This window comes from Gymnoscopelus braueri (genome assembly GCF_963280865.1).
Source record: "Gymnoscopelus braueri genome assembly, chromosome: 17".
Classification (NCBI taxonomy): Eukaryota; Metazoa; Chordata; class Actinopteri; order Myctophiformes; family Myctophidae; genus Gymnoscopelus; species Gymnoscopelus braueri.
In genome coordinates, this window is record NC_137617.1 from 28,625,954 (window position 1) to 28,698,042 (window position 72,089).

General features: G+C 40.2%; 3 protein-coding genes across 3 annotated transcripts; 2 read left to right on the forward strand and 1 right to left on the reverse strand.

Annotated features, from left to right (window-relative positions):
* Positions 1-10,925: 10,925 nt before the first annotated feature.
* tectb (tectorin beta) lies at positions 10,926-16,348 on the forward strand (the record flags this gene model as incomplete). The annotated part of the gene is made up of 8 exons (XM_080454949.1): positions 10,926-10,992; positions 11,196-11,386; positions 11,593-11,744; positions 11,853-11,925; positions 12,201-12,304; positions 12,426-12,509; positions 12,897-13,059; positions 14,044-16,348. The coding sequence occupies 8 exons, from the start codon at positions 10,926-10,928 to the stop codon at positions 14,206-14,208; spliced, it is 999 nt and encodes a 332-aa protein (XP_080311075.1). The 3' UTR covers positions 14,209-16,348.
* Positions 16,349-16,800: 452 nt separating this feature from the next.
* gucy2g (guanylate cyclase 2g) lies at positions 16,801-36,870 on the reverse strand (the record flags this gene model as incomplete). The annotated part of the gene is made up of 22 exons (XM_080455707.1): positions 16,801-16,845; positions 17,935-18,042; positions 18,123-18,214; positions 20,030-20,128; positions 20,760-20,934; positions 22,803-22,995; positions 25,535-25,675; positions 26,181-26,358; positions 26,835-26,990; positions 27,272-27,440; positions 27,601-27,672; positions 27,897-28,001; positions 28,733-28,816; positions 29,483-29,620; positions 30,483-30,649; positions 31,795-31,898; positions 32,014-32,149; positions 33,057-33,201; positions 33,513-33,698; positions 35,562-35,686; positions 35,995-36,343; positions 36,508-36,870. 22 exons carry the CDS (start codon positions 36,868-36,870, stop codon positions 16,801-16,803), a joined length of 3,330 nt encoding a protein of 1,109 aa, XP_080311833.1.
* A 969-nt stretch (positions 36,871-37,839) lies between these two features.
* Positions 37,840-54,124, forward strand: acsl5 (acyl-CoA synthetase long chain family member 5; the record flags this gene model as incomplete). The annotated part of the gene is made up of 22 exons (XM_080455708.1): positions 37,840-37,898; positions 39,536-39,664; positions 40,554-40,722; positions 41,349-41,460; positions 42,338-42,402; positions 42,517-42,618; positions 43,125-43,224; positions 43,654-43,832; positions 44,527-44,559; positions 44,657-44,708; positions 46,565-46,638; positions 47,341-47,418; positions 48,037-48,171; positions 48,448-48,582; positions 48,752-48,847; positions 49,283-49,355; positions 49,811-49,899; positions 51,050-51,166; positions 51,469-51,612; positions 52,077-52,178; positions 52,458-52,529; positions 53,990-54,124. 22 exons carry the CDS (start codon positions 37,840-37,842, stop codon positions 54,122-54,124), a joined length of 2,250 nt encoding a protein of 749 aa, XP_080311834.1.
* Between the last annotated feature and the right edge of the window lie 17,965 nt (positions 54,125-72,089).

Here is a 72,089-nt window from a genome sequence, read left to right on the forward strand (position 1 = left end):
GGGGCATTGCAGAGGAAACTGCCACAGTCCTTGTCCGATGGAGAAAGCGACCTTAGGCCAAGCGTTGGGGATGGCTCTACCTGTCATTATCCGCTGCGGATGTCCCACGACCTGAACCCGTTGGAGCCCATGATGTGGTCGAGTGCATCATTGATGTGGCACAGAGGGTGAGTCTTTGTGGGTCACCATGTTCAGCACACAGAAAATCCAGTTATTGTCATTCTTCAGCCTGTCTCCTTTTTTGCTCCTTTCTGTTGGAAGGTTCAGCGATGACCGCTCATGTCATCTCCCACACATTCTGTTCTGCGGCTGCCCACTGCCAAGGGCAGTTGCTGTGAGTGAAGACCCGAAAAAAAAACCCGATGACCACAATTGAAACAAGCCCTTGGGGCTTTTTGTGTTATCCTTTTAGCATTATTGTATAACTTCTGTACGTTTTGCAATCTGTTGCAAAGTATTCAATCAATCAATGACACACTTGTCCTGGATGTCAGCCAGCATAAACTCAGGGCAGTCTTATTGGCCACCATGATTTGGAGTATTCGGAAATTTGGCTTTTCATATGCGCTCACTGTCTGGTTACAGTACCCCTCGTGACTGGCAGGAGGAGGCTGGAGTCACCTTCTCTTCATCGACTGTTTCATAATCCACCCACTCTGCTTGTATTATTGTAAATGAGGGTAACCTCAGTCAACCCCTGCAGTTGTCAGCGGAGGTGGTGAACCTCCGGTCATGCTTGAGAATGCGGTGACAGTCGGCGGTCTTTGGGTTCGCCAGTGGCAGTGGTATACCACCGGCATGCTTGGAGGCGGGAAGCAGCAGCTTAGATGTGGTGTTGTCGCCGTCTGCCGGCCATTCTTGCCGGTGAAAAGTCTCAAGGCTCTATCTTCAAGACTGAAAAGAGATGTATTCATTTTGTCGTTTTCCACTGCCCACAATGTGCAAAATTATTGTCCGGCAAGTCCTGCTCTGAATGTGTTGCGTTTGGCACTGTGCCCTCAGGCAAGAGGGGGAGGTTGGCATCTTCATTGGTATATTCTGGTACCATCGGCCCGGTGGTGAGTGTCTTCTCAGTGGCAATTACTACTGGCACATCGTACTTCACTCGTAGGCGCTGTAGGAATTCCTCAATCTCTTCGTTTTATTTGTCACATCACAGGTTTACAGGTGTAAAGCAGTGGGTCAAATTATTTTCCTTGTGCATGCTCCATCATTTTGTAATATTCTGTGAGAGAGGACAGACGTAGAGTGAGGAGAGCAAAGGGAAAGAGGTAGAAAACAGTTTAAATAAAACAAATAAATATATACTGTACATACAGATAGCGTATGTTATAGCAGGTATACATCATATACTGTATGTGTCATATGGGCTTCATATCCTAAGGAGATGTCATGACATTGGCTTTATATAGACACTTTTTATGTAGATCATTCATTTTCTTTCCTGCCTTGATCTACCTGAAAACATAATAGACATTAAAACTATCTGTGATTTTTCTCCAAGAAGACATGCTGGACTGTATTTACTAATTTATTTGTATTGGACTTGTATCTAAAATATTACATCTCCAAGGAGAACCAAAATACACACACACACACACACACACACACACACACACACACACACACACACACACACACACACACACACACACACACACACACACACACACACACACACACACACACACACGTCAATGTGCTAACACAGCTGTAGAGTAATCAGCAACATTCGCAAGAGCCTAAAATAAACCCCAAAGAGCAAACGTTCTTGTCATCAAATGTTAACAAACCCGGCAGTGAAAGTCTATAAACCAGACAAGGTCTGGGCAGCATCAGTGAAAATTCATGAAACTTTGTCATAGAATGAGTTCATTAGTGCAAAAGTCTCAAGGCTCCATCTTCAGGACTGGAGAAGAGATGTATTCATGTTGTTATTTTCCACTGCCCTCAATGTGCATTCAGGGCAGTGAAAAATGATTGTCCAGCGAGTCCTGCTCTGAATGTGTTGTGTTTGGCACTGAGAAGACTGAATCCACATGCCCTCTTCCATTCACAACTCCCTCTGGGGGGTCAAGGTTCATTACAATGGACAAATCACCCAGCCTGTTGTATTAGTCAGTGCCTAATTGCAATGTTGATTGTGACAGCAGTAGATTCATTATGAACGTCATTAGCAGAGTCATTAACATGGGGAGAGCATGTTAGAGAATGTTATCTCCTTTAGCATTAAGTAAACTAGACCATACCCGTCGGGGGATATGAGCACCCACGCTTGTTTCACGCACATGATTTGGCAACCCGGGAGCCAGCGAACACAAAAACGCTAATAAACAGCTGACATTTGGAGAAAGCGCTGTTCCGTGCACATGGTAATGGTCAATGGCTGTGTGCAGTGCAAATGCAGAGCAATTGCTCCAGCCACTGAGGAGAACCGGGCATGAGAGATTTTGGGCTCACCGCACACACAGAGCTTTGTGGAATTATAGGAGGATACAAGGGGGATATTTTACTGTAACTGCAGTTGTAGTTGAGGTGACAGGTATATGGATTGCATGTTGGAGGAACATGATAAGGGAGGGGAGTGGGAGTTGTAGGCTGGGTTGTAATTCCATTGTTGGAGCCTGCTATTTGTGTGCAAAACGGCCAAAGCTGATAAGATCAGCTGCAGATATCTCTGAATAAAAGCTCCCACCATCACCTCATTAGGGATGAATTCTATCCAAATTGACTGCCTAGTATGAGCTCATGGATAATCCTTGTGTGTGAGAGACACGCTCTAACATTAGCTTAAAGTGTGTTTATTTACATAAAACCGCAAAGCTGTTCAAATGTAACTTGAGAGAAAGATTGAAAAATGTTGTAAGTCACTGACTTTTACAACTGTTCATTGTCTAATACACAAATCTATAATGCTATTATCTCTAATAGTGTTGAGTAATAGCATTGTACGTCAGCATAATAGCCCAATAAATGATACAAACCGAGAGTGAGTGTGTATATATATATGTGTTTTGTTATATAAGTATTGACTCAGCTCTTGATAGACTAGAAGGACTAACATAACAGTTACATTATTGTACTGTATTTGTTTATGGCTGTAATAGAGTTGTATGGGTAACATTAAACATTTCAGTAAGCCTACAGACCTATATTTTGATTTATGATGCGGTAAGAACGTTCCAAATAGCATAATGTTCCATCTACAAAAAAACTCTCTAAAGAATCCCAGATTGGGATTTGTTTGTTTACTATAAGTAAACAAACTATCTATTTACGCTAATTGATAGGGTCACAGCTCTTGTACAAAACAATTGACTGACAATTATGTCATTAGTCTGCACGTTTGATAAGGACGTAACCTGAAGCTGAGATACAGAACTGGTGATGCAGACCCTGTGATATCTACACAACCCATCTACAGGCTGTCTGCTACCTACATTACATATGTAAATTACAAATGACAATTACACAGGCATGTCAGTTTAAGTGAAAATACTTCATGTTAATGAAAATAGCTCATGCTAATGATAGGTAAAGCTAATTAGATAGTTTGGGACAACCCAAAGACTTAAGTAAATTATCCTCCAGCCTGTGCACACTAGATGTGGACCAACTGACCAGTCTCCTGTACATTTTTTACTCAAGGAATCCATTTGTTCTACTTTTTATACTTTTATACACTGGAGCATATGTGTGTGCAGGTTTTATTCTTTTTCTTCATGTACATTTGTGTAACCCAGCACCTCAAATAAGTGATGTGCGTATTTCATTAGCTTATGTGTGAAATCATTCAGGATGGGATTGCATCAGTTACATCTTAATTCATTAGCAAAAATCTATAATTGATCCCCAACACAGACAGGAGGACTGTGTATCGCTAGCCTTGGAGGGCTTGCAAGAATCAATAATGAACTTTATTGTCACATCACTAGTTTACAGGTGTAAAGCAGTGGGTGAAATGTGTCTTTAGGGAGACGGGGAGAAAAATCTAAAGCCAACTCTCCACCGCACCGATATTGGCCCGACTCGGTCGCAGAAGCGCCTCCTGCCGACAACCTGCCGACAACCTGTTGTAGATAGCACTGTGTTGTCGGGTCGGGACTTCAATAATACCGTCGATCAACGACCGAGCAGGTTCGGTCGTGTCCCGACCTGGTTGCTTATTTCTCTTGCAAAATATGGTTGCTTATTTCTCTCGCAAAATATGGCAACACTGCCTGTAAAAATGAGTTCTCACTAACGTCGGCCGACAGTTTGTGCTGAACTAAATGTCAACTTTTGCCAACAGACTGCCAGTCTGTTGTAGTCTGAAGTAGTCTGTTTGGTGGAGAGTCACCTTAACATTAAAGAAGCATGTCAAAGAGAACAACAAAATCGAGATATCTACATACATATAGCATAAGACCAGCAGATACAGTATGTACTGTACATTATTTTTGGGGGCCGCACCCCCCCAAAATAATCCTATTTGAACCGGGGACCCCCACCCTGACAAGCACTTGGAATTGTTGCATTACATTTAGTTTGACTTTGTTCCACGGCTATTTTCATAATGTTTGCCTCTTTGTAATATTTGACAATTTGGCCAATTAAAAGTAATTAATTTGAAACTTTAGAAATGTGCAGATACCTTGTATAGACTTATACTTTATGTTGGTTTGTTTACTGTTGAGTGAGAGGAACATAGCCACATGAATGGAGGAAAACAGTCCGTTTCAAGTAAAGGTCAGCCTGGTGACAGGGGGTGTTCAGGCCCTTGTTCAGCAGTCTGATGGTAGCCGGGTGGAAGCTGTTGAAAAAATGTGGTGATCTTGCCCTTGATACTACGGTAGGCCTCCTTGCCTGGCCACAGTCATAGTAGGGGTGTGAACAGTTTGTGAGCAGTCCTAGCTAATGAGCTGCAGGCAGATGTCAGAAAGCTAGAGTAAAAGTTAAATCATAAGTATCACATTTCATCCCTGTGATATCGACAGATGGGAGGATTTGCAGACGTCAGCCATCATGTAAAGCTAAATAGCCAAAGAAGGCACATGCTAGGTCTCTGCAGGGACCACTGCCGTTTCCAAGAACAAATGAGGTCAAATCAACTGCAACTGTTGGGACTTTCAGACTTAAAATGGAAAGCGAGTAAGACAGGATAGAAACGAATGGGAGGTTGCTGTGTCCAACAGAAAAAAACAAAAGAGCATTGCACCAGCTGGCCTTCTCTGCTATTTTTTGTTTTGTTTTATTTTAGTGTGATTTCAAGTGACACATACTTGGGGAGGTATGTGGCCCAAACTTACACAGGAAGTTATCCACATTGAATACAAATTCAAATTGCACACAAATGCAATCACTTTGGCAGCCTTTTGACAGACCATCATTTTTTCAAATCAGCTACACAACATTTAAAGAACATTTAGAAGTCCAGGCAAGAGCCAATTTCACTGCAATACGCAGTATGAAGTGTGGTATGATGATGTAAGACAATCCTCATTGTGGTAAAGTGAAGACAGGACGCCAGATTTTGAGATTTATAACTATGAAAAATGTCTTCAAGCCATTAATTGCCCTGGAGGGACCAGCAGCCCCGCCTCTCTGCCTCCCCTCAAGAGCTAATCGCTGATGATAATTACATTTAATGAGATCACGAGGTCGTCTGCAGAGAGCACTTCTGCAAATTGTTCCCAGCATGGGGTACAAGGTGGGATAGGGTAGGGGGTAATGGGGTAACTAAACAGGAGTGTTTGTCCAGTGTTTGGGCCTGGGGTCACTGGTCCCAGGCGGTCTAGTCACTCAGTGGCTGGAGGGACAATGTCATGTATTTTTCTGTTGTTCTCTCGGAGGTGCCTGCTCTGGCCCCATTGTGTGGTTTGTTTTGTTTTTCGTCAACCCATCATGTCCATTAAGCCCCTCCCAGCTCCCTTGCCCCATCTCCCCAAACCTCCTTTCACTATTCTATGGCTGGTCATTTTGCCACTATTTTCTGACAGCAGGGGGTGGCTTAGGCAATTTAGTTAATCCATTAACAACTAATTGTCTCCTCCTACCCTGTTGCTTGAACAAACAGCCAGGTGGGAGGGGGGGTGGTGGGGGTGGTCGAGTCCCCATGCCTTATAAAAGTCGCAAGTGCAGGAGGTAGTAACTGTTACTTACCTTCGCAAACTCTACCCAGACAGGATTTTCAGCAGGATTTTTTTCTTCAGTCTTTATCTCAACGTTTTGGTCTGCTGTTTTCCGCGTGGAGATGTTGAGGAATCTGCAGCAGCTGGCATGTTTGTGTCTGTGCATCTCCCTGACCGAGGGCCGTATCTGGGCCTGGCTGCTCAACATGCCCCACAGTGCTCCCAATAAGGAGTATGACAGAGCTATGACACGCAGGGAGAGTCCTCCTGTAGCCAAAGGACATATGGTAAGACCTACTACCTTCTCTCGTGCAAATCACATTTGATAAATAGGCTGCAGGTAGAGATACATACATACAAACAACAACAACATTGTAACAGTGAATGCTGCATGTTGCACTTTGCTCTTTAACGTGCACAAAATATGAACAGTGGACACCAGTTTGAAAGTGGTTAAATCTTATCCAGGAAATTTGGTCTGAGATTTGCTTTCATAACTAGAAGTATCACTGCAATCGTTGCAATAGCTTGTGAAGTTGAGCTTAGTGCCCAAAGTGAAAGGTTTGGGACACCCAGACTTGTCTATTGTACCTCCTAACCTTACTTTATCATTGTGGCTTAAGTGCATAGCATAGCATGGTTTCTAAAAAACAAATCTTCTTCTCCCTTCCTCCAGGCGGTATGTGACCACGACAGAGCCTGTGGGCGAGGTTTCTCCTGTGATCGCCACTTTGGACTGTGCGTTCTTCAGCGAGGGGAGGGACACTACTGTCGCAGGGATGCCCAGTGTGTCCGTGGACTGAGCTGCATGTTTGGGAAGTGCCATCGCAGCATCCCAAATGGACAAGAAGGTAAGGGAGCATCTCCAATATACGGTAGCTTAGCATTTATCAGATGCACTTGAGCAGGATTGCTTATACTATTTTGTTTTTATTATGTTTTTATTAGTATTAGTATTATATATTTTTATTAAAAATAAATATATTTATTTACCTTGGGTTTATCAAACCCAAGGTTGCTTTGTTGCAGCTCTGAAAATAAATCAATGATTTCCTCATCCAGGTGCCAGGTGTAAAATGGACAGAGATTGTGATGCATCCATGTGCTGTGCACGTCACCATGGCGAGCAAGTTTGCAAGCGGCGTTTGATGCCGGGTGAGAGTTGCTATGTACCTGATGGTGGCCTGGCCTTCAGTATCAACCAGATTTGCCCATGTGACGAGGGACTACTGTGTCGGGGAAACAGTGCACCACACAGGAGAGAGTGAGTACAGCAACCAATTACTAATGACCTGCCGACAGGCAAATGTAATAATGTGGAAGGTCCTATGAGCAACCAATACTCAGTGGTGGAAAGTAACTAAGTACATGTACTCAAGTAAAATTTTTAGGTATTTTTTACTTTACTTGAGTATTTCCATTTTTCAATACTTTTACTTCAACTCCATTACATCTCAGAGGGAAATATTGTACTTTTTACTCCACTACAATTATTTGAAAACTTTAGTTACTTTGTAAAACATACAAACCGCTTCAGACCTACATATACTTTGGCTATTTGAAAATAGCCGATCTACAAGCCCACAACGTGTCGCTTAGCGACGCGTTGTGAGCTTGTAGATCTGCTATTTTCAAAGGATTTTATACGTTTGGAAACTTGTGAAATGGGACATTATGATAATGAGTACTAGGTGAATCTAACCTGTTGTTGCATCTTTTTGTTTCAGGAGGGCTTTTGTGTACCAACCTGAACCGACAAGTTGGATCTGCCAAGTGCCCAAACCCTAATGCCAGCCACTATATAAAATCTATTTATTATGTAAATATGTTGCATCTGACTGTAAATAATTAATGTATGCACCCCCAAATAGGCTCTATGTCTACATGTTCTTCATACTGATGCTTACAGCAAGGCCTGTTGATTTATCACTTTTTTTAATTTCTTTTTTTGCCATTTGTACATTGTACAATGTGCAATTTGACAAAAGCACTATTTAGTTACTGTAGGCCCATCCATGTTATGGTGTTGTATGTAATTTCTCCTTCATGTATTTGAGATGTGTTGTGTGTGTGATAGCCAATAAATGTTTGTTCCACTTGATTATGTTTACGTGTCTCTATTAAATCTAAAGCTGCAAAATAAGTTAATTCATAGAACATAAAACTCAGCTAAGATACAATGGAAGAAAGAAAGGTTTTGCTGCTATCTTGTGGTGAATAGGGGAGAATCTACCAAATACTGGGCACTGAACGTACTGTACTAGACAAGTTGTTCAGTTTGGAAGGATCACCAAATCAAAGGTGCAAAAAATGACATTTTATATAATATGATGGATTGGAATGCAAACAAAAAGAGGTAGATTTTATGCACAGAAAAAACCCTGGAACCATAGAAAACGTTATGAGCTTGCCTGGCATTGCCGGGGTTATTGAACACACAAAGTGACACATTTATCAATATATTCAGGTTTCAGTACCCAGCACATGTTATTGCGTGGGTGAATTATGGAATAAGCTCTCCCTCCCTCCCCCTCTCCTTCTCTCTCTCTCATGCTGATCAAGCTCTCCCTCCCCCTCCCTCCCCCACCCTCCCCCTCTGTCTCTCCCTCCCTCCCTTCCTCACTGTCTCTGTCACTGTCACATACAACAGAAACCATTGCCTAACAATGGCGATTTGTGCTGGCTTTAACATTTGCCTAACAACACAGACTTTCACTGACGCTGTGCATGTCCAGTTCATATATGGACATAGCATATGCCGATTTGAACTGATGTCGGTCTTGTCCAGTCCATATATTGACATATCTGCATGCCCAAGACAGACACCACCACAACTTAAACTTTGTAGTAGATTAGGGTTTCCATTGTATTCACTTTTAAGCAGAGTCCACACAAAAATGCATGCACACGCACATCTGCGTGTGCACGCACACGCGCACTCATGCACACATTCTATCACCTACTTTTGTGAAATACTAAGCACGTTTCTTGGATTGCAGGACATTGTTACATAGCTTGATGGAATCTTGCAGTTCCCTATTGTTAGCACTGCAAGACGCTGTAATGGTAGCTGTCCCTTGACCCTTTCTTAGATTGGTATCTTCCCTGGATCCCCTAAAGAATTCCCCTGTTGGTCCATTTGAGGTGCATTTGGATGCTAATGCTGTGCAGTTGTGCCCCTTCAACTGCATTGTGCTGACTTCAATTGTTTTATGAAGGACATTAGTGTCTGACTGTAGCTATCATTTTACACCAGCCTCTTATATGACATCAATCGCGTATACATGGGGTATTGGATTCAATGAATACAGGCATATGTCAAAATGTTTCTGTAATAACAGATGGTAGCACTTGCTATGCATCCTATTTGTATAACGCATCATGAACATACTTATTATTATAATCTGCTCATAACCCTGTATAATCAGATTTATAAGAGCTCATAAATACTCATAATGCTTTCTAGACGAGAGTGTAGTTTGTCATATCAATTGATTGTGAAGGCTGAGAACAAAACCACATTGGAGACGATAACGACAAAACTAACTAACTGCAGAGCAGGGAATAGACTATTTTGACAGACAACTACATTGATCAAATTGCAATGGCCAGTTGAGTCAGGTTGCTGCCTGCCATATTAATTGCAGAATAACACACACCAGTCACAGCCACAATGTATGTGTCTGGCAATGTGGTTTACCACAAGGCTAATATGACTTTTAAAACATTAATGGCAAAGGGTTAGTGAGGACACACACTAACCCCCCTCACCCACATACCCAGACAGTAGACAAAAGTGATCTCTATCCAACTGCCCAAGACTTTACCTGTGTGAAACCTTATATCACTGAATGCTGTAAACCACAGTCTCCTATCATCTCTGCTTTGAGACACTAGTTACTAGTGTATGCTGACTCTTTATCAGAGCTAACATCACATTTTAAGGGTATCCATACATGTCGGTTTGCACTATTAAAAGCCTCTTAAGTGGTGTGTAGTTCCTGATAGCTTGCAAGACTGGCCAAGAAGGTTGAAGAGGGCCGCTGCTTTGTGTCTACCTCAAATTGTCTGATATAGAACACTGAAGTGTTTTTCTTAATACTGAAACAATACTTTTTGCCACAACTCTGCATAATAGAATAGAAGATGATAGGATTGCTACGTAAGTTTGTGCATTATTATTATTATCATTATGCCCTGCCCGCCAGCTTATGGAATCTTCTCTTAGGCGACATGTTAGTTTGTGTCTGAGTGAGTTTGAGCATGTGCTGCTATGACAACTGAATTTCTCTCGCCTGATCAATACAGGTCTGTCTATCTATCTATCTATCTCAACCTCTTCTGCCACAACAGCGCTTGTCCATATAAAGGAGAAATTTCAAGCAAGGACATGTCTAGAGAGGAGAATCACCCTTGCAGTGTGGGGTGCTTATCCCTTGAGACCATAGTCATTTGAAAGTCAATGTTCATCCAGCACAGAGGGCCTTTGTGAGTTGCCTTACAATGGAGTTCCCAAACCAGCACTGCAGAGAAGGGGACAAATGGAGAAGGAAAGAAGGGGGATGGGTGATAGTCCTTACCTGTGAAAGTATAAAATGCCCCCTCACGTTTTTAGCTGTAGAGTCACAAGCATTCGGCAACATGCTGGACAGCAGATAAGGATCCTCTGATACCAAATGTGTTGAAGTTGATTGAGTCACAGGTAAGTCCAATTTATTTCAGATTTACTGCAGTCTGTACGCCTTAAAGACACTGTACTGGCAAAACATCTAAAAACATCAAAAAATCTCTGCAATGTCTCTGCAGTTTTGAATAATGGCCTCTGTTGCTGTTCTGCTAATGCTGTTGCCTGTTGCATGGACATGTACTCCTCAAAAAGCAGGTAACTATTATATTTGTTAATTGTTGAACATTTTAGTAGGTACATTAATTATTTTGAGGTGTTCTATTTTCCATATGGCACTTAGACTAACTCCACAGATCACCGTTCCATTTTGGTTGGGATTTTTTCTCCACCGTGGGTATGATCCCAGCTTTCAAAGTGCTCCACCACTTTTGATGTTCTACTTTTGTGCTTTTGGTCAGACTTTGTGATGGTGTCATGTTTTCCCAACGCCATCATCGCCAATGTCCCAGAGTGTCCTTACGGCTGGGAGATTGGCCAGTTGTCCATGGGTGGGCTCTGCTACACTGGGCTCAGCATCCCGGGCTATTATCGCTTCACCATCCCTGACTTGACTCCCAGAAACAACTCATATTGTGGCACAATGGCAGAGGTTAGGCACTAAGTGAGCATTCAAACCCGGGACATCACAATTTGATCTGTCCCTATTATACGGTACATGACTGATGCCACTATAGGACACACCGGGATTTGCACACACATTTTCACACATTTGCACACTTCTAGGTGAAGATATGAGTATCAGTTTGAATGTTGAATTAACTTGATCTTTGGTGTGCTAACTGTTATGTTTTATAGTACGTTCCTGGCAAAGACGCAAGGTACATCTTCTACAATTCCATCGTGTCTAACGACACTTCGCTAACAGTACGAAACCAGCCGGTCAACTATACATTCAGCTGCACATACCGGGCAGCCTACCTCGTCAACAACGCAGTCTTCAGCCAAAGGTAAGCATCAATCTAGGAAGCAACGAGACCACTGTTACCCAATGGAGAACATGTGCATTCTAACCCAATGACTTGCAGTGTTTTTACTAAACCCTCTGCTTTTTCCAGAGTGGCTACAGTTTATGTCAACAACGGGAGTTTAGGCACTTTTAGATCACAGTTGACTATGAATGTATTCACGGTGAGTATAGTTACTGAGTTTCACTTATTGCTGTGGATGCCAACTGCCACGTTTGTCACATGCAACGCATTTAAATCAAACCAATGTGCAGTTCTTTAGATGTGATTTGAAATATACTGTTCAATAAAGAATGGTAAGTAAGTAAATAAATAGGCCTACATTATTTACCCAAACATTTTTCATTATTTTGGAAGATTGTGTTAAGGTCATTACATTCAAATGCCTGGCTAGAAGGTAATATCAGGTAATGTCAGCATAATAATTTACATTTGTAGAACTCCAAGTTCCTGTATGCCAAGGATGCCCCATATATAATTGCCACATCTGAGATAGGCTCTGAGGTCTTCATCGGCATAGAAGCAAAAGGCCTAAGTAACAGGTATAAGCAATCATGCAGCTCCAGAACATTTATATTTATACCTACCCCCAAATTCTTCTAGGGAGAAATGCCCTCAAGGCACTGGCCAATACTTGTTTTTTTGGATTTCGCTTTTTCTCAGATTCAAAGTTGTAATCAGCAATTGCTGGGCCACTCCCACTCCTTACTCAACAGACAAGAAGAGATGGAGTCTCATTGTTAACAGGTGGGCAATATCACACTATGTATTATTATATTTAATTATAAGTGCACATTAACCACTTTAAACCTTGTGTCCCTATTTTGGGCATGTCATTATAGTCATTTTTGCAAATTATATAAAAAAAAGGCTAAAACAGCAGATCTACAATCTCGCGTCAGATTGTGATATGTGAGCTTGTCGATTGGCTGTTTTGCGCACGACATCATCGTATGACAAAGATCTACAAGCTGACAACGTGTCGTGTTGCAACACGTTGTGAGCTTGTAGATCTGCTATTTTTGCTAAAGGCTATGCACCTTTATGGATGAAAAATAATTTGCTACAGCCTTCATGTTTGACTGCATGTCTTCTGATGATGAAATGACATTTAAATCACCCTCTCCCCCACAGCTGCTCCTCCGACCACACGGTGATCATCTTTGAAAATGCCAAAGACAGCCGTTCCATGTTCAAGTTCAACTCCTTCCGTTTCCATTGGCTAGAGAAGGTGTCCACGGTGTGGCTTCACTGTGACGTCCACATTTGCGACGGAGAAAGGCTTTCCTGTCTGCCGGTGAGTATGACACACCACACAGCATGACACCTGTCTGCCGGTCAGTCTCACGAAGCCAGACAACAATTCCACAATCTCCGAATGCTACTGTATTTAGAGTCTGGAACTACACCTCCCGAAAGCCGTGAAAGGAAGCCGTCATCTTTTAGTCATTTCTGTTCACGAAAACGTATTTTAAAATATATTTAAAACGTATTTTTGAATTCCCATTTCTGATAAGCAGCAAGCTATATGCTTACACTAATTTGAATTACTGTAAAGATGAAACGGAAGCGTGGAGGAGGCGGCACATCCGCTTTACCCCCCGGATAGTTTTCAACGCTTCCTTTGCACAGACTGTATGACGGAAGCATTTGAAAATTGTGTGAGTCAACAGTCTGGCTCGAGAGACTATCTGCCGGTCAGTATGACACACACACCACACACAGTACGTGTCTGTTGAATGAAAACATCATGGCATAGCATTAACCACATGAACCCTAGAGTCCTTATAGGGTTCCTGTGTCATAATAAGTGAACAGTCTGTGAAAAAATTGACAAGCTCACGTCGTGATGCATTGTGAGTATGTACTGTAGATTGGCTATTTTTGACGAAAAGATTTGACGTAGAAAAGGAAAAGGAGGGGGCCAAGTATAGACCCCTGGGGGACCCTGGTCAACCATTGATATAGGGTTTAAGTGGTTAATTTAGGACAAACAGCCATATGTATTTATTTGCACTGAATAGTGTGCATTTATTTTATTATATTTTTTATTGTGAATTTGGGTTTCATGAAACATTCAGAAGGTAAATATACAAGGTTTGTTTGTGACAGCAGTGCTATAAATCGCTTTACATATATTTCCCAAAGAAATTATACAACTGTTATGAAACACAGAACAGTGTATTTTTGTATTTACGAAAGTGTATAAATAGTGCCATTGCAATGGTCAATGGAAAACATAAAAATAAAATAATAAAAAAGTATTTTCCTCTTTATCAAGAGCCCCTGCTCCTCCAGAAGTTTGACATCAGAGCCAGACCCAAGTGGAGGGGGCATCCTCACCACTGAGTTTAAAATGAAAGGTAAAATACATATCATATATTATTTAGAATATATCATTATAAACTATATTTTAGTTGTAAACATTGTCCTTCACTTTCCCTGAAATATATTGGTAGCATGCCTTTGCTTTTAAACTGAGGAACAGTTAGCATTAGCAACAACTAAGTAACGATCCTTGAAGTGTCAGTTTATCCATTTAGAGTTGTTTTAATGCAACTTGTGTTCCCCACAGTTCTGTATTATCAGGTCTTAGTAGTGTTCTTCATTTGTTTCATAGATGCATTGTTTTCTCAACAGGTAGAGCATCAAAGAGTGCACACATATCAGGTAACACAAATATGATACAATGGTACTACTGACAAAGTGTTTTATGATATAATTTTAGAATAATATGAAAATTAATGAAAATAATGAACATACTTCACATATTGTTATATATAAGTTGTTTGAGCACTACCTTCTTTACATTTATCATACTGTTGCTCAGATATAGTTACAATCCAGGACCTCAATTATGCTTAATCAATTATCCTACATCATTGACTTCAGCCCCCATTTATTTTATTTCCTCTACCACAGGCACAATTCTGTGCATCCTGCTGGCGGTCCTGGTAAACATATGTCTTGGTTTTGCAAACGGTCCAAGATTACACTGAGGAGATACAGTTTCACCCGTTTTCATTTCTGCATCTTCCATTCTATACATACTGTATAAGTGACAATTTGTTCATGGACAAATACACACATATGTGCACATACACATGCACACGAACGAATGAACAAACGAACGTACACACACCCACACACAAAGGAGAGCGTCAGTCAAGACTCAGGGAGTGTATATGCATATTGTGAGTTTTGTAGGCCAGCCTGGAGGGTACTCCAACCAAGGGTTCCCACCGCAGATTTCCAATAGTGTGTTTTCATTGGGTTTTTGAAATATTAAGCAAACAGAGCCTTATGACATTTACATGTTTTGTTTAGCAAGATAAACCCCACAATTGAACACACTTTTTACAATGTGTAGAACCACACACGGAATTAGTATTATGTTTAAAAAAGGCTATCAGATTAGAACATTTGTGGCCGAGATTATTTGTTATTTATTCGTCATAGAACCAAACATGAACCTCTCTTAGGGTTTATGTTAACCACAGACGATATTTTCTGCGTAAATCGAGGACAATGGTTAAAAAAATGAAGAAAAAAAGCATAAGAAATCTAACGAGGGAACCCATTGTGACATCACTTCTGTGTTTTAGGACTACAAACTAACTATATTCTGTGTCTATTTGATAAATCACAAATATAAATTGTAATTGATACATTTATTGAACATTTGTATGTGAATAATCGTGTTAATATTGCAGGCTACATTATTTTGAAATTCTCTGGTCAAGGTATTGAATATATAAGTGTTTCTGCTCTTATTTTGGATTATGTGAATTGCCTAGTTGATACATCCTTGATATTGTGGTAATGTGAATTGAGTTGCTACTCATCATGACACAAATTCAATAAATATGAAGATGAAAAACATTTGGATAAACATACTGTAGATTATTCCTTTACTGATGAATCTTGCCTGGTGATTTGAAAATATTCTAAATATTTTCTGTCCTAAATTTTAATATTACTTCCTGTCAAACAAAAATGTAATAATGCATGATTCCCCCAGCAGGTCCAAACCAATTTCATCCAATAAAATCATGAATCATGATTTCATTCACCTGTGATTCCCATAGCTTCCCTCTTCCACACACAGCTGATTCATTATGGAGACACTAGAGGCCAGTGCTACTCTGTTCTGAATCTAATTCCAGATAGTGGCCGGACGGTGCATTACAAGTATTCTCGCTTTAAACTTAATCAGCAGTACACTAAAATATGTATCTGAAAACATTTGAGGTGAGAAATAGGCAATGCAGTAACATGCATGTGTTTCGATACTGCCTTGACACGGCAGTGTAGTTGCATTTACATCCCATATCCCGAGGGGACAGGATGGTCGGCTGAGACACACCCAGCCCGTTTTACTAGGAAATGCATCATGATATGGTCACAAAAATCCATTTCATTTCGACTTTAAGTGTTCACTGTAGTCATCGCCATCTCTGTCATGTGACCTTTGGTTTTCTGGGCCTTTCTCTGTGGCTCTTTGACCTTTAGTGGATACGATATCAAACATTGATCAAAAACAGGTCAGGCATATTATATTATACTGCTTCACACCAGTAAATTCAGTACATACATTGTACTTTATATAGATGGGCTAAGATGCTAGTTTAATCTTAGTTGGATTGGAACCTTGTCAAACACCTTCATGAAACCATAAATATATAATCAGGAGTGATTAAATGGACAGGGTTCAACTATGTCTTGTGATTATGTGTTCCATTCTGCTATTCTACTCTCTATCAGGTGTTAGTTTCTGGGTAAACACATTCATATGCAAATTGGTGTACATTCAACAAGGAAACAAATGTCCCTATACCAATGTTGAAACCAGTCTGTATGACAAATCTCTATTCAACGTGTGGTTGAGTTCATTGCTGAATGCACTTGTTTTAGGAGGAACAAGGAGGACGCGAAAGCCACAAACAGACAGACAGGCAGAGGCAGGGAGAGAGCGGCAGACCTACAGGTAAAAATGTGAGATGTACAGTAATGAAGGACCTTCAGAAGCTTGACATTATCAGACGCAGATACCAGCATCATTGTGGTGTTGCTTGCTAGTGTTCTGTCAGGCATAAGTCAGATTGTCACATGGAGGGCTAGAGAGTTGGGAGGGATAGAGGTCAGTGGCGTGTCCAGGGGCCTAAGGTCGCACCTCTTGAATCTGAGCGGCCACCACATGTGCCACCCCGCATTACACTTTGTGCATTCGGAAATACGCTCTGAGAGCGCTGGGGCGCACCCTAGGTGCTCTCTGGTTTTCGGACATTCAGAGCGCTCGGAGTGCCGTCGTTCGAAAATTCAGAGCGCTGTGCTCTGTGCACACCGACCGCTTTGAGTGAAAAGCCGGGTTTTCTGAGCGTTAGAACATTTGAGTATTCAATATGCATCTATGTGTAAAAAAACTAGTTATAAACATTTTTATTCATGGGATGATATTCATTTGAAAGCATTTCAAAAGAAATGGAAAATTACTGTTCGTAAGTTAACAGATATCAGAGCGAGCTCTGAAATTGAAGTAGATTCTCAGAACATCCTATTTACGAATGCACCTAAATATTACTTTTAAATTAAACTTTAAACTTTTAAACACAGGAATGTAAGACACTTTAATGTTCTTAATTAAAGTAGATATATGGGTAGTGGAGACAAAAATGGTAATTAATGCTATTCCGACGGGTGTGCGCGTGCACACACACGCACGCGTATGTGTGTCTGTGTCTGTGTGCGTTCATTCCACCCCTGCGTAAGTAAGTGCCCCACTTGGGCTACCCCAGTCAAAAAAGTCTAGACATGCCACTAGAAGAGGTGTTTTTTAGCTGAAATATTTTTCATCGTGATGTATTTAATTCATGCTTTTAACGACGATAGCATGTGTTTGTGTGATCAATTCACGTTTCTACTACGTATTATTTTGGGGGTGGGCAGGAGCAGGGGCTGGGTGGCAAATGTGTCCCAACAAATTTTGATTTAGTTTTAGTCATAGTCTTTTGAATGAAATTCCATTTAGTTCATATTTTTGTCATCTCAAATGTTTTAGCTTTAGTTTAGTTGATTTAATCAACTACATTTTATTTTTGGTGGGCCGTGATGGCATCATAATGGCTAATAATTGTATAATAATTGTATATAACTTAGGAAAAACACCACATACCTCTGATGGTGGTTTGAGCCTGTGTGCAGGAGGAGATCCATTGGCAAACAGTGGGGGGTTGAAGCCTTGTTTGCTCAGTAGCCAGTAGGTCTTTTGACTGCCTTTACCCTGATATGGACATACACAGATATATAAAAACCATAATGCTGTCCATTTGATTGCTAGAATTATGATGAGTATCCAATCACCTTCATTTCAACCTCTCCTCTCTCCTCCAGCTCAAACGATCCTACACGAGTAAGAATGTCCGCTGTGTCCTGGGATATATGAATCTTCAGAGCTGTATAAATTAAACAGTTTGAACCAATTGTATCAGTAAGAATAGCGTAGCTGAGATTATTCAAAAACAAGACATAGTTTAATAAAGGCACGGCCTCCCTGTAAGTTACTATGTGTGAACAAAGCGGCACAAATATCAATGCAATGTTCAATGGTGAAGCCTGTGTGCACTCTGGCACATTTCGCTCACCCCAGAGTTGTGGGTGACCAATCAGAACCCACTATTCAAAGTGATTTTTTTTTTGCTATGACGTTTGAATCTGCCGGCGAGAGCTCACTTGGGCACCCTATCTGTAACTTCGGTTTGGAAGACTCATATCCAAGGGGCGGTTGCAAACAGATTCAAACGTCACAGCAAAAAAAAATCCCACTTTGAATAGTGGGTTTCCAGGCTAGGTCTGACGTCACACACAACAGAAACCATTGCCTAACAACGCGGAAACGTCAGCTGTTGCCAAACAACAGCAATAGATAGATAGATACCTTTTATTGACCCCGCGGGGGAAATTCAGGTGTTCCTAATCAATTATAGTGTATAGTGCTTCCTGTATGATGCGAAGCCTGCGGAGCTAGTTCAGGCTGAAAACTCAAAGGAGCGCCAATTCCTGATCAGCTGATCAGTCACATGCTCACTCCGTCTGATTGGGGCGGGCTATTTAAACCTCCCTGCTCGTTCATTTTGCTGCTGCTCTGCTATGCTATGCTGCTGCTTTGTGCTCTGCTCTATGGTGTTCTTTGTGCTCCCACCACCACCCCAGCATTCACCTGTGGGCTCTGTTTCTATATATATATTCCCTATTTCATTCCCTGTAAAAACTATTTGGCAAATCATTTATTATGATATTTCATGCTTACAGGGAATGAATGAAATGAGACAGAGACGTGACGCCAAATATGCCATAAATAATTATGCTCAATATATTTATATTTATGCTCAATACATATTTATTTGTCTGACTGAACTTCCTTTGTTGCTACTACCTGTCTTGTCTCACCTTTCCTATAATTTGCAAATGTTGTTCCCGTGTCTTGTTTAGTCCTAGCCTATTGTGTGTTGATACTAGTTATGTCCACCTGTGTCTGGTTAGTCCTTGTCTATTTATACCCTCTATGTTTAGTGTTCCCTTGGCAGTTTGTAAATGTCGCAGTGCAGTGTTCTAGTTCTTGATCTCCTAGTGTTCACAGTATATTTCTCGTGTTTCTTCCTTGTGCTCCTAGTGTTCCTGGTATTGGTAAATAAATCATCTTGCACTTGACCTGCTCTGCTCCTGCCTGTCTGCACTGCATTTGGGTTCTACATCTCCCGAGTTAGCCTGATTATCAGCCTGAAGCCGCGTGGAGCTTCAGTCTGACATTGGCTGCAGTGTCCGCGATTACCAGGGGGAGGGGATTCAAATTTCCCTAAACCAATCACAAGAGATCCACGGATCCGCCTACATCTGACGTCATCGCACAGCTTGTTTTAGCAGATATTCGCTGATTGGCTTGTCGTTAGACCACTCCCACCTCCGACTCTGATTTGACAGGTTTTTTCTTTGACCGTGAAAAGCCATAGGCTCACATTATGACACCAGACCAAGAGGAGCAGTCCACTCAGAGAGTGGGCGGGGTCTATGGTCTGGAACCAGGCTACTCCCGAGTCGCACGTGACACCATATCCTAACAATGCAGACGTGCGCACATGTCCATATTTGGGCATAATCATCTCGCCCGCCACAGACACCGCCACAACTTGAACTTCATCATTATGGCAATGAACTATTGCTATTCTCAGCGTGTTTTATTAATCATGTTTGTGTGATTGTTTCAGACTCACGCAAGCTGTTGCTCTCCATCCGAGAAGCTGTATTCACCGTGTCCCCGAATAGGCAGTAACGGGGCATAGTGCTGCCCACCACGCCAGCAGCCACAGGACCTACATTGCATGAACAAAGACATGAGTATGTATTCCAATTTCTCGAATGTGATCTAAAGTGGTGCTCAACATTTCAGGCTGTGACCCCCAAAATAATCATATTTGAACTGGGGACACACTTCACCCCCACCCCCCACCCTGACAAGCGCTTGGAATTGTAGTTAAGGCATTACATTTAGTTTAGACTCTGTTCCATTGTGAAAATAGCCGATCTGCGAGGCATTGTGAGCATGTAGATCACCATTTTGCCTCTAATATTTGACAATTTGGCCAATGTTTAACCATTTTTGGTAGTATAGTTTGTTGATTACTTTTGACGCATTACTTTGAAATGTTTTTCATTTTAGAGGTATTAAAAAGGTATTGAAAGTCCTTAAATTGACACTTTAGAAATGTACAGATACCCCGTATACACATACATACTGTATGTTGGTTTGTTTACTGTTGAGTGAGAAAACAATGTTGCACATTAAGCAAATCATTTGGAGACCCCCCTGGGGGTCCCGACCCACAGGTTGAGAACCACTGATCTAAATAACTGAATCAGTCAAACCAATTCCAAATGCCATCCACAATGTTATCTTTTTGAAGACAAGCAATTATCTCTGATTCGATGTATGTTTGTACTTGCCTGAGTGTATTCCAATGCGAAGCGCCAGGCTCTCGTTAGCCATGTGGGGAATTTTGAAGACCTTGATGGAAGACAGGAAATGCAGAGCCATTTTGGAAATCTCCACAGCATGCTTGACGCCATTGCTGAGAGGCAGACCACTAGCTACCATATACGCATCTCCAATCGTCTCCACCTGGAAAAGATTGGAGGATTAAATTAATTAATGTTTAATACGTACATTAAAAACAAAATCACAAAATAATACACAATAATACAAAATAATAATTATAGTAATTGTTCGAATTACCCCTATTTCTTTTTTTTTTCTTTACAAAGAATGAACTTAAATCAGGTCTCTATGAAGATTCTAAGATTCTATACTGAACCGTACTGAACCATACTGTACCATATTACCATATACCCTCAACACCCCCCGCTTCCTCTTCTCTGTACCTCACAATCATAGTGTTCAAAGTATTTCAAAGTATTTTTATTTGATTTCATCATCCAAACCGTTCCACAGTAACTACAAAATGAAATGCACATGCTTTTCAAATTTGTATGAACAGAATAAGAATAAGCTTTCTTTAAAAAAAAAAAAAAACACCTTCTCTGTAATAATATATAATAATGTTTATATAACATTTATATAATAATAATAATAATAATAATAAACTTTATTTGTATAGCACCTTTCATGACATGAAATGCAGCTCAAAGTGCTTTACAGAGCAAGAATACAATTACAGTTAGAACCAATTTAACAATAAAGCAAACAAAAATAAAATAAAATCAACATTAAAATAGGCAATACAGTGAGGAATTTAAAATCAACCAAAGAATCAGCTAAAAGCAAGAGTGAAGAAATAGGTCTTGAGCTGTGCTTTAAAGCTATCGACAGAGGCTGCCTGTCTTAAGTGTAATGGGAGTTTATTCCACACTGTCGGTCCGTAAAAGCAGAATGCTGCTTCACCGTATTTTTTATATGTCATTGTAGGCACCTCGAGCAGGTCAGCACTTGAAGACCTGAGGGCCCGGTTTGGAACATATCTCTCTAGGCAGTCAGAGAGGTAGGAAGGTGCCAGACCATTTAGAGCTTTATAAACTATTAAAATATTTTTTAAATCAATCCTAAAAACAACCGGGAGCCAGTGTAGTGAAGCTAGAACTGGAGTGATATGTTCTCTCATCCTAGTTTTAGTTAAAATTCTGGCTGCCGCATTTTGAACAAGTTGTAATCTGTCAGTTGTTTTCTTTGGCAGGCCAGAGTAGAGTGCGTTGCAGTAATCAAGCCGAGAGAAAACAAAAGCGTGGATCAACGTTTTTGCATCGTCTAACGACAGATAGTCTCTAATTCGCGCAATATTTCTAAGATGAAAGAAAGCAATCTTGGTGACATGATTAATGTGTGTATTAAAATTCAATTCAGAATCGATAATAACCCCCAGGTTCTTTACTGTGGTGTTACTTTCTACAGCCAGGTTACCAAGTCTACTTATTATTGATTCTCTCTGCTCACTGGAGCCAATTATGAGAACTTCTGTTTTATCCTCATTTAGCTTAAGAAAGTTCTCACTCATCCAACATTTTATACTGGACAGACAGGTCAACAATGGGTCTAGAGCGCAGGGGTCGTCTGGAGCTACTGAAAGATACAGCTGGGTATCATCAGCATAGAAATGGAAGTTCACTCCGTGAGCGCCTTTCAGAAACCCAAGGACGCTTTATAATACAAAAAAAATACAAACTGTCTAGACAAGTGTCTATTCAGTGCGGACTGTAAAGAGTCCAGTGTTGGCGAATCTCCATGGGGAGAGAGTTCCAGAGGTCAGGCGCTGCCACACTGAAAGCTCGCAGTCAGAGGGTCCGCTTATTATTATTATTTTTTTTAATTGCGTAGTCAACGTAGCAATGGTGGTCTTTTTGTCTACCCCCGTGCAACTTTTGTTTACAAGGCCTAAAAGCCACACAAAGAAATCGTTAATCGCAATTATTTGTATGACAATTAATTGTCAGGTAAAATTTCATAATCGTGACAACAGCTCTACTCGCATTACGCACTTTGTAGACGTCGTACTGCTTGATGATGTCATCAAAGAGGCTGTAGAGGTCGTTGAGGAGTGACACCACCTCCATGGCAGAGCTGACGGAGCACATGGAGGTGAAGCCCACAATGTCAGAGAAGAAGATGGTCACATTGTCGTAGGTACGAGGCTCTACCGACTTCCCGGCCATCAGTTGGTCTGCAATGTACCTGCAGACAATCGAACAGCAACAGACTTTTTTACGTGTCATTTTGTTTAACCCATTAAGACTTGAGGCCGATTCTACAAATTGTGCCTTCTAAATCAGTACTTCTCACACGTTCCAGATTTTTCCAAAAATGTTCAAAAATAGCAGATGTACAAGCTCGCAGCGCAGCTCGAAGTGACGCGCTGTGAGCTTGTAGATCTGCTATTTTTGAATAGCCGACACAAAAATCTAAAATTACACACATGCCTTCCTGGTTTTAATGGGTTAACTTATGACATCACAAGAACCAAACCGCCGTTCTGACATTTTCAGACCACTGACTAGTAGGTCTACAACGGTAGCCTGCTGCTGCCGAATTCCCTCTACTAATTTTTTAGGAAGCCATTGGCTATATCATGGTAAAAAAAATCGGCCTCATGGAGGCATTTTAAGAACCCAGTTTATGTTCTGGTGCCTATGAGTCTTGAACCATAGGTCATAGATTGAAACATGTTGTGCAATGCAACTACATTTGGATGGCAAAACAAGTGTTTTAACTGTGCCAATAACATTAAAGCTGGGATCGTTTACAGTTGCTTTGTGCCAGCTTCTATGGTTAGCTACAGCATACGGGTGTGGAGTTGTAGGTCAAATCTTTTGCCAACATACGGCGTAGCTGAAAATAATCCGTGGAGACAAGATTGATTTATGAACAAAATGCAACCATCCATGATTTGTTTACCGCAGAATGATGTTTGGCCAACATTGACTCAATTATAATTGTTTTTATGAATGTGGAAACCATCCTAAAAATGAAGCCATTGATGGGAAAACGGTCAATGTCTATTTACTGTACGATGCAGTATTTGGCCACGCCTGTGAATAGATAATGAATGACATGTATTGACAAATGCCTTAAAGGTATAGTAGGCAACATTAAGCCTATATTTGAAAAATACCTCTATATATATATTTTGCATTTTTCCCCCTCTATCAGCCACTATATAATGATGCTGGGGTGTTTTCCTGCATTGAAAAACACTCCTCTTTCTGAAATCCGTATTTTCCCTACTATTTAGGTTACACATCCGGGTATCCGGTGCGTAAATTCACGCACGCATGTGCGCATCCGTGCGCGTCCGTGTCCGTGTGGACTTTTTACTTTCGGTTTTAAAATGCTCTCAAACTCCGTTTTTGATGAACATAATTTACTTTTCAGACAGCGTTTGGATAGAATTTAGTTGTTTAACTTCATATATGTGGTCAATTTGTCATGAAAGAGCCTATTTAAAAATAAAAATTCAGAGAACCGGCAGGGGCGGGCAGTTCCGCGAATTGTATCCGAATAAAGTAACCTATATTCGGCATGGACGGTTTAGAAGTCTCCTTAACTCTATGGAAGTCCTCCGTGCGACACCCCCTGGTGGGCGGGGAAACGAACTGCTGGATTTTTTTCTTTGTTTATCTCTGAATCGCCTACAATCCCTTTAATATAGAGACTATGACGAATTATACATTATATATTTTTGGATGGATTTCCATTCAGAGGACATCCATCAAGCCAGTGGTCTACACAGATCGTATTAAAGGGATATTTCACTTTCAAACATGTTTGGGGTCATTTTAACGTTTACCCAGGTTTTTGTGGAAACCCCAGACAGTTGTTAAGTTGTTTGATTCAGTATTTAGATATTTGATATTGATTTTATCAGACACGCCCCCTTCCTATACAAACCCATTGTAACTTAATTAATATATTAATTAATATATTCTTTTGGGGAAAAAATAATAATTATACAATAAAAAATGTTAATTAAATGAATGAAAACATTTATCGAAAAAAACATGGCCCCCTCATGTATTAGGAGGGCACTATGAGTCACCAGAACCAATGTCCTGTTTTCAATTAATCTACAGTATCATGGTTAAAATAGAGTTTGAAGGAAGGTGGGAGTGTCCGATAAAATGAATATCAAATATCTAAATACAAATCAAGCAACAAAAGCCTGAGTAGTTAAAATGACCCCAAACATGTTTGAAAGTGAAATATAATTATTATATAATTAAAACTCATGTTGATTTTTACTTAAAGGTAGAGTAAGTGATTTACTTTGGTTAAAATAAGTGTTAAATATCTCTATATTCGAATAGTACTCATTGCTATAGAGTGTTTGTTCAGTAAAAGGAGTCTCCCATGTCTCCCCAGCTCTTTATTAAACAGAAAATGCATTTTCAGTGCTCTCTCCTGATTGGCTTAAATGTTGTCACCTACCTGAAAATGTACTATAACTGTTTACTAAAGAGCTGGAGAGACAAACGCTCTGTAGCAATGATTACTATCAGAATATAGTACTTTAACCTTTTTAACAAAACAAAAAATCACTTACCCTACCTTTAACTTCAACAAGGGGTGAGGTTCAATTGTCAGTTTATCCATATATGCTTCTGGAGTCGTGCAGAACAGCTGCACCATATCGATATGTACAGTACAAACAGTATACTCAACAAAGTCCATGGAGGCCTTTGCGATAGACGGTGTCAGTGCTATATACCATTGTTACCTTGGCAACATGCTAGAGAGAAGTTTGTCGGCGCGAGCCTTCTCTACTGTAAGCTGATTGGTTCTTTCCTCCACAACTTCCTCCAGATGGTTTGCATATTTCTCCAACTTCTCTACCATGTTGTCCAGTATATTTACATGACTACAAGATAAGGTCATAGCATTGTTTTAAAAATTAGAAGATAATAATATTAACTGAATGTTCACATACTTCACAGGGAATTGTTTAAATCAGGGGTCTTCAACGGGGGGTCCGGGACCTTATCCTCAGAGATACTGCAGGGGGACCGCCAAATCTTTGTGATATAATTATATATATATTTTTTAACATTAACCACTTGAACCACTGAGAACTTTAGCCAAAAATAGCAGATCTACAAGCTCACAACGCCTCGCGCTGCGAGGCGTTGTGAGCTGGCAGATCGGCTATTTTTGCAAAAGAGGTATAGGTGTAGAGAGGGAAAAAAGAGCAAAAAAAAAGAAGTTTAATCTGAAACACAATTTTATACAATATAGAGGGGGGTCCCTGCTTCATCTCTCTCTCAGCTAGGGGGTCCTTGGCCTGGAAAACATTGAAGACCCCTGGTTTAAATACAAATTAAAATAACAATAATTAATTAATTAATTAAAAGCATTCTCCATCTCACCTGTCTGGACTGGCCTCCTTTAGCTGTCTCCGTATGACGCTGAATGGCGGTCTGGTGTCAGGGTTCTCACTCCAGGAGGCCCTCAGCAAGGCGTTTAGTTTTTCGTCACACAGCTGGTCAGACAGCGTTGGTCGGATGGGGCCGCACAGGAGAGGGGTCTGCAGCTGTTTAATAATCTCTACATAGACAAACAGGTTCTTGTTTTGTACCAGCTGGACCACGACGATAAGCAACCTCCGCATGGTTAGGCCTGTCACAATTATTACATAATCGTCAAATCGCAATTATTTGAGATAATCGCAATTGTTTTTAGCATAATCGTCATAATCGTCATAATCGTCATAATCGTTTCCATGTTGAAAATTTTTCACACATTTTCAAATATTAAAAAAGCAGAAATAGCAGATCTACAAGCTTACAATGCATCACTTGGTGACGCGTTGTAAGCTTGAAGATCAGCTATTTTCTATATCTGCAATTTTTTATTACGAAGCCTAAAAGGCAAACAGAAATACACTTTTATTCATATGTTCCAATGTTCAATGCCAAACACACAATTAAATTAAGTTAATTGCAATCATTTGAGTGACAATTAATCGTCAACTTAAATTTGTAATCATGACAGCCCTACACATGGTAATGTGTCATTCTAACCTTTGGGCTCCTGGTTGATGTCATGGTATGGGCCGGTCTCAGAACTGTAGATGAGTTCTCGCATGATGATGGCAAAGCTGAAGACGTCACCCTTTGGCGTCCCGTTACATGGGATACATACCTGTCTCAGAAGCTCGGGAGCTGTCCAGTACATCTCTGGGACACAGTTATAGAAAAATACTGATACTGAGACGTCTCCCCTTTTTAACCGTAACCGCTACTGAACTGCACTGCAAAGGAATTGTTGTATTGGAGTAAAACAATTAATACGTGCAAGGTTAATCTATGATATTGTGCTGTGTTAAACCATATGCGTTTCAGTATGTCCAAGCACAAAATGTCATACCTGCACAATGTTTTGGATGTTTTTGATCCCTTGTGGATCTTCTTCAGTTAACTTCAGATCAGCTACTTAGTTTAACAAGCCTTTCACTGACCTTCATATTGGGTATTCTCCTGGACGATGACTCTGGTTTTGGTCCCCTGTTTGAACTCCCACAGTCCGAAGCCAGATAGTTTAATCTGGAGCCGACTGTCCACCAGACAGTTCTTGGGCTTTAGGTTCCCATGGGACTTCAGGGTGCTCTGGTGAATGAAATCCATTCCCTTCATGCAGTATGAATGACTGGGTTAAAAGCATGAATGGGTTCCAAATACCATGCATTTTAGTATAAGGCATAAATTAAGTTAAAGTGTAGTCTACTAGGTAATACTGTGTATATATATATGACTATATATGTTTTTCTGATGATATAAATGAGCTCACATTAACGATATCATAGGCAAAAGACAGTTTAAACATCCAATCCAGTTCAAGGTCTGTATTCTTCAAAACGTCCTACGAAAAAAATTAAAGGGGGGTGGGCAGATACGTCAGAGAAGTCAGATCAAATTATGGAATTTGTCAATCATTCTATGGTACTCATTATTGTATATAATACCTTATAAGGCTATAATAATAATTAGTACTGTAGGACATTCCAAGTAAGTCACAATGCAGTAAGCATTAAACATGAGTATTCTTAAAAATAAATGAGCATAATGTAGTTTTTTTGCAATTACCTTCAGACTGCCTTTCTTGCAGTACTGCATGACCATGCAGATGTTTGGCGGTTCAATACACACTCCAAAGAACTGCACCAAGTTCTCATGCTTCAATTCTTTCATCTGTCTTAAAGAGTGTAGGCAGGTTAGGCACACAATACCACATTCCTTGGGCACTGTTACTTAGTAAGACGTGAGGCCAATTCTACAAATGCCTTCTTAAATCGGTAGTTCTCGACAACTTTTTTGGGCAAAGGACTCCCAAATTGATATATATATTTGGCCGCGGACCCCCATCAGAATTATTGCTTTTTTACCAGGGACCCCCAGAAGAGAGGATTCGTGTTAAAAGATAATGTATGTTGCTATATACAGTATAGCTAAAATCTCCCTGCTCTTCTATTTAGACATTTTGATCCTGTGTCTGGTTTGACACGACTGGTTGACAAGTGGTATACTGCCTGAAGGTCAAAATTACATTGCTCCCCTGAGCAAGCAGAAAGGCACTATTAACTCAATGGTAAAAAATGTAAGCGCTTGAGCAGGAGAACCCAGTTTTAATCCGGGTAGAACAGGAAAGTTACAGAGGGGGTAGCTTTAAGTTTTAAATTATGGTGTTGGATCAAACAGATTTGTGGTGATTTGAGATAGGGAACTTGCCACTGTGGCCCTTATGATTTACTGGAGAACCAAACCAAGTTATATTGTATTACTGTATGATACAGATTTGACAAAATAACTTTGTAATCACAAAGCAAATTCATAGTCGAGCTTTAATGAACGACTTTTTAAGTTGAAATAAATAAATAAATACAACTGGAATGATGAGAAGAACATAAATCATGGTACTTTACCATAGCAAACTCTTCGACGATGGAGGGCTTTCTGACATCACTGACCATCTGGTTCCTCAAGTATTTGATGGCAACTTGATTTCCCTGCCCCCAAAGAAACATTGCATCAGTTAGACATTCAATCACATTTAAATGCATTTCATTTTGTGATGGGCATATCATATGCCACCAAGTGCTGACGGAGGGCATGTCCAGACCATATATGTGTAGACACTGCCCGCCACAGACAACGCCACAACTTGAAGTTTATATAGCAGACAATCAAATTAGAGATTTTTCATTTTGCAATTCAAAATATCCATCTGAGCAGTAGTGCTCTAGCATTTCTCGTTGAAACTCTTTATTAGCTGAGATATGGGATGTCTATAAAGCATCTTGTTTTCAATATAGAGGTGGTTCTCATGATAAAATCTATATATGTTACATGTAGTTCCCTGAGATGCTTTGGCAATTTGTTGGGGATTTATTAGTGAAATGCCATGGATTTGGTTCATCGAGAACATATTAGCCAATTGAACAAAACATGCAATTCCATAAAATAAATCCTTGTTATTCCCTTTTTTTCTTCTTAAACTGTTTTGGTGACCAGTAGGACTTGGCACAGATTTGTTTCCATGATAAATGGGTCATGCTTAATTTGAACTTTGGGCAGTTGTCAAATGTTTCTTTTTTGCATCAACTGAAGGCAAAATTGAAGGCAAAACTGCCAAACAATACAAAATGCAGGGTATTGCTAATCAGACCGAATACCTGGAAGAGGCCTATGGTTGAGTAGATGTGTTCTTTTCCTGACTTATCCCTCAGGCCGTAGCTACAGGAGGAGACAATGGACTGGGAACCTCCACTCCAACTCTTACTGGCTGTGGTGCTCAGAGATGCCTGCAATGAATGTTGCTGTTGTGCACACACACACACACACACACACACACACACACACACACACACACACACACACACACACACACACACACACACACACACACACACACACACACACACACACACACACACACACACACACACACACACACACACACACACACACACACACACAATAACCATGTCACTTTATTTCACAGAATAATTATGCGCTGGTGTGTGTGTGCATGATTGATTGATTGAATACTTTATTTAGAAGTTTGCAGATAAAAAAGTTCACAATACAAGGTCAACTAAATAGGGTTGAAAAAGCCCAGAAAAGCCGCAATGGCTTGTTATTGTTACTCAATTCATGGAGACATTAAATGACAGACAGATATACACTACTATGCAGAACATCATATGATTGTATGATCATATGATATGCATGCCATTGGCCTGTGTTTATCTATCATTGTTCTAACACATTGGTTCCCAATCTTTTTAGCTCAATATCCAAAAGAGAAATGTCATCCCGGGACCCAAACTAGTGAAAATTACCGATCTACAAGCTCACAACACGTCGATGCGACGTGATGTGAGCGGCTATTTTCAGCTGTCTTCACTACTTTTTACTATAGTATTTTCCCCCTCTAATTCATGGATTTCTTTTTTATGGAATTATTTTGAAAAATGTTTGAATTAGTTTTTAACTCGTGGAAATGTTTGAATTTGTGAGGATTTTTTTGAAAATCAAAAAAGTTAAAAGAATGCAGTATTTAGTGCGACTCATAAAAATGGGTCCGAGATCCACATACGGGTCCCGACCCACTGTTTGGGAAACACTAGTTCGAACAGACAGTGTGCTATATGGGTGAGAGGAGGCTCAGACTTTCGGCTCTTTGATGATGGCGATGTCGCTGAATTTGATGAGCCACCACCAGGAGTCATCGAGCCGCGTCTGGAGCCGTAGTTTCTGCAGGAGGAGGAGCCCAATGCAGAAGAACGCCAGCAGACCAATGCAGGGGACGGTCACTAATATGACCACCAAGGAGATGTCTGAGACAAATCAACATCATACATTAGGGAAGGTTAGTTGTCTGGTCAAGATAGTGCCTGTATATTTCATCAGAGTTACAGTGTTATTATAGTATAATATTACTGATTACATTTAATTTAAAGTAATAAGTTATATTATAATACTTCTCTGCCAATAAATACCCAATATTGCTTTTGGGTTACTTTCACAAACACCCTCAAATGAAGGGTAAAAGGACCTGGCATAATATTAAATGGAAGACAGGCTAAATGGAATAGAGAATAATGCCATGCACAAGAATGTCATTTCAGTCAGGACAACCCATGAATGGATTAAAATAGGTTTAATGAATATGAAATGAGCAATACTTTATTTTGGTTTGGCGATGAATGTATCTGCTTTTAAGTACTCTGAGGGAGCACACTACATGTCCCCTATCAATAGGGGAATTCTTAATCCCCCATAGTACATAAAACAGATCCAAAACAACAGGTGGTAGCACAGATAGCAATAGGCAGCAGCAAACGGCAAGCAAGGAATGAGCAATACAAACTTCACCATTTAAAGGGGAATACCACTCATTTTCAACATTGAACTATGTCTTTAATACACCTTAGAGCTGTTGTGTGGAAATAAGAAAAAAGTCCCTCCCCCCCTTCTATGTTGCCTAGAACTGGATAATTGATTGAGATTATGTGATCAGTGACATTACATTACAGTCATTTAGCAGACATAGTGTCATTTAGTGACATACGCAGGGTGTACTTTTTTCTTATTTCCACACAACAGCTCTAAGGTGTATTAAAGACATTTCAATGTTGAAAATGAGTGGTATTCCCAGGGTGCTCCATCAATGAAGTGAGTATATGATTAGTTGAAAATAGAAGTGTGGAGCTGAGACCGACCAATGGTCAGCCAGTAGCAACTGCACTGAGTTTCCTGACTTAACTTGCTCTGTGCATGTATCATGCGTGATGCCCATTGGTATTAAAAGTTATTTTAGCTATTTTATCATCCTAAAGTTTTTGGTTGTAGCCTACAGTCTCAACCAAAAGTACCTGAGAAAATAAAGGAAAGATTTTTTCTGCTCATATAACTAACGGACACAAATATTAAGTCCAACAACAACTGGTAAAGCATATTTGTAGTGAGTAGTTGACTGTACCGTTTGATAGCCATTCACAGTACTCATTGTTGAAGCCACACTCTGGCTTGTCAGACGGCGGCTTTCCTTTTGGCCAGATCACAGATGCAAAGTTGGAGGTTGGCCTGAAGTGAGCATTCCACATTTTGTATGCAATTTTGATACTGCATCTCAGTAGTTTCTCTTTATATATTCACAAAATGTAAATACTCATTTAGTTTTGGTAATAGTACTCTTTACCTGATAGCTTTGGAACGACTATCAAATTGGAGGACAGGAACAAACTTGGTGGTATCTTCAGTATGCTGTAGGTCATAAATGGAATAGTCCACGTTCCTCTCCCCCTCTTCATCAAAAGTAACCAGTCCAGAAGCACCTGCAAAGGTGCAAAGGTTTCTTAAAGCATTATTTTTGAAAATTATAAACGTTCGGAAATATTTATTTAAAAAAATCATATTTGAAGCAAGCATAACAACTTACGTTTTTGGGAATACGGGCTTTGACTCGAAGCCACTGTATACCCCAAAACTGGGATATTTCACTTTAATATTTTATTTTATATTTCACTATCTACTCAGGCCTTTGTGAGCCCCCCAGACAGTTTTTAAGTTGCTCGATTCAGTATTTAGATATTTGATATTCATCTAACCATGTTAGATTCATCGAAAACACCTGTCCTTGGTCCTGGTGACTCATACTGCCCTCCTAATACGTGAGGGGGCCGTGTTTTTCCGATAAATTTTTTCATTTATTTTATTTGATTTTTTTATTGTATTTAATTTTTTTTCATTTTCCATAACAAATATTAAAAATAAATGAAAAAAGTAATTGAAAAAACACGGCCCCTCGCGTATTAGGGGGGCGCTATGAGTCACCAGAACCAAGGACGGGTGTTTTTTATGAATCTAACATGGTTAAAGTGGATTTTGAAGTTACAATGGGTTTGTATAGGAAGGGGGCGTGTCTGATAAAATGAATATCAAATATCTAAATACTGAATCGAGCAACTTAAAAACTGTCTGGGGGGCTCACAAAGGCCTGAGTAGACGAAAAAATTACCAAAAGTTTTTTTGAAAGTGATATATCCCTTTAAGTTGTCATGCTTCGAGACAGTGCCTTCGAGTCACAGATAGTGCCTTCGAGATAGTGCCTTCGAGTCACAGAATATTATAAGCACAATGTCACAAATCCTCTGTTAATTTACCCATTTGTAACTGAGAGAAACAATTTACACCGAGGATTTTGACTGTGTACGTTAATAATGTAGGATTAAATAAATCTACCATCGAATCGGATGTTGTTCTTGTTCTTTAACTTGAGAAGCAGCTGCCGTCCATCGTGAGGGTTTTTGCCATCTTTTAGGACCTCTTTCAACCCCATAGCATAAAGAAGCACGGCATCATGCAGATAGGCAGCATAAGGGCTAACCTGAAATAGTACAGAATAACACACAGTTCACATGGAGAAATCAAAAGTTCTTTATTTCATTTTACAAAATGTGGTTAGCATTTCTTAACTATACACAATAAAACCCTTAGTGTTAATTCATCCATTTGCAACTCTGAGTTAAACACTTTCTATTTTATGCATGTCATTATACGCACAAACTGTGATTTCGTTTTTCAAATTAAAGCAGATCTATATTTGCTATTTGTCATACAATGAATTATAGTGGCTTAAATGAATACTGAGGATTCTACTGTGTATTGAATTGATTCTCAGTGGTGTACTGTAATTACCTCATCCTCAGAGGTGAGGTTGCTCAGAAACGGAGGGTTCTTCAGCCTTTTATAAACCTGCTCAAAGAAGTCATAGTAGTCGTAGCCCTCGTATGACTTCTGGCCAATGATGAAGACCATATCAAACGCTCTTATGGCGGCAGCCTTGTTAATGCGGTTGTTAACTGCAATTTTCCACAAGTTATCCTGCTCAAGGAGAAGAATTAATATGTATTAGATTACGTTTGACAGATTAGGCCATTGGTAGACACTTAAAAGATTCACAAACTCCCTGCCTGCCCATGTCTACATGTCGAAGTGTCCCTGAGCAAGAGACAGGTCCCCCCAGGAGCGCTCATCATGATCATCTGAGTAGCCATCATCTGGGTGAGGATTAAATAGAATTTCGCCTGAAATCTAGAACATTTAATGAATTTTGACTTTGTAGAACGGGTTCTTTGTAAAGATGAAATTGTCTTAGCAACGTAACCTTTGGGCAGTGGTGGCCTAAAGGTTAGAGGAGTGCACTTGTGGTGACTGTGAATATGTGAGTGAGTGAGTAAGTGTGAAGCAGGGGGCTCTTGAAAAAGAGATGGAACTCTCAATATGATTTACCCTGGTTAAGAAAAGAAAAAAAAGATATCTTGAAAACTACAGACTGGATTGCCATGAAACTCGCTGTGCCCTTTCATGCTCCCTAGAGGATGAGCCCTACTGATTTTGGTGACCTTTTCTTTAGCGTCACCCTCAGGCCAAATTCTCACATGTGGATTGGCATGAAATTTGCAGAGTGCATTGATGCTGCCCATAGGGCTCAACAGTGAGATTCTGGAAGGCCCATTCATTTTCTCCATAGAGAATATTTTATCAGGATTTATTTCTATAATGTTGTAACAAGCCAATGTTGTCTTACCACGAGGGCCCTGATTGTAACACGATGCTACAGTATATGCTCCTGTAGAAGCCACACGTCTGTATGCAATCAATCTAGTTTTAAGATAAACATGTTTAATTTCTGATGTCATGGAGAAATACTTCACTATCCACAATCCTAATCTATAGCAGCGCTCTGATTGGTGGAGCTTGCGTTACTATGGAAGTGTTACTATTTTTATGAACAGAATCAAATGTTTACGGTCATGGTTTACCTGGAGAATGGTTGGCTTGATTCCAGGCTTCAAATCTAATGATTTTCTGAAATGTATATGGAGTAACTAAATGGGAAATTCTGCAACAATTCAACATTATTCTAAGAGTGGGCAGAAGTGAAAGCAGTTTTGGAGAGGCCCCTCAACAACTTTTGAAAAAGTGAATTATTAGACCTATTGTACATGCTGTCATGAGCCATGAACATTCAAGATTGAATGATTCAAATTTGTGTTAATGGTAGAATGAATCAAACCGCCCCCTCAGGTCTTCTAGTGCAGGCCTACTCGAAGTGCCTGAAATGTCATATTAAAAACACGGTGAAGCAGCATTCTGCTTCTACGGTCCGACGGCTTGGAATAAACTCCCATTACACATAAGACAGGCACCCTCTGTGGACAGTTTTAAAGCACAGCTCAAGACATATTTCTTCACTCTTGCTTTTAGTTGATTTTTTCTCTTCTAAATCTCTGTGTTGTTATTCATGTCTTTACTGTTTTGCTCACTGCCTCACTGCCTGTTATGTATTGTTTTAGCCATTAATTGTATGCCAGTGTTTTTTGCCAGTGTTTTATTCTGTATTTTATAAAACAAAATTGTTTGTTTTTGTTTTTTTCTGTAAAGCACTTTGCGCTGCATTTATGTCATGAAAGGTGCTATATAAATAAAGTTTATTATTATTATTATTATTATTAAATGTATGAAGTCTTACTTATGGGGTGCCTAGTAGCTCAGCCAGTTAGTGCACTGACCATAATGCTTCTTGTGAGTCAGGAGGACGTGAGTTTGAATCCAACTCCTCGCATGTCTCCCCTCTCTCTGCCCTATAGGTCCTCCATTCCTGTCTCTTTACACTCTCCTATCTAAATAAAGCATAAATTGCAACAAATAAATAAATCATAAAACAAAATTAGTCTTACTCACCACACTGCCACTGGCCGCAAAATGCTGATTTAGGAAGAACACATACTCTCCATTCATCAGACCCTGTCGCTCAGCCTCCAGTAACAGAGCCATAGAGTCTTCACTGTTGGTCACAACCACCACCACTGCAAGAGACAGAGGAAGGACAGGACATGAGACAGTAATACTGTAGGAACTAAAGATGAGTAAGATAAGTAGACACATAGGAAATGGTGAGATTTTGTTGCATCCTAAGATCAAAGAGTACTCTCAGTATGAATATGTCTACTTAGATTAGGGCTTTTTATAGGACATGATAAACAACCCAAATCGATCAATTGTTTTAAGGCATGATCTTTACTAGTGAATTATATTCTGTATTGTGGTAAAGACAGATGGAAAAGGGAGGGCCCAGATTCACAAACAGGTAATGCTTCATGGACATCTATCCTACCTCTTGCAACTGTTGCGATGTACTGCAAATTTTTACGGATGAGTTGCGGGTTGCTAGTGTCAAACTTGACTGTCGCAAGCACGGACACTTTGGTCTTCAGGAGATCCTCAGTAGTCCTCCACAGGGCATCAACTTTGTCCCAAGTGTTAGAGTTTAAACCCCCTCCAATCATTGCCACATGACTCCATCCAAAGAATTCCAGCGTCTTGAGAAGGACTTCTGCGCTTCTTTTAAGAGGGGGGACAAGTTTGATATAAGAATCATAAATGAATTTATTGTCCATTTTGGAGGATTGCCCTACAAAGCCAAACATGGGGATGTTCCAAGTGGATGCGATAAGACCGGTAACCTGCAAACCAAGCAATACTGTTACCCCGAGCACAACAATACTACAAATATTTTTGGATAATAGTGGGGAAACCCACAAGCAGTGGCAATATGTAAATCTGATTAAAAAACGTAATCATCAAAAATGTACTAAAACCATATTATGGCCCCTGGATGACAGTATACCTCAGCTCCTTCAGGGCAGGCAGGACCAAAGAGGGCAGATACGTTGTCTTTCCACACCTGGTGAATGAACCCCGCCAGGGACGCCTTGGGATCGCAGTCCGAGTCCATGTACACGAACTCTAGGCTGTAGTTGCCCAGAAGGGAAGGGTTGGAGTTGACTTTCTCCACAGCCATCTGCATGGCCGAGCCCAGCCGCAGAGCGCTGAAAGGCACCGTCGCGTTCCAGGGAGCTTGGAAGCCGATCACTAACCTCTGGGTCAGGGTCTGGTTCATACCGTTGCCGGGGACTGCGTCGGCGGTCAGCAAGAGAAGAAGCACTGACATCTGGCTAAAGCCACAGGGTGTGAATATGGCACAGGGCATCCTTTATCACCACACTGGAGCTCTATACGGAAGATACAGGATCTGCGCTCAAGTTGCAAGGCTTAAATATCCACTCCCCTGGTGATGGTCACAATGTGCAAACAGTTGTAGGGGAGGGAATATCTAAGAGAGATAGAGAGAGAGAGAGAGAGAGAGAGAGAGAGAGAGAGAGAGAGCATCTCAGGGCATCATTCAGCTGTGATGGGAATGGATTTAGTAATTTATTGCTCTTTATTTTCCTTTATGCTGAAGTTTTTCAATTGCACAATAACAGTGACAGTACCTTGACATGATTGGTCCTTGAGCTTCTCCAGCAGTAAGTAAGTAACAAGTTGCATTAAAACAAAATAATCAATGCAGGAACAGGTGGTATAGTCAGTGGGTTGCGGTGGGTTTACAGTCAGTGTGTTATATTGCATACATTATATGCACAAAGAAAAACATGTAGGGTTACTGTGCAGGTTTAAGAAATGTACTTGTTTGTACTAGATTAACATGATTGATATTTGACTTCCGATTTCATTATGAGTGTAGAACAAGACTGTATTTTATCAGGCTTAGTGAGGACTGAAGATATGTTTTTTTATCAACCATAAATCAGTCAGTTCCAAAGGTGCTTCAGCTTTAGTTTATTTTCCTTGTCAAAGTGCAAGTTTATCTCATCTGCTATCTTTGATCTGTAACACACACACACACGCACGCACACGCGCACACGCACACACGCACGCACGCACGCACGCACACACACACACACACACACACAGTTTTGCTTAGGGCTCGTACACATTTTGTTTTCAATGTGGGGTTCTTCAAGTAATGATAATTAGCCTATTTCAGATTTCCACAAATACATATCTTTTAAATAATGTTTTACATATCACAAATAAATGGTACAGACATTTGTTTATATGCGTGTTCAATACATCAGTGTGAGTTTACATACTGGCATTAGTTTGCAAAAAGCAGATGATGCCTTTCTGCTGTGTGGAGTCTCACCTGTGTTCAGTTGAAGGTGATAACGATCACAGGTGAGCAGATGAGACATTAGAAGGTGATGCTGTTCTAAGCTGCTCTGGCTTTTCCCCTGGGGATCTCCTATCATCCTGTCCACTAACAACCTACTGGATACTAATCACACCAGGTAATCTTGCCAAGGCATTTCACAGACCTCGTTCGTTCAGCTTGCTGTCTAACTGAAGAGGGGCTTCAGCCGAGGAACCATACAGCTCCATTTTGCATTTTTTAATGATTGTTTTATTTATTTATTTATTTGTTTCAATTTATGCTTTATTTAGATAGGAGAGTGTAAAGAGACAGGAAGGGAGGACCTAGGGCAGAGAGAGGGGAGACATGCGAGGAGTTGGATTCAAACTCACGTCCTCCTGACTCACAAGAAGCATTATGGTAACTGGCTGAGCTACCAGGCACAAGGCATAAGTAAGACTTCATACATTTGATTCACTCTACCATTAACACAAAATTATTACAATAATAACTTGGGAGCACAAATGTGTCACCTTGAAGAACACAAACGTGCAACTTCGATATGATTTGGAAATTTCACCTATATTGAGGACTTGATACAAATGGTTGTCAGTTGTTGACTTCAATATTGACAAAATATTGAACTTGCATAATCAGTTTTTTATAGTGAAATGAAAGGCTCAGTTAAATCCCAACATGCTGCCTTAGCATCAGGTTACAAACAGGCCTGCTGCAATCTACCACACCTATGCATGCTGATAACCCCAAAGAAATAAAACAACCTTACTAACAAGCATATTTAGACCAATTGCCATGTCTCCAACCTGGTAGGGTAAGATGAAAACGTTCAGGCTGAAGGGCTGTTGGACTGATTGCATTTTTATCAAGGTTGTATATGGTTTGTTTTTCCATGTCATTGTCATTTACACAGGCTCTGACAATACTCCGATAACTTCCATTCCAACTGAACAACATTTGCTGTTAGTGCAGGTCCTCAATTTGACATTTTACAAATACAATGTGTGAAGGCATTTCTTTAAAGCTGCCATCTGGAATTTATTTTAATGAATAAGATGATTAGTTTCAGTGATTGACAATGTGGTACAAGGAAATATACATTTGGCTTGAGGCAATGACAGTGTCAATAACTACATTTACTTTAACACATAAGCATTTTTTTCTTTTTTGGGGGGGGATTAATGTTTAGTACTTAGATTTGACACACAGGGACTGTGAACATGATGGAAAGGAGAGAAGGGTGAGAGTCCTTTCAACCAGTAATGAAATCAAACATCCTAACATCCTGCCCGACCTCTGAAAATATCCTGATAATGTAGCCCCATGCTCATATAGCGGAACACTTTGTTGTTGAAATAGATTTTTGCATGTATTTATGGATGAATGAAAGGCCATTTCCCTAAATGTTGAAAATGTTCACTCATATTCCGCACACTCATTGTTTAGTGTTATCATGGGTATCAATCATTTGTTTGAAATTCAGGGTAAATCATTTGCACAATATATGTTTACTTTGATATTTTTGCAAAGGACAGTTCTGGATGTCTTCTGTCAGTGGCTTTGGTCTGTGCTCATGTTATCAGTGTGGAAGTGATAGTGGCCAAAGTTCAAAGGTTGCCTACTTGCCTTACCTGACACAACTTCCTCATTCTCTTTGTACCAGCCAGCAGACCAGGGGAAGACGATCTGCTCTGCAAACACACCAACACGCACACTCTCGTGTCACACTGTCAGGGGCCATCAGAGAGAAGGACCACTGTGAGACCCTGACACACCACTGGCAGGTAAGCAAGTGTGGTGTTGTCTCTGGTAGGTGGAGCAGTGCAGTTTGTTTAAACTTCAGCCATCTGATGGCACAGAGATGACGATGACCGCTAGCGGTTTACTTCAGCGTGTTTTATTTTATTTTACGAGTTTTACCACTGAATTCCAGTTAATGATAGTTTCTAGATTCTGAATGCACGACACATGAATACGACTCTGAAAGTCTTGCATGGAGACAGTAATATGTGTTTTGAGGGTTTGGCAATGTGTTATCTAGTAGGATTCTCCTTGTGCTGATGCCCTTTGAATTCTCACTTTGAACTATGGTTCACCCTGAGCTTTTATTAGGGTGGTTCATCACTCTAGGAAGAACTGATCTAAGTGAAGCTCTGTTAGCTGTGGTTGTAACTTGCTACCTTGTTGAATCAAATGCATTACATCCATAATATCTTTATTTCCTTTGGTCCATCATCATGAGCAGTGTTTTGCGAACAACTTCTCAGCTGATTACCTAGCGCCGTTTGGAACCTCACTCTCCACGAAAGTGAGGTTCCAAACGGGGCTACTGATTAACCTGGTGTTGCTGAACTTGGATGACTTTAACCACATGAACAGTTGGTGAAAATAGCTTATCTGCATGTAGAACAGAGAAGAGATTTGATGTACATTGAAAAAACGAGGGGTTTTTAAACACTATAATGTAGACTATCTCGGGCATCAGTGAAGTCATCTATCTTGTATTGCATCTTTAAGGACGATAATTGCACAATGAATGCTGACTTTGACCTCACCAAGTGATGGCCAACAAATAATAACAGAGCTGTTTTATTAATGAGTTTCATCATAGGAGGTTATTAATTATAACTAATAGAGTTTAAAGTCTGAATGCATCACCAAATTGGTCTTTCCCTCCGTAGACCGTGCGGCATGGAGTCAGTCCTATTCCAGTTGCTGTTCTCCCCGCTGCCCACGTCAGCGATCGTCACACTGTTTGCCCTGGCAGCTGCTACCCTGGTCTACCTCAACACCAGACCCGCACCCATCCGTTCCCCTGCTAACCTCTGCTGCCAAACCCTGGGCATCAAGGTAACATTCTTGGTTTCCCATCTGTGACAATATTTACCAAGCTTTATGTGTTCTAAAATTACTGCAACCCAAATGCATAGAGATATTTATTACATTTGTAATATGAGTATTCTTGTCAATATCATGAGGCAACTAGAAAGGGGTGTTTTGCATATCTTAGCTTGGCTGGGTGGCCTAGCCAGGGCTTTGTGACAACAGAGATGATGTGTAGCAATTTGTGAGTTTTGGACAAAATCTGTGGGATTATCTGTAGTAGCAACAAGAGGTGTGTTTTTGAAGCAAATGCAAAACATAATCTCTGTCCCGGGCCTTCAGTCCGTTAGAAATGGTGTTTATCGAAATGTCTTTCTGCCATAATAATATTAATTTGTGGTGTCATGGGCTGTTGTGTGAAAGATGCACGCACCATCACATATTCAATGTTAATGTATCCACAATTCATATGTATTTATAACAATTACTGTATACAAATTTAACTCGAGGTTAAATTAAAGACGCAGATTTTTAGAAGTTGTTAAGTTGAAGAATAAGGGTGATGGAAGTCACCCAACATGCAACAGTGCCCCGTAGTGAAAATGTGAATGTACCTGTACATTTTCAGAATATTATTGCATGTCCATGTGTAGGATGGAGCTAGGAAGAGCGCTGTGCTGGAAGACAACAACAACCTGATATCCTATTACTATGATGATGCCAAGACCCTCTACGAGGTCTTCCAGAGGGGTCTGAGAGTTTCAGGTGATCATCACAATTCCCTTTTACTCTTTCTGAACCATAAGCATTTAAAGGACCGATTTTGAACTTTTAAAATCTCATTCAGTTGGCCTATAAACAAAACCAATAAAGACATTGAATGAAACTGGCCATCAGTCTCTTGTACTGTATACTACTATAGTATCAGAACAGTGTTTTCAGCGTTCTATAGTTTCTTAGTCTATTAAACTTACACTTTCAACTAAATGGTGAGCAGAATATGATATATAATAAGTTACTTGTCATTCAGGATATGTGAAATGCAGAGCGGTAAGTGGTAGAGTGGGCTGTGGTTCAATTGCTTGAGGCATGTAGTCTGCTATGGATGGCAGGCGCACCACAATGCAAAAGACCCTGCATGCTAGGTACATAGACTGCTATTGCCCTTGACCAAGGCACTGACATTACAATAGGAGTTGGTCCCCGGGCACAGCACTGTGGCTGTTCACTGCTAAGTAGTTTGGATGGGTGGGTCAAATGCAGAGGATAAGTTTCCGCAAGGGGATCATAAAGTAACTTAATATCACCATACCAGTATTTAGTATGGGTTTGAGTTCAAAGTATTTCTACAGTGAATTCACTTTTTATTTTAATTTGACCTTTTATTTATATTCTATCCTAGAATATAAAAATATAGGCAAAGCCTATTGCCTATATTTGTGTAGGCTCTGCCTATATACTGCATCACTTCAAATGGCTTTTAACTTGTTTCCCATCCCTATCAGATAACATTAAACTTTAAATTGTTATCGTTGGTCACGTTTGTTGAAACTTGCCTACTGTCTAACACTCTGAATGTTAGTTTTGATGATGGCACTATTATATTTGTTCTTGTAATTCCCATTCCTTCTTTGTACTGTAGGTAATGGGCCATGCTTAGGCTACAGAAACCCAGGACAGCCATACCAGTGGTTGAAGTACAGACAGGTACAATATCAAATGAACACATTTGGGCCATTGGCAAATAATACAATTCAATATGGCAGTGAGCTGCTGTTGTACTGTCAAAATGACCTTTATGCCACTATTGTCTTTCTGAAGGTGTCTGACAGGGCAGAGCATTTGGGATCAGGGCTTCTTCACGGGGGCCTGAAGCCGAACCCTGATACCTTCATTGGCATCTTTGCCCAGAACAGACCTGAGGTAAGAATGGGCAATGCAAAAAGAGAAGGGAAGGACGGGTTGACTTCAGGGGGCCTCAAGCTAGAGATGACCTTTCGTAGGACAAGATGACACTGCTGACAAGTTAGCCACTTAAACTCTCTAGTCTTAGTGAGACAGACCCGAGTTACAATTGTACTTGGAACGCAATGTTTTTCGTCTACACCAAACCTCTTCGCCAAAACTAGACTATCTACAAGATCACCAATGCGTCGTGTTGCGACACATTGTGAGCTTGTAGATAGGCAATTGACTATTATCTATAGTCATGCTGGCGTTCAAGTGGTGAGTTGGGAGGGCGGCGGTGTCACAGCTTGTCGGGGTGCCCAGGGCATTCATCAGTGCTCCTGGAGATGACGTGCGTACTTCATTATGGATATTCCGTTCTAAGACACCAATTCAGCACAGGATTTATACTGTGGAAAAAGTAAACGGGACCATCAGTTCATGGTCAAGTTTGTCCTTTTCTGAAACGTTTTCATTCACAGTGGATTATTGGTGAATTGGCCTGTTACACCTACTCCATGGTTGTTGTTCCGCTGTACGACACTCTGGGTCCTGAGGCTCTTGTGTTCATTATTGACCGAGGTAATTGGAGTCTCTCTATTCTTCCACTATTCTTCCTCATTAATGGTGTTAATTACATGGCTTGGTTTAAATCTAATAATCCCTGGAGTTCCACAGGGATCTTACTTGTACTAATCCTCTTTTCACATTTCACCTTCACATTTTCTTATTCATTTAATTTGATATAATCTGATCATCGCTGACTTGCTTTCACAAGACAACAATTATACCACACATGATCTCACGATTATAACGTCTCAGGTTGTAAATTAACACATTGCATTCTCTGTTCACACACACATTCGAAGGCCTGTAACCACACTGATATTTAAACAATATAGTTCAACAGTTGTGTGGAGTGGCTTCAATCATTATGAGCAGTGTAGAATTGATGGAACCAGACTCCACTATCGCAGATATAATGTTGTTTTTGTGTGTGCGCGCTTACAGCGGAGATCTCCACTGTGTTGTGTGACAAACAAAACAAGGCTGAGATGTTGCTGCAGAACCGAGAGACAGGGCAGTCGTCTGTACTCAAGACCATTGTCATTATGGATTCCTTCGACTCTGAGCTGGTTGAGCGAGGAGCCAAGTGTGGCGTGGATATCCTGTCCTGGGAGGCTGTAGAGGTGAGGCAAATGGACACAACGATTGACGACTGTTGACATAAAGGCATTTTATTTAAAACATTTTAAAGAGTGGGGGGGGGGCATTTTTGTAACAACTTAAGCTCTAGGCTATACACGTTGTCGTATGACAAACAGTGGAAATAGCTGATCTACAAGCTCACAACGCGGTCATGATGTGCCACGTTGTGAGCTTGTAGATCTGCTATTTTCACAATTCATGTTTATTTGATAAAAGGACATTTTTGGGAAGTTTTGACACATTTTAAAATGATGCCCAAAATAGGGATGCCAGGGCTCATGTGATTAAAATATATTTTGTAATAAAAATGTTGAATTGTGATTATTATCAAGCATATCTGTACAGTCTACATTTACCAAAAGGAAACGCATGTATTTAATTCAGTCCTTAAGAGACAGAAAGTACTTAATCAGAATCAGCTTTATTGTCGCATCACAGGTTTACAGAAGTAGGTGAAATTCGTTTTCGTGCAAGTTCTATCGTTTTGTTATTTCCATAGGAAAAAAAGAAAGGGAGGAAGGGCAAGGGGGAAAAGAGATCAATCAAAGAAAAACAAACAAGTGATCTACATATTTACACATTGTACCTGAGATAAGATATAAAGGTGTGTGATCATGTTTTTATTGTCTTGATTAAAAAGCGGTGTTTGTTGCTAATGCTAAAGTTGTTTTTCAGACACTCGGGAAAAACGATCTCCAAAAGCCAGTTGTAAGTACAAACGCGCATGTCTCTACTGTATTTACAGTATCGGATGCATAACAGATCATGGTGATATACATTTTTTCATTCTATATTCTCCTCTCAGCCACCAAAGCCAGATGACCTCAGTATCATATGCTTCACCAGTGGCACTACAGGTGATCATTTACTCCATTCTCTTGATTTTCTTTGCTTGTGTTTTGTTTACACACACACACACACACACACACACACACACACACACACACACACACACACACACACACACACACACACACACACACACACACACACACACACACACACACACACACACACACACACACACACACACAAAAATCAGGTTGTAAACTGCATACCACACATCAATCATATATGTATACAGAATAAATGGGAATGGGGTAATAACCCTTTTGTAGACAAAATATTGAATGACTGTGGCAGGTTATTGGTGTTGCCAAAGTCTCCTAGCCTGGCTCCACCCCCTGAATCCTTTGCCTAGCTTTCAGGGTCTGGTGACGCTTTCGAAGGCGGGTGTTTCTTGGTTGAAAATCTGTACGACGAATCGGGATCGGGACAATCCAGTATGAACCAATCGCGTTGGTTCATAGTGGAGTCCCACTTTGGCCACGCCCCCATCTCAGAACTCCGCTGCATTGAGAGGGCTTTCAGACTGAATAATGGAGTGAAACGAAATGAAAATTCAGGCTGAGTGTCAGGCTAAAAGTCTCCACTAGTATGTGGCATCTGAACTAGCCAATTGGGCACAAGCTGTGCTAGCGCAGATAATCCAACAGACACGGAGACCGCGACACATTATGCCACATGCATGTGCCCAGCAACACAGAGACACACAACACGCATGAGATTCTTGCATGTTCACACACACACACACACACACACGGAACAGACACGCCTTTCAGTTGAAGCCCACTAGACAACACGCACATGGTGTGCGCGTGCACCAGACACAAAAGTGGAGAGATTGCTGCGTGTAAATGGGGCGTGCCTCCTAGTAGTTGATAATGCTGTTATATACAGTATGCAACATATATATATATATATGCATGCTGCTACAACAAATGGTTGCATTTATTCCACAATTTTAGTTCTTTGAGCTCAGACTGCACAGATTGTAACGGTTTAAGACTACATCTGACAATCAGATGATGGTGCTGTTCTGACTGCATGAAAGGAAATAAATTTACCATAATGGGCGAGTACATGAATGAATGACATTATACCGTTGTTAGCCCTCGCAAAAATATTACTGAGTTTTTGGTCTGCGACATTGAACATGACATTAATTTGCCAGAAGTGAGTGCCTTCCAAAATAAATGATTGTTTCTATGAAGTGCCAGTGTATCTCTCACTCACTCTGTGCCTCACTATCTTTCTCCTGGTGCGTGCTGTGAATGCTGCCTGCACTAGGGCAAATGTGATTACAAAACTCACGTTTGACCCAGATCATGCAGTATACAGTATGGCCACTAAACTAGCTACAGGAGCTTTATCAACCATTACAAATAAAAAAATGTCTGTCATCTTATGTTCATTTGACATTGGGTGTGTCCGCGAATTCCATATGTCTCTCTCTGTGTGTGCTCTTGCTCTCTCTCTCTCTCACACTCACACACACACACACACACACACACACACACACCATCTCTCGCTCTTTCTCTCTCTGTGTTGTCCAAATAATCTTTCCTGTTCACACTGGGTTGAATGTGAGAGAGCCGCCACGCCCTCTCTCTCAACGCGTTCCGCTGCCTATTCTACATGCTAACCAGGTGACCAACCCTCAGACACTCACTATCACCAAAGGCGCAGTAGAAATCGTACATTCTACTAATGATTTTCGGCCACAGGCAGTAATCGATGGTCATACGGCCCGACAGCGACTTGGTGTGTCAGCCTTTACACCGCTTGAGTAGGTCACTCAGCCTGGCGGAGATATGCTCTCTGTGGTGCGCCCCTTACTTGTTCCTAACTCTGCGATTATGTGCTTCCCCAGGAAACCCTAAGGGAGCTATGCTGACTCATGAGAATGTGGTCTCTGATGCTGCTGGCATGATCAAAAGCTTTGAGGTACAGTATGTATAGATTCCTGCACTACATAATCACACTGATCATTCGTAACAGCATTTTAACCACTTAAAAACCATATATACTTGGATGACCTCTCTGCCTGACCTACTTGTTGTTAACTAGTTGTACGAACGCTTGTTTTCTATTGCTGTATTGTTTATTGGATTATTGGATTGTTTATTGGATCTTGTTTAGTCGATTCACTTATTTGTTTTAGCTCATGCTCATTTGATTTAGCTATTTTGTCTCATCTGTTTAAGGAAATAGGTAGCTGATATATTGCACTTTTACCTTAGCGCTAGGTATACTCTTGGTTGCTTGTTTTTGCAGATAATGCACTAAAGACTTCTGGTGATTAGTAGTTTTCGTTCCCTACCTATGTTGAATACACTTATTGTAAGTCGCTTTGGATAAAAGCGTCTGCTAAAAATGACTGTAATGTAATGACTGGAGTCCTCCAGGGCTCTATACTAGGCCCCTCCTGTTTTTGCTCTGCACTAAATATCTTTGCTGAAAATAGCCAAAGTACAAATCACATCACAATGAGTCGCATCGCGACAAGTTTTTTACATGAAAGGATATCTGACTATGAGCGCCAAGATGCCTGGGGGTTAAAGTTGGTTATGGATGATCACAGCACTCATGATATCGGTACATTTGTAAACGGGCCTGTTACTAACAAGGGCCTCTTGATTCTCACAGATAGCTGTTGGACCAAATACTAAAGATGTCAGCATTTCTTTCCTGCCTTTGGCACACATGTTTGAGAGGGTTGTACAGGTAAAATATGGACACTGCACCTGCATGTCACAATAAAATATGGAGTGTTATAGGTCATGGTCACACATCTGCGTCAGGAGTCATTGTAGCCAATGCAAGCCGACTGTTCAGACACGTCAATTTCCCATGTCTTGCGGGTGGGTTGTGGGCAGTGCTGGTCAGAGCCAGCTCTGGTGCCAGTTTTCTGGTGTGTAGTGCATTTTGACAAGGTTGGCGTGGTCGGCTCACTGAAAGAAAACTACAAGCGAAACAGCTGCCAAAGGGATTCAACCCCGGTGTTCTTTTCCCATTGGTTGACACCAGTCAAAGTTCACCAATGTTGAACTCCCAAGCTTCAGGAACGTTGAAAGTGAACAGGGAAGCAGATGATTTTGGCACTTCTGACGCATGTGTGACCATGCCCTCAATTCAACTCGGTGTAAAAATGGTCCGTTTGCCCAGCTGTTAATCCCCAGATATGCAAAATACAGGACTACTTGACATTTCTGTGTATTATCAATTTGTTTGTAATATATATTTCTTAAACACAAGACATTTTACGTTGCCATTCTCTTGAATGAAGATCGCTTTTACGAATATGATTTTTTTGAATAAGGAAGTCTTTCTGTGTTCTTTCAGTCAGTGATGTATAGTTCTGGGGCCAGAGTGGGCTTCTTCCAGGGGGACATCAGACTTTTGCCAGATGACATGAAAGCCCTACGGCCCACTATTTTCCCTGTGGTGCCTCGACTTCTCAACCGTGTCTATGACAAAGTCAGTCCCAGGAACACACTGTCTGCTAGACTAGACCGTTCATATCCAAACTCTACCTAAAGCCTGATTTATACTTTGTCGTACGACGGTGTCGCGTGCAGAAAATAGCTGCTTTACAAGTTCACAACACGTCACAAATTCAGAGCTTGTAATCTCGACGTGTGACACCATTGTGCAATGGAGCATAAATTAGGCATAACTCTCACAAAACCAAATTTCTCTCATGGTCATTTATGTCTTCGTAAGAAATATGTGAACATATAATTGTCTCTATAGGTTCAGAGTGGAGCTAAGACACCTTTTAAGAAATGGCTGTTGAACTTTGCTGTGGAGAGGAAACTTGCAGAAGTAAGGGAAGGTGTCATCAGGAAAAACAGCATATGGGACACACTCATCTTCCACAAAGTCCAGGTACGCGTATCTGGCTTGTATGGCTTACAAGCGCAACATTTGCACCATTCTATCCAATAAAGGCTGTGTACAAATAACAAAAAAAGACACCATACTCTGTGTGTGTGTGTCTTGGGGGGGGGGAAAGTAGCTCTCTAAATACTTGTGCTTGAACGTGTCTTGGTTCAAGGAGTCTCTAGGGGGAAGCGTGCGGGTCATGGTAACAGGAGCAGCGCCCATCTCTCCAGCTGTTCTCGACTTCCTCAGGGCTTCTCTGGGTTGCCAGGTAAAGCTACAGTATCCTTTCTTGTTTTGCAGACTTCTATATTTCTACTTCGCCTTGAATGGAACATCAACAAACTATAATATTTTAAGTTAAATTTTACTTTTGTAGCACATTTGTCACGATCTTGTAACTACCTTTTATAATAAATGCAAGAAAGGTGCATTGTGTCCATTGGCACCAAATTTAGTTGACCATTATGAACTCCTACTGTATTATAATATAAAACATGCCGGGGGGGGGGGGCTAGGCTTTTACAGGGGCCAGTTTCGAATTGCAGCCACCTACCTGTAAGTGCTATTTTAGAGTGGTTTTGAAGGAGAGTAGGGATTTACAGCTAACCTAACCTATCGGTCTGGTATTGATTGGTTCATGTTGACATGACAACCCAGTTACAATCACCTGAGCCTACTTTTTATTTTGATTGCTTCCAATTAGATTTTTGAGGCATATGGCCAAACAGAGTGCACTGCCGGCTGTACCTGTACTATGCCTGGAGATGCCACCTCTGGTATGTATTAAATTTCACAACACGAAACATGGAGCCCTATCTTGCCTACCCCTTATGCCTAAACCTTTTAGGCATTTTTTACTGTTTTGAAAAACATTTTAAAATCTTGAAAATGGCCGATCTACATTGACACGTTGTGAGATTGTAGATCGGCTTGTAGATATATGAACTATGATGTTTTTTGAAAATAGTAAAAAATGCCTACAAAGTTTAGGCATAAGGGGTAAGGCGGCGCGCAAGATGAGGTGCATGGTCTTCTCACCCTCCAGGCACCTGCCGCTCAACATTAAATCACACAACAATGTCAACTTTTACAATTCCACAATACAGTGGAACAGCAACTGCAATAACGGATTGTGTGTAAGGAGACCTAGACGGTTACCACATGCATAGCTTACAATTTTTGATCATCACGTTTGCCAAGCAGAACATTTGTTCTGATTTGATTTCCATAGGCCATGTTGGGATTCCAGTGCCATGCAATGTGGTGAAGTTAGTGGATGTTGTAGACATGAACTACTTTGCCTCCAATGGTGAAGGAGAGGTAAGTCTAATAGAAACTGACAGTCAAAGCTGAATTAGTGATTGACATAGGGGTTGTACTTTTAACATGCAAGGGTTACATAGTCAATGTAGCTTTTTTACAGTGTAGTGCCAAAGGGGCCAGCCGTTAAGAACAGCGTTGGTCGGGATGTATGTTATTATATGTTTGTATGTCCCCAGAAAAGCACAGCAAACTACTGTACACAGCTTAGCTAATGCTGCTACACCAATCACAGCTCACCTCACACTGCTAAACTCATGTTGCCGCATTAGCACAACATTGGTGCTTCATTCACAAACTGAACACCTAGTAACTTGCCATCCATAGCTACAGTACAGATTGCACAGGGAAGCCATGCTGTTGGACTCAACAACTGTCTTGTTGAGTCTTGTTTAAACATTCTTAATTGTGCATTATCCCACAGAAACTATATTACGTCCATTGTAAATGACAATGGACTTAATTTTGAACTAAATTTCTCTCAATGATTCAATGACATGTATAAACTAATATTTATCCATAACATAAATATTACGTTTTGTGTGTCTGTGGCGAGCACACGGATATGCCCTATACAATGTATGGACTGGACATTTGTGACGTGTCAATGCAATAACTTGGCTCTGGAGGCATCCATCCCCAGGCCAGTGTGGAGATATAATCGCTCCACCTGGTCCTCAGTCTGCCCCGTGACTTCCTCCCAGCTGGATGTGCCAGGAAAACCTCCCTGTGGAGGTGACCACGAAGCATCCTTTCTAGATGCCCAAACCACCTCAACTGGCTCCCTTCTACGCAAAGGAGCAGCGGCTTTAGTCCGAGTCCCTCACGGATGCTTCTTGCCTTATTAATCCCCATTATCCCTGAGGAAACTCATTCTGGCTTTTTTTTAATTAACTACATTATAATGTCACAGCACTATATTATAATAACCTTGCATCACAGCATATAATTGAATGCGGAGGTTGTCTTACCAACCCGTCACAACATCAGGTGATTTCATTAATTAGGACACACTCAAACAGGGAGGGAGGAACTAATTGGTGATATCAGCTGTTTGGCTGGAATGTTTAAGTAAAACCTACCATGTAGACACCAGATGTTGACATTATTTTATTTGATCATATGTTTGCTTTTTCACGGTCTCTGATAGGTGTGTGTCAAGGGCAAAAATGTGTTCAAGGGGTACCTGAAAGACCCAGAGAAGACAGCAGAGGCCCTGGATAAAGATGGGTGGCTTCACACTGGGGACATTGGTAAATGGCTACCGGTAAGACCAAAAGACACACATTGTAACGTACTGTACACATCCTGAGTGTAACTTTTATTGAGTATGAAAATCTACCCTTAAGTGTCCTTTTTGAGTGGTGCATAACGAATAACAACACTTTAATAGCAATGTGATTTCTAACTGCATCCTAAACGTATCCATATTGCAACACAAACGGACAATGTAAAATACATGACGTGTTAATTCCCTGTGCATTGTAAATCATGGAAAAACATTTTGGATTTTAGATATTTATCAAATGACAGACTGCATATGAATGACGCTTTTGTGCTCCATGTCAGAGTGGAGTCCTGAAGATTATTGACCGAAAGAAGAATATTTTCAAGCTGGCTCAGGGGGAGTACATAGCACCAGAGAAGATTGAAAACGTCTACATACGCAGCGAACCCATAGCCCAGGTGTTCGTGCATGGAGACAGTCTACAGGTAAATCTAGTTAACAATGTACAATGTGTACCCAGGGTGGGGGGGGGGGGGGTTATTAACCACTTACAGTATGTAGATACCTTTGTATGGCACATTATAGTAACAAAAATAGCCACTCACAGTTGTGAGCTCACAATGCATCGCACAGCAGTTCTGTAATTTTTGCTATTTTTTAATTTTTTTTGGAAAATTAGCCCAAAACAGGGATGCCAGGGTTAATGTGGTTAACATAGCCTACATTTTTAATCAAATTGTTAAATTGTGATATTATCAAACAATTATGAAACTTACCAGACAGACTACATTTCTCAAAAAGAAAATGCATGTATTTAATTCAGTCTGACCAGATACAGGGATAAAAACGTATCCCCACTGGTGATAAATTATTGACCGGGGGGGGGTTATCAAATCCTGCATGATCCCTCTCTCTTGTCTCTCTCTCTGACCCCTCTGTGTCTCTCTAGTCGAGCCTGATAGCGATTGTGGTGCCAGATGCTGAGGTCCTTCCAAGCTTTGCTCAGAAACTAGGCTTGAATGGTTCACTGGAGGAACTGTGCACAAACAAGGTAAGGATTCTGTCAGACGTGCTGTTCATCATACAGCTGATGCTTTGTGCTAAGCATTTTGTTTATTACCTCTGCTTCTTTCCAAACTGAAGAAATGACAAGTCTGTAAAATGCCTGATAGTTATGAATACTGCTTATAATGTAAATACCAAATGGACATCATGCACTAGTGGGACATTTTCAAATAAACAGTTCTATAATGATTTGTCGATTTTCAGAAGGTTAACTCCTTATGTGACTATGTTTGGCTGTGATCACCAAATGATCTTTCTCTTGCAGGAAATCAAGAAGGCTGTTCTCGCTGACATGACCAAACTGGGCAGAGAAGGAGGACTCAAGTCATTTGAGCAGGTCACCATCAGTTGCAAACTGACTATTGTATACATAATTTAGGTCAAATTATATTGGACTGTTAACAGGCAGAGGCTTTACCAGACGCAAATGACCTTTCTTTGCAGAGTTACACAGTACCAGAAAATTAAAGGAGCAAAATAAACCAAAGAAATGTCTCCATCTGCTGGTGAACTAAAGCCTCACAGTAGATGGCCGATCTACAAGCTCACAACACCTCACAAATGTGCCGCGTTGTGAGCTTGTATATCTGCTATTTAAGGCATGCAACACCAGTGTGCAACTAAGTTTCAGTTAGGATGGAAATGATGGAAGTGCTGGTGTCAAATTTAAAGTAATCAAAGCAAACCAGTCTTGAGTTTGGTTAACACTTTCTATGAAGCCCATGTCTATAATGCATTATAAACATACTTTTAATGCATTATAATCTGCTTATAACAATGTATAATTATAAGCGCTCATTTAACTTTTTACTATTTGAACGGGACGGTGCATATTCATGAACACTAAAACATGATTATGAATTGCAAATACATGATTAGGTGTAAATATGCCGGATTTAGCGTAGAGCTTATTTCATCCGTAGTCCCATAAACATGCATAATGCTTTATAACAATAACCCATTAAAAAGTCTTTAATGACATGTTGTAGCAGTAATAATATTTGTGTTCCCTTTAGTTGTTTGGGTATTTGCACAGTATATTTGCGCTGTAGAATCTGTCCCCATTTCCCATCCTAACTATTACAGTAGGAGAAGTGGTTCCCTTTTAATACAGAGCCAGTGAGCAGTTCGGGGTCAAGTGTCTTGCTTTGGGACACAGACCCACCCAGACAGCCCCTCTACCCACTCAGCTACGTCTGCCGTAAGGTCAAGTATCATAATACTTCATAATTGCTGGTCTTTTTTTGTAAGGAGCATAGAGTATTCGCCCCAGACTTGCTCATAGTTGTGATAGATCATAATGCATTATAGTCACTGTTATAATGCAATGTAGTTTGATATTGATTATAAGTGGTCATTGGGTCCTTAAGTAAATTATTGAATATTGTGCATATATTTAATGCTATTTCATTTTACTTAAAGCACCCAAGGATCACTTAGTCACTTACAGTATGACACTATAATGCATTAGAACAGTAATTCTAATGCATTATAAAACATAATGAATTATTACATTTATGCATTACATGTAGGACTATGTATTAAACTATGATTACAATACGTTATGATCCTGGCCAAAAGGTCTGAGTGACCAGCAATTACGTTTCATGATACGTGACCTTATAAATTGTTATAAAATGCTTTATAATGTTAGAATGATTTTTTAAACTGTATATTTTGTGCTTGGTGTGGACGGCCCATTACTGGGGGGAAATTGGTGACCTTCCCACATTGCAAATACAATGTCAACTTCTTATTTGTTTCCAATGTTACCACATGGTTTTCTCTCACCTACAGGTGAAGGCTTTGCATCTCCATCCAGAACTGTTCACCATTGAGAATGGTCTTCTAACTCCTACACTCAAGGCCAAGAGGGCAGAGGTGAAAGCACTGTTCCAGCCACAGATAGATGAACTTTACGCCAGCATCTAGTAATTGGACAACCCACAAGAGCCTATTCTATTTTGGCTTTCTGCTTTTGACTTTGACATTAAAACATGATTCAATTCATTGTTCATGCAGTAGTTCTATTTTTCTTTTACTTTAGATGCCACATATTGCATACAGTTATGACGTTTTATTACAGAGCTCGTAGTTCTAAACAAAAGACACAGAATTCCTGAAAATACTGTGCAGAGACCCATTGTCTTCTACTGTGAAAGATAGATGCAGCCTACAGTAATGTTCCCCCCCCTTCAATTACTAGATAGTTGAGAATTTTCAGAACTTGGGGTGGCCCTACTGTAGCTTAGTGGGTAGCGAGGTCGTCATGTAATCGCAAAGTCACCAGTTTGCCTCCCAGCTCCCACGTCTAAAATAATGTCCCTAATTAATCATACTTAAAGGAATAGTTCACCCAAAAAAATAAATTTTCTTGTTTTTGTAGCATTCCTAAGCCAATAATTTGAGTCTCCTGTGGGAGACTCAAAATGCTGGTCAATTGAGTCTCGCCGGTCATCAAATTGTCTTGCGACAAAAACTAAAATCTCCATGAATTCAAGGCTTCATGGGGTGTGTAATTGATAGAAAATTGTAATTTTTTTGGGTGAACTACTCCTTTAACCCCCTAAAGGCCCCTTTTGAGCACTCATGACCATCTGAAGCTGAAACAGAATTTCCAAAGGTCCCCTTCCTCCTCAAACCGAATGGAACACTATTTTCATTTTGACTTATTACATGCACTTCAAAGTGAATACCACAGTTTTATAAGGCTCTGTTCACACTAGGTGCCTTTCAGAAAAAATAGGCACCTCCTTTTAACAACCCTATGAGAAATGACCTAAAGGCGACAGCATAGCGGCCACTTTTTAGAAGGTGCTGGTCAGAGCAATTTTTCTGGCAGAGCAGAGCGCTTTTAAAAGTTGAGAATAGCTTTATGAGAAACGTGCTCATAATGTGGACCACTTTGTATCATGGTCCAATCACAACTATCCACATGTGGCAGAGCGGCTCGTCCAAGCTGATGGTCTGTCTACGCCCTGCTGTTGACCACAGAGACTACCACCAGTATCGCTCCTCCTGCCTAACAAAAACTTTATAACCTGCACTGCTCCATACGGAGAAAGCCAACAGTGGTGCCCTGCCAAGCGAGAGGTGACAGCCAGCGAAGCGGAACACCGACAAGTCTGTGTTCGTTTGACAGCTTATCTAGAAAAGATAAGCTTGATACGTTTTAGGTGATAAATATGCCATGCTGTTGCTCAATCTTGATTAATTTCACATCTACACCTACTAGTTTAAAATGTCTTCAATATTTTGAACTTTCCAAACTTTTCCAAGTTTACATAATTGAAGTCAGTTTATGATGTTTTAGCAGAAAAGACGCTGTAGGCAGCGCTTTTCCTTCATACAAAAAAGAACACATGCGATCATACGATCCTTACCAACAAAAGTCAACTAGCAGGATGAATCTTTTGCCAGAAGAGTTATTTCTTAGGCTTAGGGGACCAAAGAACAGCTTGTCCTTATCTATATTCTATCAGACCTCCCACTAATATGGCCAGTATCAAGACATGGAGACATTGTTTTCAGTATTTAGAAAAATGGTCTTGCTAAAGATCTACAATTAATATCAGTGTAGTCTTCAACAAGTCCTCAGAAATGAACAAGCAACTTCTGTGTTTTCAGACCAGAGAGTTAAACTAACATTTCAAAATGAATGGGCTTGAGTTGGACACTCAAAAGCAGCATAATGGCTTTGTTCTTATCCAGAGTCCAGCCTAATTTATACTTCATCATACAACTGTGCCACTCACTGAAAATCCAATTTTTTTTACTGAAAAAACGGTTCTCTTCAGCAAGGGACACAGTCGTGTGACAAAGTATAAATTAGCCATTATTCATAGCCTCAAACTAAGTCTCCTTTAATCTGTTAATAGGAACCACAAGATCTGTGCTCGGTCCAGAGGGTCATCTCTATGTTTAAAGTGCCTCGCTGTTTTCTCCATAGCCCCAAGCAGTTAATGGAGGATTATGTCCTCTCTCTCTCTGTGTCTCTCTGGCCACACTTACTACAAGGAACAATGCTCTGTGTAGAGTTGAAGACCTATGAAGATCAGGCTCTCTTTACCAGGGCTACCTGTGTCGATGGTGGAATATCACCTCCCCCCAATAATAGGCAAATTCAGCCTTGGGTTCATTTTATGAACACTGTTGAACTTGTTTTTGCATACCATATCTGTCTGTCTCTTATATGTCATCATGATTTGTGTGCATGGGGTTCTCATCTTAAACAAGCCAAGTGCTTAATGAGTCTTCCAGTTTAGTAGACCTTGTATTGTGAATTTGTACTTCCATGTACTGTGATTCTCATGTCTTACCAAATAAAAGTACATACATCAATCAATCAATCAATACCAGAAGTCTGCAGTGCTTACAGATACTTCCCTGCAGTGGACCAAAGTCAAACCAATGGTCCAATTCAACCGCTACCTGAGCAAGGGAATTCTGTCAACATCCTTATCTAAGTTCACTGAGGTTAAGCCCCTGTTCTTACTGAAGCCTTCTTTATACTTAGTCATACAACTTGCAGAAAGTAACTTGATTTTCAACTGACAGACATTCACATAAATTATGTGACATTTTTCTGTCAGAAATCTGTTATCTCTGGCACGAGTCTTAGTATAAATGAGCTTTAAGTGTTGAATTTGAGAATAACAGATTCAGCAGGATGGCAAGTCAAATATTGGTACTATCAGATGTTTTACTCTCTTTTTCTTCCAATAACTCCTGTGGATGGAACAAAGGTTCATTCTGTCTCCCTGCCTGGTCCTACTAGCCTGGTAAACCCTCCCTCCGGAAATCTCATTTCCATTTGATTCCAGGTGGAAATGAGATTTCCGGAGGGAGGGTTTACCAGGCTATGGTCCTACTACATCCCTGGAAGTGTTTCAAACGGCAACAATTCCAGCCGAACGGCTTGTTGCTCCAAAACCAGCAAAATAGATGTTCCCTCCCAACCCTAGCCACTGAGGACCTCCAGCCAGGTGAATTTAACATGTAAACCAGGGGTCTTCAACGTTTTTCAGGCCAAGGACCCCTTAGCTGAGAGGGAGATGAAGCAGGGACCCCCACTTCATCTTGTATAACATGTTGCAGATAAATCATTTTCATAGATTTCATAGACTTGTTTGACAGTACTATCATCAGTGTTGGACCCCTGAATTATAAACAAAACCTGTAATAGTTTCCCTGTCAGAAATTCAACCTATTCTGTTTGGATGGTTTAACAAATCAAACACTCCCTTGGTTATTCTCGAAGGTAACTCAAGGCAAGAAAAAAAGCCAGCCATGAAAAAACACTCATTTTGTCATGTTTATCTGCCTTTATTTATATCAGCCTAACTTTACTCGCCTAACACTGCTGATTCATCCTGCCTTATTGCCTATGTTCAGAATGCTTGTTACATTCAAAATAATTCAATAAGTCAAAAAGTTCTAAATTGCCTTGGTCATTTTTGGAATGTAACAAGTATTCTGATAGGCTGATGACATAGGCAATAAGGCACAATGAAGCAGCAGTGCTAGGAGAGTAGAGTTAGGGAGAAATGTCAATTTGGCCCAAAAATTACTTAGGCAATTATGCTATGAGGCTAAATGATGGGCTATAGGCCTATCAGACAGCAATGTGCATATAATATAGCCACTGTATATTGCAATAGAATTGCCATTTTAAACCAGTTGTGAGTGATGGACACTCCAATGACAAAAAAAAAAAAAAACAAGACAATAATTTTCAATTAAAAATGTGAATTTATGACATATTTACATTCTGATTTTGTGGTGATAACTTAAAATGGGAAATAAGTAGCCTATGTGGGGACAGTAAAAATCCTATACTGCCATCTCGTGTCCAGAAACAAAATAGCTTGTTTTACTTCAGGGACTCAGCCGTTCCAATGCTGCTGCAGCTGGATAGCCCTCACCCACACACCCACACTGACTTGTTTCCTCTTACCTGAAGTTCTGAACGTATTGCTAACCCAGTGGTTCCAAAACTTTTTAGCTCAAGACCCAAAACAGAAATCAGATGTTTGCCCGGCCGGCACCCAAACTAGTGATTAGTGAAAATAGTAGCCATATGGTTCACATGATGCTCGTCTGTCACAAGCATGTTTCAGGGCTAGTGAAAATAGCAGATCGACAAGCTCACAACGCGTCGCGAGCTTGCTACTCTCGCTACTTCTTAAACATTTGTTTTCTAATTTAGGGAATTTCTTAGATGATTTTTTATTTTTATACAGTTGCAAACTGACTATTGTATACATAATTTAGGTCAAATTATATTGGACTGTTAACAGGCAGAGGCTTTACCAGACGCAAATGACCTTTCTTTGCAGAGTTACACAGTACCAGAAAATTAAAGGAGCAAAATAAACCAAAGAAATGTCTCCATCTGCTGGTGAACTAAAGCCTCACAGTAGATGGCCGATCTACAAGCTCACAACACCTCACAAATGTGCCGCGTTGTGAGCTTGTATATCTGCTATTTAAGGCATGCAACACCAGTGTGCAACTAAGTTTCAGTTAGGATGGAAATGATGGAAGTGCTGGTGTCAAATTTAAAGTAATCAAAGCAAACCAGTCTTGAGTTTGGTTAACACTTTCTATGAAGCCCATGTCTATAATGCATTATAAACATACTTTTAATGCATTATAATCTGCTTATAACAATGTATAATTATAAGCGCTCATTTAACTTTTTACTATTTGAACGGGACGGTGCATATTCATGAACACTAAAACATGATTATGAATTGCAAATACATGATTAGGTGTAAATATGCCGGATTTAGCGTAGAGCTTATTTCATCCGTAGTCCCATAAACATGCATAATGCTTTATAACAATAACCCATTAAAAAGTCTTTAATGACATGTTGTAGCAGTAATAATATTTGTGTTCCCTTTAGTTGTTTGGGTATTTGCACAGTATATTTGCGCTGTAGAATCTGTCCCCATTTCCCATCCTAACTATTACAGTAGGAGAAGTGGTTCCCTTTTAATACAGAGCCAGTGAGCAGTTCGGGGTCAAGTGTCTTGCTTTGGGACACAGACCCACCCAGACAGCCCCTCTACCCACTCAGCTACGTCTGCCGTAAGGTCAAGTATCATAATACTTCATAATTGCTGGTCTTTTTTTGTAAGGAGCATAGAGTATTCGCCCCAGACTTGCTCATAGTTGTGATAGATCATAATGCATTATAGTCACTGTTATAATGCAATGTAGTTTGATATTGATTATAAGTGGTCATTGGGTCCTTAAGTAAATTATTGAATATTGTGCATATATTTAATGCTATTTCATTTTACTTAAAGCACCCAAGGATCACTTAGTCACTTACAGTATGACACTATAATGCATTAGAACAGTAATTCTAATGCATTATAAAACATAATGAATTATTACATTTATGCATTACATGTAGGACTATGTATTAAACTATGATTACAATACGTTATGATCCTGGCCAAAAGGTCTGAGTGACCAGCAATTACGTTTCATGATACGTGACCTTATAAATTGTTATAAAATGCTTTATAATGTTAGAATGATTTTTTAAACTGTATATTTTGTGCTTGGTGTGGACGGCCCATTACTGGGGGGAAATTGGTGACCTTCCCACATTGCAAATACAATGTCAACTTCTTATTTGTTTCCAATGTTACCACATGGTTTTCTCTCACCTACAGGTGAAGGCTTTGCATCTCCATCCAGAACTGTTCACCATTGAGAATGGTCTTCTAACTCCTACACTCAAGGCCAAGAGGGCAGAGGTGAAAGCACTGTTCCAGCCACAGATAGATGAACTTTACGCCAGCATCTAGTAATTGGACAACCCACAAGAGCCTATTCTATTTTGGCTTTCTGCTTTTGACTTTGACATTAAAACATGATTCAATTCATTGTTCATGCAGTAGTTCTATTTTTCTTTTACTTTAGATGCCACATATTGCATACAGTTATGACGTTTTATTACAGAGCTCGTAGTTCTAAACAAAAGACACAGAATTCCTGAAAATACTGTGCAGAGACCCATTGTCTTCTACTGTGAAAGATAGATGCAGCCTACAGTAATGTTCCCCCCCCTTCAATTACTAGATAGTTGAGAATTTTCAGAACTTGGGGTGGCCCTACTGTAGCTTAGTGGGTAGCGAGGTCGTCATGTAATCGCAAAGTCACCAGTTTGCCTCCCAGCTCCCACGTCTAAAATAATGTCCCTAATTAATCATACTTAAAGGAATAGTTCACCCAAAAAAATAAATTTTCTTGTTTTTGTAGCATTCCTAAGCCAATAATTTGAGTCTCCTGTGGGAGACTCAAAATGCTGGTCAATTGAGTCTCGCCGGTCATCAAATTGTCTTGCGACAAAAACTAAAATCTCCATGAATTCAAGGCTTCATGGGGTGTGTAATTGATAGAAAATTGTAATTTTTTTGGGTGAACTACTCCTTTAACCCCCTAAAGGCCCCTTTTGAGCACTCATGACCATCTGAAGCTGAAACAGAATTTCCAAAGGTCCCCTTCCTCCTCAAACCGAATGGAACACTATTTTCATTTTGACTTATTACATGCACTTCAAAGTGAATACCAACAAAAGTCAACTAGCAGGATGAATCTTTTGCCAGAAGAGTTATTTCTTAGGCTTAGGGGACCAAAGAACAGCTTGTCCTTATCTATATTCTATCAGACCTCCCACTAATATGGCCAGTATCAAGACATGGAGACATTGTTTTCAGTATTTAGAAAAATGGTCTTGCTAAAGATCTACAATTAATATCAGTGTAGTCTTCAACAAGTCCTCAGAAATGAACAAGCAACTTCTGTGTTTTCAGACCAGAGAGTTAAACTAACATTTCAAAATGAATGGGCTTGAGTTGGACACTCAAAAGCAGCATAATGGCTTTGTTCTTATCCAGAGTCCAGCCTAATTTATACTTCATCATACAACTGTGCCACTCACTGAAAATCCAATTTTTTTTACTGAAAAAACGTTTCTCTTCAGCAAGGGACACAGTCGTGTGACAAAGTATAAATTAGCCATTATTCATAGCCTCAAACTAAGTCTCCTTTAATCTGTTAATAGGAACCACAAGATCTGTGCTCGGTCCAGAGGGTCATCTCTATGTTTAAAGTGCCTCGCTGTTTTCTCCATAGCCCCAAGCAGTTAATGGAGGATTATGTCCTCTCTCTCTGTGTCTCTCTGGCCACACTTACTACAAGGAACAATGCTCTGTGTAGAGTTGAAGACCTATGAAGATCAGGCTCTCTTTACCAGGGCTACCTGTGTCGATGGTGGAATATCACCTCCCCCCAATAATAGGCAAATTCAGCCTTGGGTTCATTTTATGAACACTGTTGAACTTGTTTTTGCATACCATATCTGTCTGTCTCTTATATGTCATCATGATTTGTGTGCATGGGGTTCTCATCTTAAACAAGCCAAGTGCTTAATGAGTCTTCCAGTTTAGTAGACCTTGTATTGTGAATTTGTACTTCCATGTACTGTGATTCTCATGTCTTACCAAATAAAAGTACATACATCAATCAATCAATCAATACCAGAAGTCTGCAGTGCTTACAGATACTTCCCTGCAGTGGACCAAAGTCAAACCAATGGTCCAATTCAACCGCTACCTGAGCAAGGGAATTCTGTCAACATCCTTATCTAAGTTCACTGAGGTTAAGCCCCTGTTCTTACTGAAGCCTTCTTTATACTTAGTCATACAACTTGCAGAAAGTAACTTGATTTTCAACTGACAGACATTCACATAAATTATGTGACATTTTTCTGTCAGAAATCTGTTATCTCTGGCACGAGTCTTAGTATAAATGAGCTTTAAGTGTTGAATTTGAGAATAACAGATTCAGCAGGATGGCAAGTCAAATATTGGTACTATCAGATGTTTTACTCTCTTTTTCTTCCAATAACTCCTGTGGATGGAACAAAGGTTCATTCTGTCTCCCTGCCTGGTCCTACTAGCCTGGTAAACCCTCCCTCCGGAAATCTCATTTCCATTTGATTCCAGGTGGAAATGAGATTTCCGGAGGGAGGGTTTACCAGGCTATGGTCCTACTACATCCCTGGAAGTGTTTCAAACGGCAACAATTCCAGCCGAACGGCTTGTTGCTCCAAAACCAGCAAAATAGATGTTCCCTCCCAACCCTAGCCACTGAGGACCTCCAGCCAGGTGAATTTAACATGTAAACCAGGGGTCTTCAACGTTTTTCAGGCCAAGGACCCCTTAGCTGAGAGGGAGATGAAGCAGGGACCCCCACTTCATCTTGTATAACATGTTGCAGATAAATCATTTTCATAGATTTCATAGACTTGTTTGACAGTACTATCATCAGTGTTGGACCCCTGAATTATAAACAAAACCTGTAATAGTTTCCCTGTCAGAAATTCAACCTATTCTGTTTGGATGGTTTAACAAATCAAACACTCCCTTGGTTATTCTCGAAGGTAACTCAAGGCAAGAAAAAAAGCCAGCCATGAAAAAACACTCATTTTGTCATGTTTATCTGCCTTTATTTATATCAGCCTAACTTTACTCGCCTAACACTGCTGATTCATCCTGCCTTATTGCCTATGTTCAGAATGCTTGTTACATTCAAAATAATTCAATAAGTCAAAAAGTTCTAAATTGCCTTGGTCATTTTTGGAATGTAACAAGTATTCTGATAGGCTGATGACATAGGCAATAAGGCACAATGAAGCAGCAGTGCTAGGAGAGTAGAGTTAGGGAGAAATGTCAATTTGGCCCAAAAATTACTTAGGCAATTATGCTATGAGGCTAAATGATGGGCTATAGGCCTATCAGACAGCAATGTGCATATAATATAGCCACTGTATATTGCAATAGAATTGCCATTTTAAACCAGTTGTGAGTGATGGACACTCCAATGACAAAAAAAAAAAAAAACAAGACAATAATTTTCAATTAAAAATGTGAATTTATGACATATTTACATTCTGATTTTGTGGTGATAACTTAAAATGGGAAATAAGTAGCCTATGTGGGGACAGTAAAAATCCTATACTGCCATCTCGTGTCCAGAAACAAAATAGCTTGTTTTACTTCAGGGACTCAGCCGTTCCAATGCTGCTGCAGCTGGATAGCCCTCACCCACACACCCACACTGACTTGTTTCCTCTTACCTGAAGTTCTGAACGTATTGCTAACCCAGTGGTTCCAAAACTTTTTAGCTCAAGACCCAAAACAGAAATCAGATGTTTGCCCGGCCGGCACCCAAACTAGTGATTAGTGAAAATAGTAGCCATATGGTTCACATGATGCTCGTCTGTCACAAGCATGTTTCAGGGCTAGTGAAAATAGCAGATCGACAAGCTCACAACGCGTCGCGAGCTTGCTACTCTCGCTACTTCTTAAACATTTGTTTTCTAATTTAGGGAATTTCTTAGATGATTTTTTATTTTATTCATGAAATTATTTTTGAAAAATTAATTTGTTTTCAATTCACGAAAATGTGTGATTTTTTGGGCGAAATCTTTAGAAAATCTTTTAAAAATAATAATTAATGACAGACACAATTTAGGAAACAAAAAAAGAAATCACTCGCGACCCACGAAAATGGATCCGCGACCCACAAATGGGTCCCGACCCACCGTTTGGGAAACAGTGTACTGCTAACCTACTGTTAAACCTCTTGGTCTCCATTGGCGCTTACTCAAATCTTTTAGAGTCCCGCAACAACTATTACTCCCTGAACTCCCGTTTTCGGGCAGCAGCAGCACACCTCCTCTCTCAGAAGTTCTAGTCGTCATCTGACACACACTACATGCTCCATGGATTTCACGGCTCGTCCCTGGACTCAGATCTGAGGCGGAGCAGCTCCAGAGTTCTTCAACATGGCTTCTCCCACCGCCACAGGTGACCGCCAAGACCAGGTAATAAAGCGGACTTTCAACCTCCTCACCGAAACTAAAATGCTCTATTCTAAAGCAAAACGCTGCAAAACGTATATTTTGTCCGGTATGTTTGTAAGAGGAAACATTATTTTAACTGACGCGCGGGGTAGTGTTTGTGTTTTTTTGCCCATGAGGACTTGGATGGAAGTTTCTGGGATTTAGAACTTTTAGTTTCACTTTTAGTCAATGTTAACTGACTAACCAACCATTATTGATTCTTGTCATTAATTAACCGTGTCGTGACTAAGCTCTACTTTGTATCAACATGCAAATACTCCCAGTCAGTGGTATCTTTGGCTACTATTGTAACGTACGTTCTGCCTTTTGAAGTGTCCTGGTATATTGTTATTATAACGATATTAATTTGTTGCTATTTGAAGTGGTTCAAAAAATTATCTGTTACTGTTTCTGTTTCCCTGAAACAGCTGAGCGATTTCTCTGCAGAGCTGCTATAGTGCCACCACAGGTGTTTGCCTGTCGGGGTATTCCATTGGCATGAAGTTATAGCAGTGGTTTTCATATAATTGTAGTGGAGTAAAAGTACAATATTGTCCTCTGAGATGTAGTGGGGTAGAAGTAAGTATTGAAAAAAGTACTGAAGAAAGTAAAAAATACCTCAAAATTGTACTTAAGTACAGTACTTGAGTACATGTACTTAGTTACTTTACACCAGTGAGTTATAGTATGACTTGCCTTGCATGAAACGCCCAATACTGATAAAGACTATTATACTACTACACTGTAGTTACATTGTAATACATAGCCTACCTTGATCAAATGTTATGTTGAGAGTGATTGCTTTAGTTTGAATAACCACTTATACAAAGAAGAAAGGTTGTGACAGTAGTAGGGTGACAGCACCTGCTGCTGCCAACCTGTCCAGGATACATGGGCACAATTCAGGAGCAATGTTAGCTACTTAAGTTGTATATGGGCTTTTTGAAACTTAAAGCCTTGCTTTAAGTCTAAAGAACTTTTGTATGAAATTTAGCCTTTGGCTAACTCTGGCTCATTTACGCGGATTTGAAAACTAACAGATGTTGACTATTTTGGGCCTGTCATTCATTATGCTGTAAGTGAGAATTCTCAGAAATTGTCAAAACTTTCTGAATACTCTATTCGTCATATGAAAAAAATATATAGGGCATAAGTGGTAAAGAATGGTCCCACCGATACTGATGAATGATCTGATTTCCACCTCACACATAACCACAAACATATTGTATTTGTTGTTGTATTCGTGGCACAACAACACCTAGGCTTCCGGCAGTGGCAATACGGCCTCGTAGTCTCACCAAAAGCTGGGGGAAACCTTGGAATTCAACCATAACTTTAGTGTGGAATTAGAAAATCACCAGTTGAAAGTGCTAGCAAGCTTGTACTTGTTTAGACCAGCTCAGCTATCACTAGGTTTCATAAGTTTAATAATAACTCATAACCGGACTGCCTGGTTCAAAATGTACTGTAGATTTGATCACCTCTTTCAGTTCATCTTTTTATGTGACTTTACCTGTCTGTCTGCAGCATATCTGTCTCTGTCTTACAGAATAACAAAGAAGAGTGTGCCTGTACAGCAGTGAAGGAAGAAGTATTCACATTTTGTACTTATAAGTATAAGTATCAATACCCTATTGTAGAAATAGTCTGTTACGAGTACAAATTCGGTATTCAAAATTTACTTGAGTAAAAGTACTCATCATTATGCAGAATGTTCTTCGAATGTAGTTTGAAAAAGTTTAAATAGTGCTGAAGTGGTTAACTTCAGCCCTATTTGGCGTGGTATGTTTTGTAATAATAATTCAAATCTACAAAGTAACTAGGCGAACTAGTACAATATTTGCCTCTGAGATTTAGTGGATTAGAAGTAAAAGTGTTGAAAATTGGAAATACTCAGTACTTGAGTGCATTTACTTAGTTACTTTCCACCACTGCTGTACAGTATGTCTGATAAGCATCACTGCTCTTTACCCATTTCCTTATATGCGGTGTGACATAATCAATTAATCACATTTTATTTTCAATTACAATTTTGGCTTTGAGTGATTTAGCAATGATGCTCTTGTTCTGTCTTGTTTTAAATCCAGTGCAACCATGTCCACTTTACAATGGTGCGCTTTTGCCCCTGCCTAAAAGCCCAAACTCACTCACAGTTAGGCTGTGACACGTTTAGTTCAGCTGTAGCCAAGATGTCGGAAATGGAGCCTTTTGATCAGCAAGAAAGGTAAAACCAATTCAGCTGTTTGGAAACAGTGGTTTCAAGGAGTCCGACAAGGAAGGAACAACAAATATTGTGCAAGATTTATGACCTAACAACAAAGGAGCATTTGTTTAATGCATGATGTTTGATCAATGACTAATTGTGAGAAATAATCGTGATCTCTACATTGACCAAAATAATCGTGGTAGATTTTTGCCATAATATAGTACCCCTAATGTGACAGATACAAAATGATTGTATTTAAAGCTTGTTCAGCTAATGCCACATAAGCATCTAGGCAAACGTGTGAGATGTGTTGCATAGTGTAATATCGGCCCCTTCAATCCCCACTATTGTCCTGCCCAGCAAAGCAGAAATGCCCGGAAAATAATATAAGAATACTGCCCAAAGCCTTTCATTGAAATGCAGTAAGCATGGTGGGCTGTTATGCTGTAGCTTGTGGCCAGCTTCAGTCAGGTGATAGGTCTGACCTGAATGTGAGTTGCACCTGGCTGTCTGTCTTCCTATCAGGGTGGGAAATTAACACTTGCCAAATGCTGGTCATCTTTACAATGACGGGTACCTTTATCTACCCTACCTACCATTTTGGCAGGTAAGCAAACAGCCACGCTTCAAACTAAAGGTCCTATTTATATATTTATAAATATATTGGTGTATGTAGGGTTTATGGCCTTTTCTGTTTCTTTGTCTGTCTCATTGAGAATACAGCTCAGCTTTGGTTTAAGTAACACTATAGTCTTAGTATGCACTTAATTTGGTAGGTTATTGATTAATAACTAGTAACTACACTACCAAGCAAGTATGCAAAGAAGTTTGGAACCCCTGCAGTAGTCATGTTAACAGAGTATGTTCAATATAAAGATTGTAAGGTGGGAGGCTAAGCCAGTGTGATTGATGAAAGTTACATTTCAGAATTTTAAGTGGCTATGCTTCCCAGATATGACTGTGTACATGAAAGCATAGCAGTCATCTTTCTAATTGAAGATATTTATCAATTTTGAGGCCTCCTGCACACCCTTTCTGTAATCAGAAGCTGACTCAGTGCTCGTGTTGGAAAGGGGTTAATCCATGCATGCTACCAGGCTTTCACTGCAGGGGCATTGTACAGTTAATAGGCTGAGTAAGTATGACCTCAGTTATGGTAGGGCAGTGTCAAGTCACGGTCCAATTGTGTGTGTGTGTGTGTGTGTGTGTGTGTGTGTGTGTGTGTGTGTGTGTGTGTGTGTGTGTGTGTGTGTGTGTGTGTGTGTGTGTGTGTGTGTGTGTGTGTGTGTGTGTGTGTGTGTGTGTGTGTGTGTCTCTTTCAGTCAAGAATCGGGGATGACTATGCCATTGTTACATGCAGCAATTGAAGCAATCCTGTCAAGTCACAGCTATGAACATTTCATTGCAGCTGTTAGGGCTTGGTATCAATTGAACATTTTTTACACCAGAGCCTTAAAATCTGATACTTTTTGGATTAAATTAATGCATTCTATGTTTTAATTATTAATCAATTTGGAACTGCCACCAGCTGACAAACCTTATTTGCAGAACACATTTTAAACACTCCATGCATCCACTTTTTTGATAAGACTTCTTTGTTACAGTAGGTCTTTTTAGACAACACAGTGACATAACTCTGGAAAAGGTTTATGGGTACACATAACTAAGGTATAGTTAAAATAGGTTTTTAGCCAAAAACATCAGCTCTACCTGAGGCAAGCTTAATTTACTGAATGTACACAAGCTAAAAGTCTTCAATTTGCCTTCACTGTTTGACTTGGGCTCTTTAAATATTGGCTCAGTTGTATTTCTCTTGGCTGCGGTTTTATTAGTGGTTCAAGCCTGAAGGGCTGAAACCCATTGTATTTGTGTTGGTTCTTCTCCTGCTACAGTTTTGCTGTGATATGATAAATAGTAGAGAGAGAGACATTTTCACCAATAATTGGACGTTATGTTCATTACTTGTACAGTAAATGTGACCCCAATCGACCTGATGGGGCACTGTAATTAAAGGTCAAAATTCAGAATTTGAAAAGTCATAACTCCTATGCCGTTTACACAAAACCTGATACAGACATCCATCTATCCTCACTGTACAGATTATATTTGCCTCAATACCTGCTAGATTTTTTTTTACAAAGGATTGTGCCCCCGGTTTAGCATTGTGAAAATGTTTTTTTGCACAGACACTACAGATCTTGCTTTGCAACATAATTAATGATTGACTGTGGAGAGGGCCATAAACCAGATAGGCTATTTGTCTAGTGAGGTATTTATTTAATTGGATGTTAAAAAATCGAAGGTCAGTATGACCATCGGCATCTTAACATTTTTCAGCCCTTAGTGATTTAAAGATTTTCCAACCCAGCCCTACTAGCAGTGAACCTTTTGATGAAGTTGTTTCTATATGATCGTACATGTGTGACTGTGTGAACATGTGTGGTGCTTTTTTCTTGTAAACGTGTACACGTGGCGTGTTGAACGGTTAAACGCGGTTAAACGTAGCGTGATGTCATATTTATACTATATATAAATATTATATCATACTGTATTTAGTGCAACTGAACTGATGTCGTCAGCAGTACTTGTATGCAGTGAATGAAGCCCTCTCACCTCTCTTCATAGACAGAGATGACAAGGTGAACAGCCTCCAGATAAACAGCCACTTCTGGAAATGTTTTCCACTGCCGTGTGGTTTGCTAGATGTCTCTCTCTCTCTTTATCAGCCACGGGTTCAGATCAAAGCTGTTTATTTTAAAAGACAGGGCATTAAAAATGACTATGAAACAAAAATCGGATTTATATGAAGAATACAAAGCGGTCATTTCCTGGAGTACGTAATTCACCCAGAACATTACTTATTATCTATCAATTACACATGCCATGAAGCCTTGAATTCATGGAGACTTTTTTGCTAGACGTCTTTCTCTTTATCAGCTACGGGTTCAGATCAAAGCTGTTTATTTTAAAATACAGGGCATTAAAAACGACTATGAAACATACTGGATTTATATGTAGAATGTAAAGTGATCATTTCCTCTTAAAAGAGTAACAAATGACTTATTTTCTATAAATTACACACGCTACGAAGCCTTGAATTCATGGAGCTAATCAATTACATACTGCATCAATGTAGAATCATGAAGATTATTGCCACATACTGTATATGACTTTGTCTTCCTACTACAAAAGCAGTTTGTTAGTAACATGATTTTTATTCAACTGATTCTGCCACCACATCAACCATGTGTCATCATATCCTTCAGCAAAGTGTGCTGATTCTATGGAAGATGGGTGCTAATTACTATGGGCCATACGTATTTAAACCCAGCAAGAGTTGGACAATGTCATACATGCTACAATGACTCATCAGCAGCTCAGCTTTTCCTTTCAAATGTCATGAAGGTATGACGTTATGAAATACATCTTGAATCTTTAATAAGTAGTTATTTATCATTTGCTGCAGACCAACATAACATTTTGTGTGTGTGCTCATTTGCATTTTTATTGTGTGTGTGTGTGTGTGTGTGTGTGTGTGTGTGTGTGTGTGTGTGTGTGTGTGTGTGTGTGTGTGTGTGTGTGTGTGTGTGTGTGTGTGTGTGTGTGTGTGTGTGTGTGTGTGTGTGTGTGTGTGTGTGTGTTGCGCGTTGCGCGTGCTAGTCTGTGACTAGCTGAGGCAGCCACAACAGGAGTCAGGACATACGGGGTCACATACAGTGCTAAGTGAATGGCAGCTATTGACAAGGACTCTGCATGGCTTAGTAAAGGGCTCACTGTCTAATGTTAGCGTATGAGGACCATAGCAATTCTTAGCACGACCCAAATGTTGTCCATGTACTAAAATACTTTTTATAATTGCAATAATTGCTTTGGTGAATTATGATTTGACTTTAGATTTTCTTGTATTTTCACTGCTATGAATGAAAAAAAGGACATCTGTTGAAATGAGCAAAGATTCCATTACAAATTGCTACCTAATTATTTTCTTAATAAGCTACATTGCCCTAGCCTGGTAAACCCTCCCTCCGGAAATCTCATTTCCATTTGATTTCTGAAATCAAATGGAAATGAGATTTCCGGAGGGAGGGTTTACCAGGCTAACATTGCCCATCACTGCACCTGGGGAAAAAAATAATACATACATACACATACATACATTGCAATAATAATAATTCTATTTCAAATAACTGCTTTAAAATGTTACTTTTAATGGAATGGATTATTTTATAAAAGCACACGTCACATTTTTGGACTTGAGTGGCAGATGACAGGAGAAATGAAATTCAGCTGGGAGTTTCAGAACTAGCCTAACCAGTCCCAATTAACAAGCCAGGGATTTACACATGATCCCTTACACAACATCTGTTTATCAGACGGAATGTATACCAATGTGGAAGAGGGTGACATTGAACAGCAGTGTGACTGTCTGAAGCGAGAGACAGAGATTTCACTGGACGTCATAGCACAAGGCTTTAGGAGGCACACACATTCAATCAGAACACAGCCCAAGACAAATGGCATCAATACCCAAATAGGCGATCTACAAGCTCACAATGTGTCACGGATGCAAGGCGTTATGAGCCTTTAGATCAGCTATTTTGGAGACATGATGCCTGAGCATAATTTAAGCACCAGTCGGCACAATATTTCTCAGTCTAATGAGTAAATGTGTGCGAGTGGGTGTGTACAGTATGTATGGTGTCCATTACATGTTTTTCCGCAAGAATTGCTCTTGTGTGGATGGATATCCTAATCCATGCATGTATGTATGTGCGACTTGACTTTGCCAGTGCAATGCTATCTCTTGAGTCACCAGAAATTGTCCTTTATCGACCCCCAGCTGCGGGTGTGATGTCATGGCAACTGTAACCGTAGTGCTTCCCTAGCTGACTCAGCTGATGAGACTGTGCTGTGTTGTGTGGTGAATTTGCTCAAGTCAGAGATACACTGGCTGAATTTGGACCCAATGGACCGTACTGTTTCTATATGGCATGGCTCCTCAGATGCGATTTGTCTAGAAGAGGGTCTGTCTGTCTGTGTGTCCAGAGCTAATCTCGCAAACCTCTGGATTGATCAGTGCCACTAATTTTTTTCACGTGTATGTTTTTACCTTTTGATATAGAGGTTCGGGCCGCGTAGAGTTTGGGCCACGGCCCTCACACCACGTCGCACCACCGATCTGACCAATACAGTATGTCTGAGTCATAGTGTTGGGGGCTTTGTCAGAGTACCCGTTGTACCCGTCTGTCTGTCTCTTTTGTGCCCATATATGGAGATCTCTTATGTCATCAGTATATGCCCATATATTGGAATGTCCATATACAGGCATATTGGTTGGATCGATGGCACCACACTCCCTCGAGTCCTTGCCGAGATCCATTGGAGACATGCCATTCATTTTGTATGTATCAGCCATGTTAACATGACATTTCTGTTTCAAAGTGGCTCCTAACAATGCACTCTTTGCCATTTGGTGTTTGAACCAGTTGTTTTCAACTCATTAGTGTGGTTGCCCTAACAGGGCAACCAGACTATAGTAATCCTTACACTTTATTATTGTAGATAAACTTTATTTTGCACCGCATCTCCTCCCACAGTTTATTTTTCCCAATTTAGTGCCATATGCCAAAATGACCGGTCTCACCGGGAATCGTGTGCTTGTATTTTGCTAAGAGATTAGTTCCATAGTTTAATTGATATTGATTTATTAGTGCATTAAATTTCCCCATCCACTTTAATGAAAAAATGAAAAAACTCCCAAA